At 61.5% G+C, this 65,870-nt stretch overlaps 6 protein-coding genes and 2 long non-coding RNA genes across 16 annotated transcripts; 4 read left to right on the forward strand and 4 right to left on the reverse strand.

Moving 5' to 3' along the window:
- Positions 1-3,147: 3,147 nt before the first annotated feature.
- Positions 3,148-12,546, reverse strand: LOC127051126 (serine-aspartate repeat-containing protein F-like). The gene is made up of 3 exons (XM_050953004.1): positions 12,196-12,546; positions 3,772-5,006; positions 3,148-3,657 (listed from the first exon to the last, which is right to left on the reverse strand). The coding sequence occupies exons 1-3, from the start codon at positions 12,544-12,546 to the stop codon at positions 3,540-3,542; spliced, it is 1,704 nt and encodes a 567-aa protein (XP_050808961.1). The 3' UTR covers positions 3,148-3,539.
- Positions 12,547-12,658: 112 nt separating this feature from the next.
- On the reverse strand, positions 12,659-16,269 carry LOC127050838 (uncharacterized). 5 transcript variants are annotated; one of them, XM_050952417.1, is made up of 4 exons: positions 16,173-16,269; positions 14,833-15,498; positions 13,482-13,586; positions 12,659-13,052 (listed from the first exon to the last, which is right to left on the reverse strand). In XM_050952417.1, exons 2-3 carry the CDS (start codon positions 15,393-15,395, stop codon positions 13,574-13,576), a joined length of 576 nt encoding a protein of 191 aa, XP_050808374.1. In that variant the 5' UTR covers positions 15,396-15,498; positions 16,173-16,269; the 3' UTR covers positions 12,659-13,052; positions 13,482-13,573. The 5 variants fall into 5 exon arrangements, with proteins under 5 accessions (XP_050808374.1, XP_050808373.1, XP_050808372.1 ...); XM_050952416.1 differs by having other exon boundaries at positions 14,700-15,498; XM_050952415.1 differs by having other exon boundaries at positions 14,527-15,498.
- A 1,915-nt stretch (positions 16,270-18,184) lies between these two features.
- LOC127050848 (uncharacterized) lies at positions 18,185-21,388 on the reverse strand. The gene is made up of 3 exons (XM_050952433.1): positions 20,792-21,388; positions 19,717-20,055; positions 18,185-19,089 (listed from the first exon to the last, which is right to left on the reverse strand). The coding sequence occupies exons 1-3, from the start codon at positions 20,835-20,837 to the stop codon at positions 18,869-18,871; spliced, it is 606 nt and encodes a 201-aa protein (XP_050808390.1). The 5' UTR covers positions 20,838-21,388; the 3' UTR covers positions 18,185-18,868.
- Positions 20,192-20,785, forward strand: LOC127050862 (uncharacterized). The gene is made up of 3 exons (XR_007774300.1): positions 20,192-20,266; positions 20,415-20,586; positions 20,655-20,785. It is a non-coding gene; the product is annotated as an uncharacterized LOC127050862 (long non-coding RNA).
- A 93-nt stretch (positions 21,389-21,481) lies between the features above and the next one.
- Positions 21,482-23,778, reverse strand: LOC127050849 (programmed cell death 1 ligand 1-like). The gene is made up of 3 exons (XM_050952434.1): positions 23,652-23,778; positions 22,972-23,304; positions 21,482-22,143 (listed from the first exon to the last, which is right to left on the reverse strand). The coding sequence occupies exons 1-3, from the start codon at positions 23,704-23,706 to the stop codon at positions 21,977-21,979; spliced, it is 555 nt and encodes a 184-aa protein (XP_050808391.1). The 5' UTR covers positions 23,707-23,778; the 3' UTR covers positions 21,482-21,976.
- A 22,149-nt stretch (positions 23,779-45,927) lies between these two features.
- Positions 45,928-53,802, forward strand: LOC127050822 (ADP-ribosylhydrolase ARH1-like). The gene is made up of 8 exons (XM_050952383.1): positions 45,928-46,023; positions 47,127-47,350; positions 47,763-47,861; positions 48,200-48,305; positions 48,673-48,752; positions 51,389-51,572; positions 52,452-52,666; positions 53,368-53,802. Exons 1-8 carry the CDS (start codon positions 46,013-46,015, stop codon positions 53,529-53,531), a joined length of 1,083 nt encoding a protein of 360 aa, XP_050808340.1. The 5' UTR covers positions 45,928-46,012; the 3' UTR covers positions 53,532-53,802.
- LOC127050872 (uncharacterized) lies at positions 46,304-47,120 on the forward strand. Its single transcript, XR_007774333.1, has 3 exons — positions 46,304-46,497; positions 46,579-46,854; positions 46,972-47,120. It is a non-coding gene; the product is annotated as an uncharacterized LOC127050872 (long non-coding RNA).
- Positions 49,460-63,559, forward strand: LOC127050850 (calcium-binding protein 5-like). Of its 5 annotated transcripts, none has more exons than XM_050952435.1 (8): positions 49,460-49,594; positions 54,936-55,875; positions 57,205-57,327; positions 57,959-57,989; positions 58,335-58,478; positions 58,689-58,798; positions 59,331-59,478; positions 63,314-63,559. In XM_050952435.1, the coding sequence occupies exons 3-8, from the start codon at positions 57,265-57,267 to the stop codon at positions 63,337-63,339; spliced, it is 522 nt and encodes a 173-aa protein (XP_050808392.1). In that variant the 5' UTR covers positions 49,460-49,594; positions 54,936-55,875; positions 57,205-57,264; the 3' UTR covers positions 63,340-63,559. The 5 variants fall into 5 exon arrangements, with proteins under 5 accessions (XP_050808392.1, XP_050808393.1, XP_050808394.1 ...); XM_050952436.1 differs by having other exon boundaries at positions 57,231-57,327; XM_050952437.1 differs by having other exon boundaries at positions 54,936-55,822.
- Positions 63,560-65,870: the final 2,311 nt, after the last annotated feature.

Genomic DNA, 65,870 nt, shown 5'->3' on the forward strand with positions numbered 1-65,870 from the left:
CCTGTCCCGGACACCTGCCCCTTCTGCGGCGTGAGGGAGACCCTGGCGCACATTTACTTAGAGTGCGCCCGGTTGCAGCCCCTACACCGGCTCCTCATTAACATCCTTTTACGTTTCTGGCTGCACTTTTCCCCTCACCTCCTTCTGTACGCACTCCCTATCCGTGGCCCCACGAAGTCCCGGGACCTCCTGGTCAACTTCCTCCTTGCCCTGGCAAAAAAGGCCATCCACGCGACCAGAGAGAGGAGGTTGGCCGATGGAGACCCCGGCGACTGTGGGGCTTGTTTCCGCTCCATGGTCCGTTCACGCATCCGGGCGGAGTTCCTCTGGGCGGCGTCCACTGGCTCCCTTGACGCCTTCGAGGAGCAGTGGGCGCTGTCCGGGGTTCTCTGCTCGGTGTCCCCGTCAGGTTCCCTTCTTATGACCCTTTGACCTCACTCCTGTCCCTGTTCTTTTATTAGTTGTCCCCCGAACTCAGTGGGTTCTGTGGCCCTGTGGTTCCTCCCCTTAGGCTGGGGGAGGATCCTTTAGCGAAGCCCGCCCACTTCCCAGACACCCAATAGATACACTCACCCTCAACTTGTCCCGCCCCGGCACAAAGTGGCGGGACCTCCTGCCACCTCTGGGGGGTGAGGAGCCCTGGTGGGCCAGCCTCTACTCCACCCTGGTCCCAAGGCCCACTGGGGATATCAGTTGGCGGCTCCTCCATGGGGCCGTGAGCACGGGCGTGTACTTGGCGCGGTTTACCCCTGTCCCGGACACCTGCCCCTTCTGCGGCGTGAGGGAGACCCTGGCGCATGTTTACTTAGAGTGCGCCCGGTTGCAGCCCCTACACCGGCTCCTCACAGCCATCCTCTTACGTTTCTGGTTACACTTTTCCCCTCACCTCCTTCTGTACGCACTCCCTATCCGTGGCCCCACGAAGTCCCGGGACCTCCTGGTCAATCTCCTCCTCGCCCTGGCGAAAAAGGCCATCCACGCGACCAGGGAGGGGAGGTTGGCCGATGGAGACTCCGGTGACTGTGGGGCTTGTTTCCGCTCCATGGTCCATTCACGCATCCGGGCGGAGTTCCTCTGGGCGGCGTCCACTGGCTCCCTTGACGCCTTCGAGGAGCAGTGGGCGCTGTCCGGGGTTCTCTGCTCGGTGTCCCCGTCAGGTTCCCTTCTTATGACCCTTTGACCTCACACCTGTCCCTGTTCTTTTATTAGTTGTCCCCCGCACTCAGTGGGTTCTGTGGGTCCTCCCCTTAGGCTGGGGGGGGATCCTTTAGCAGTGGGTGGGCTTCTGCCCGCCCACTTCCCAGTACCCAATAGGTACAGGGAGTGCTCAGCCTGGAACCCAATACCTACACTCACCCTCAGAGATGTTCCAATAAGCTTCTCTCACAGACTAGACTCCTTCCTAGTCTGGGCCCATCCTTTCTCCCGGTACAGTCCTTGTTAGATCCAGCAGCCATCTCAGGTGGTAACTAGGGGTTTTCTCATGACTGGCAGCCTCCTTTGTCCTGGGTCACAGATCCACAGGTCGTGCCCACTCGTGGCCCCATGAGGTCCGTGGGAGATGCCCCTTCAGTGTGACAGCCCTTCTCAGGGGTCCACTCTCTCTTGGGGTCAGGCCCCTCCACCTCCCGGAGCTGCACCTCTCTGAGTCTTAGCACGTCTGTCTCTGCCGTGGGCCCCCTCAAGGAGTCCCCTCGCTCTGGAACCCCCGGGCCTCCACTCCCAGAGGGAATAATGCCTTCTCTTCTCTAGACCAGAAAATATTCCCCAAAGCCCCTTCACCCGCTTTCCTGGGGAGACTTGAGAATAATATACCAACCAGTTGCTTTAGCAATGTGAGCACAGACCAGATCCTTTGTCTTCAGGACACTGAAATCAATCAGATTCTTGAAAGAAGAACTTTATTTATAAAGAAAAAGTAAAAGAATCACACCTGCAAAATCAGGATGGAAGGGAACTTTACAGGGTTAAGAAAAAGATTTAAAACACAGAAGATTCCCCTCTGGACTCAGCTTCATAGTTACAAAAACAGGAATAAATCTACCTCTGTAGCATAGAAAAATTCACAAGTCAAAACAAAAGATATAACAATGCATTTCCTGGCCTTACTTACAGTTTCTGTGGTTTTAGATGGATTATTCCAGGTATATTTCAGGAGATGTTGTAACTGCCTGGCTTCTCTCTCTGTCTGGAGAGGGAACTGTGATGCAGTAGGGACTGTCTGTGTGGGGAGTGGGAGAGCAGGAGAGGACTTTAGGGGATGGACGATACCAGGGCCTGTAACCTGAGCTAGGTAAGGGAGGGGAAAGGTCAACACCTTTGCCCGGGAAGGGGACAAAGGAAGGGAGTGGCAGGAGGGAAGCAGTTTGAGTTTGGGCTTGGGGCTGTGTGGGTGGAATTCAGGGGATCCTAGCTAGGATCCAAGCACCCTGAAAGCCCAGAAGGACTCGGTGGAGGGGTCCTGACTGTGCCTGCAAGCTCTGCTGTAACCTGTGTTCCTGTTGTCCAATAAACCTTCTGTTTTACTGGCTGGCTGAGAGTCACTGGGGGTCCCAGGAAGAGGGGTGCAGGGCCGGACTCCCCCACACTCTGTGACAGGAACAACAAACAAAACCTTCCCCCCCGCCCATTTGAAAGTATCTTCTTTCCTCATTGGTCCTTCTGGTCAGGTGCCAACCAGGTTATTGACTGTTTAACCCCTTACGGGAGAGGCAATTCAGTACAGCTGCCAAGGAGGGATTTGATGCCATTTCTTACCCTTCCCTCTATATTTATGGCACATGCCATTGGCCGCCCCATGCCCCAGCTCCCCTAGCACGACCTCCCCTGGTGGGCAGCTGGCACAGCACTGGCTACGCTGTCTGCTCGGAGCTGCCTGTCGTCCCGTGTGCCCCAGGTTCTTCCATCCGCTCGGCCCTGTCTCCATCCTCTCGCCCGCGTGTGGCAATGGCCTCAGCCTCTGGGCCTCCAGCTGGGGAGGCACTGACCACGGCATCTGGCAGCACTTTAGTCACTAGGGTGGTGCTGGCGACCCTGTCTCCTACCACACCGATTGCTGGCCTGGCACTGCCTGGGCCACCCTCTGCCAGTTCGCTGGTTGTGCCCATGTCAGCTGCGTTGTCTCCCGTCTGCTCCTTTGCCAGCGCGTCGCTGGTTGTGTCCTTGGCGGCTGTGTTGTCTCCCGCCCGCTCCTTTGCCAGCACGTCGCTGGTTGTGTCCTTGGCGGCTGTGTTGTCTCCCGCTCGCTCCTTTGCTGAAGTGTCGCTGGTTGTGTCCTTGGCGGCTGTGTTGTTTCCCGCCCGCTCCTTTGCCAACGCGTCGCTGGTTGTGTCCTTGGTGGCTGTGTTGTCTCCCACCCGCTCCTTTGCCAGCGCGTCGCTGGTTGTGTCCTTGGCGGCTGTGTTGTCTCCCGCCCGCTCCTTTGCCAGCGCGTCGCTGGTTGTGTCCTTGGTGGCTGTGTTGTCTCCCGCTCGCTCCTTTGCTGAAGTGTCGCTGGTTGTGTCCTTGGCGGCTGTGTTGTCTCCCGCCCGTTCCTTTGCCTACGCGTCGCTGGTTGTGTCCTTGGCGGCTGTGTTGTCTCCCGCCCACTCCTTTGCCGACACGTCCCTGGTTGTGTCCTTGGCGGCTGTGTTGTCTCCTGCCCGCTCCTTTGCCAAACTGTCGCTGGTTGTGTCCTCGTCCGCTGTGTTGTCTCCTGCCCGCTCCTTTGCCAGCGCGTCGCTGATTGTGTTCTCGTCGGCTGTGTTGTCTCCCGCCCGCTCCTTTGCCGACACGTTGCTGGTTGTGTCCTCGTCGACTGCGTTGTCTCCAGCCCGCTCCTTTGCCGACGCGTCGCTGGTTGTGTCCTTGGCGGCTGTGTTGTCTCCTGCCCGCTCCTTTGCCAAAGTGTCGCTGGTTATGTCCTCGTTGGCTGTGTTGTCTCCCGCCCGCTCCTTTGCCGACGCGTCGCTGGTTGTGTCCTCGTCCGCTGCCTTGTCTCCCGCCTGCTCCTTTGCCAACACGTCGCTGGTTGTGTTCTCGTCGGCTGTGTTGTCTCCCGCCCGCTCCTTTGCCAGCGCGTCGCTGGTTGTGTTCTCATCGGCTGTATTGTCTCCCGCCCACTCCTTTGCCGACACGTCACTGGTTGTGTCCTCGTCGGCTGCGTTGTCTCCCGCCCGCTCCTTTGCCGACGCGTCGCTGGTTGTGTCCTTGGCGGCTGTGTTGTCTCCCGCCCGCTCCTTTGCCGACACATCACTGGTTGTGTCCTTGTCGGCTGCGTTGTCTCTCGCCCGCTCCTTTGCCAGCGCTTCGCTGGTTGTGTTCTCGTCGGCTGTGTTGTCTCCCGTCCGCTCCTTTGCTGAAGTGTCGCTGGTTGTGTCCTTGGCGGCTGTGTTGTCTCCTGCCCGCTCCTTTGCCAGAGTGTCGCTGGTTGTGTCCTCGTCGGCTGTGTTGTCTCCCGCCCGCTCCTTTGCCGAAGTGTTGCTGGTTGTGCCCTTGTCCGCTGTGTTGTCTCCTGACCGCTCCTTTGCTGACACGTCGCTGGTTGTGTCCTTGGCGGCTGTGTTGTCTCCTGCCCGCTCCTTTGCCGACGCGTCGCTGGTTGTGTCCTTGGCGGCTGTGTTGTCTCCTGCCCGCTCCTTTGCCAAAGTGTTGCTGGTTGTGTCCTCGTCGGCTGTGTTGTCTCCCGCCCGCTCCTTTGCCAAAGTGTCGCTGGTTGTGTCCTTGGCGGCTGTGTTGTCTCCCGCCCGCTCCTTTGCCAAAGTGTCGCTGGTTGTGTCCTCATCGGCTGTGTTGTCTCCCGCCCGCTCCTTTGCCGACGCATCGCTGGTTGTGTCCTTGGCGGCTGTGTTGTCTCCGGCCTGCTCCTTTGCCGACACGTCGCTGGTTGTGTCCTTGGCGGCTGTGTTGTCTCCCGCCCGCTCCTTTGCCGATGCGTCGCTGGTTGTGTCCTTGGCGGCTGTGTTGTCTCCCGCCCGCTCCTTTGCCGACACGTCGCTGGTTGTGTCCTTGGCGGCTGTGTTGTCTCCCTGTCACGGAGTGTGGGGGAGTCCGGCCCTGCACCCCTCTTCCTGGGACCCACAGTGACTCTTAGCCAGCCAGTAAAACAGAAGGTTTATTGGACAACAGGAACACAGGTTACAGCAGAGCTTGCAGGCACTGTCAGGACCCCTCCACCGAGTCCTTCTGGGCTTTCAGGGTGCTTGGATCCTAGCTAGGATACCCTGAATTCCACCCCCATAGCCCCAAGCCCAAACTCAAACTGCTTCCCTCCTGCCACTCCCTTCCTTTGTCCCCTTCCCAGGCAAAGGTGTTGACCTTTCCCCTCCCTTACCTAGCTCAGGTTACAGGCTCTGGCATCGTCCTTCCCCTACAGTCCTCCCCTGCTCTCCCACTCCCCACACAGACAGTCCCTACTGCATCACATCTCTCCCCCCTTCGAGACTGAACTGAGCGGGGTCACTCTGCCCAGTGACCTGGGGAAGTTCAGGGCCCCCTCTCCGGGACAACGCATCCGCTGTCAGGTTGGCACTTCCCTTCACATGGACCACGTCCATGTCATAGTCCTGCAGGAGCAGGCTCCACCTCAGGAGCTTGGCGTTGGCTCCTTTCATCTGGTGCAGCCAGGTCAGGGGAGAGTGGTCGGTGTACACGGTGAAGTGTCGCCCAAAGAGATATGGCTCTAGCTTCTTAAGGGCCCACACCATGGCCAGGCATTCCTTCTCGATGGCCGCGTAGCTTTGTTCCCGGGGTAGCAGCTTCTTACTCAGGTACACGATGGGGTGTCTCTCCCCCTTTTCATCCTCCTGCATTAACACTGCCCCCAGTCCCGTGTCTGAGGCATCAGTGAACACCATAAAGGGTTTGTCAAAATCTGGGTTTGCCAGAACTGGGCCACTAACCAGAGCCTCCTTCAGCACCCGGAAAGCCTCCTGGCACTGCTCAGTCCAGATCACCTTGTCTGGCTTCCCCTTTTTGCACAGTTCAGTGATGGGGCCGGCTATGGCACTAAAGTGGGGCACGAACCTTCGATAGTACCCCGCCATCCCAATAAAGGCCTGGACCTGCTTTTTGGTTTGGGGAGCAGGCCAGTCTCTGATCACCTCCACCTTGGCTGGTTCCGGCTTCAGGCAGCAGCTCCCCACCCGATGGCCCAGGTAAGATACTTCAGCCATCCCCACCTTGCACTTCTCAGCCTTTACTGTTAACCCAGCCTTTCGGAGTCGGTCTAGGACTTGTTTAACCTGGGACATGTGGTCCTCCGAGGTCTGGCTGAAGACGCAGATGTCGTCAATATACACCACGGCAAAACTCTCCATCCCCCTCAGTAGCTGATCCACCAGGCGCTGGAAGGTGGCCGGCGCTCCCTTGAGGCCGAAGGGCAGGGTCAGAAACTCATAGAGCCCCAGAGGGGTGATAAAGGCCGATTTCAGCCTGGCATCTGCGTCCAGTGGCACTTGCCAGTAGCCTTTGGTAAGATCCATAGTAGTGAGGTACCGAGCACCTCCTAGCTTGTCTAGGAGCTCGTCAGGCCTGGGCATAGGGTAGGCATCAGATACGGTGATGGCATTGAGCTTTCGATAGTCCACACAGAACCGGATTGACCCATCCTTCTTGGGGACTAGCACCACTGGCGAGGCCCAAGGGCTGGAAGACGGCTGGATCACCCCCAAAGCCAGCATGTCCCTGACCTCTCTTTCTAGGTCCTGGGCAGTTTTACCAGTGACCCGAAAAGGGGAGCATCTTATAGGGGCATGTGACCCGGTCTCCACCCGGTGGACAGTCAAATTAGTGCGTCCAGGCTGGTTGGAAAACAGCCGTCGGTACAGATGCAGCACCCCTCTGATCTCAGCGTGCTGGCCCAGGGTCTCATAGACTCATAGACTCATAGACTCTAGGACTGGAAGAGACCTCGAGAGGTCATCGAGTCCAGTCCCCTGCCCTCATGGCAGGACCAAATACTGTCTAGACCATCCCTGATAGACATTTATCTAACCTACTCTTAAATATCTCCAGAGATGGAGATTCCACAACCTCCCTAGGCAATCTATTCCAGTGTTTAACTACCCTGACAGTTAGGAACTTTTTCCTAATGTCCAACCTAAATCTCCCTTGCTGCAGTTTAAGCCCATTGCTTCTTGTTCTATCATTAGAGGCTAAAGTGAACAAGTTTTCTCCCTCCTCCTGATGACACCCTTTTAGATACCTGAAAACTGCTATCATGTCCCCTCTTAGTCTTCTCTTTTCCAAGCTAAACAAACCCAATTCCTTCAGCCTTCCTTCATAGGTCATGTTCTCAAGACCTTTAATCATTCTTGTTGCTCTTCTCTGGACCCTCTCCAATTTCTCCACATCTTTCTTGAAATGCGGTGCCCAGAACTGGACACAATACTCCAGTTGAGGCCTAACCAGCGCAGAGTAAAGCAGAAGAATGACTTCTTGTGTCTTGTTTACAACACACCTGTTAATGCATCCCAGAATCACGTTTGCTTTTTTTGCAACAGTATCACACTGTTGACTCATATTAAGCTTGTGGTCCACTATGACCCCCAGATCTCTTTCTGCCATACTCCTTCCTAGACAATCTCTTCCCATTCTGTATGTGTGAAACTGATTGTTCCTTCCTAAGTGGAGCACTTTGCATTTATCTTTATTGAACTTCATCCTGTTTACCTCAGACCATTTCTCCAACTTGTCCAGATCATTTTGAATTTTGACCCTGTCCTCCAAAGCAGTTGCAATCCCTCCCAGTTTGGTATCGTCCGCAAACTTAATAAGCATACTTTCTATGCCAACATCTAAATCGTTGATGAAGATATTGAACAGAACCGGTCCCAAAACAGACCCCTGCGGAACCCCACTTGTTATACCTTTCCAGCAGGATTGGGAGCCATTAACAACTACTCTCTGAGTACGGTTATCCAGCCAGTTATGCACCCACCTTATAGTAGCCCCATCTAAATTGTACTTTCCTAGCTTATCTATAAGAATATCATGCGAGACTGTATCAAATGCCTTACTAAAGTCTAGGTATATCACATCCACCGCTTCTCCCTTATCCACAAGGCTCGTTATCCTATCAAAGAACGCTATCAGATTGGTTTGACACGATTTGTTCTTTACAAATCCGTGCTGGCTATTCCCTATCACCTTACCACCTTCCAAGTGTTTGCAGATGATTTCCAAGTGTTTGCAGATGATTTCCAAGTGTTTGCAGATGAGGGTCAGTTGCTCAGAGAGGGGAATCGCCTCCAGGGGGGAACCAGCTTTTGTCCCAGGGAATAGATCCACTAAGGGGTCATCTCCCTGCCCCTCCCAGTGTCCACACACGGCCAACACCACATTCCCCCTGTCATAGTATGGTTTCATCATGTTCACATGGTACACCCGACGGTGATGTGCCCGGTTTGACAGCTCCACCACATAGTTTACCTCATTCAGTTGCTTGATAACCTTGAAGGGCCCTTCCCAGGCGGCCTGGAGTTTGTTTCTCCTCACGGGGATAAGAACCATCACCTGATCCCCGGTGGCGAAGGCACGGGCCCGTGCCGTGCAGTCATACCAGACCTTCTGCCTCCTCTGGGCTCGGGTTCAGATTCTCCCTGGCCAGGCCCATGAGCTCGGCCAGTCTTTCCCGGAAGGTCAGGACATACTCCACCACTGACTCTCCCTCGGGAGCGGCCTTCCTCTCCCATTCGTCCCTCATCAGGTCTAGGGGCCCCCCTCACCCGCCTTCCATACAACAGTTCGAAAGGTGAAAACCCGGTAGATTCCTGGGGTACCTCCCTGTACGCAAACAGCAGGTGAGGTAAGTACTTGTCCCAATCTTGCGGATGCTGGTTCATAAATGTTTTTAGCATCATCTTCAGCGTCCCGTTGAACCTTTCTACCAGCCCGTTGGACTGGGGGTGATATGCTGAGGCCCAGTTGTGCTGGACCCCACATTTCTGCCATAAGGACCGGAGCAGGGCCGACATGAAGTTGGACCCCTGGTCCGTTAAGACCTCCTTGGGGAACCCCACCCGGCTGAAAATTGTCAGCAGCGCATCTGTCACTGTGTCTGCTTCGATAGAGGACAAGGCCACCGCCTCCGGGTAGCGAGTGGCAAAATCCACCACCACCAGGATGTATTTCTTCCCTGACCGGGTCGTCTTGCTGAGAGGTCCCACTATGTCCATGGCCACCTTCTGGAAAGGTTCTTCTATGATGGGTAAAGGCCTCAAAGCTGCTTTCCCCTTGTCCCGGGCCTTCCCCACCCTCTGGCAGGGGTCACAGGATTGGCAGTACTGTCGGACATGGGTAAAGACCCCAGGCCAGTAAAAGTTCTGTAGCAGCCTCTGCCTGGTGCGCTGGATTCCCTGGTGCCCTGCGAGAGGGATGTCATGGGCCAGGTACAACAGCTTGTGGTGAAACTTCTGGGGAACCACCAGCTGCCTCCTGATCCCCATGACTCTACTTCCCCTGGGGGAGCCCATTCTCGGTACAGGAACCCCTTCTTCCACAGGAACCTCTCCTTGCAACCTCTCCTCGTGGTCTGTACCGCACTAAGGTCAGCCCGGTCCCTGTGCTTCCGCAAGGAGGGATCTTTCTGCAACTCGGCCTGGAACTCAGCAGCTGGGACAGGGATGGGAACCGGCTCTCTCTTGCTGGCTGGGTCTGAGGCCGCAGCCTCTCTGCACCGTGCCCCTGGGCGTTCCCCGCTCCCTGAGTTAGGGTCCTGCACCTCAGGTTGAGTACCTTCCCCATTGTCGGGGAGCAGTGCCCTTTGCCGACTCTGACTACGAGTCATGACCAGGGCACTCTGGGTGTTACTAGGCCAGTCCTCAAGGTCCCCTCCCATTAACACGTCAGCGGGCAAATATCAGTGTACCCCCACATCCTTGGGGCCCTCCTTGGCCCCCCATTTCAGGTGTACCCTTGCCACGGGTACCTTGAATGGGGTCCCACCCACGCCCATCAGGGTCAGGTAGGTGTCGGGCACCATCCGATCTGAGGCCACCACCTCGGGCCGGGCCAGCGTCACCTCTGCGCCCGTGTCCCAGTACCCAGTGACCTTCCTCCCATCCACTTCCAGGGAAACAATGCACTCTTTCCGGAGGGGCAGCCCCGCGCCCACCCGGTAAACCAAAAACCCGGAACCGGGAGCATCCACAGCTGGTATGTTGCCAACTCCCCTTTCCTGGGAATGTAGCCCCTCCTCCGATTGGGTTTTTACCCAGTCCACCCTCTGCGGGTTGGGTCTGCTTGGTCTGTCCCTGAGCTTGGGGCACTGGGCCCGTATGTGACCTCGTTGGCCACAGCGATAGCAGCCCATGTCTCGTGGGTCCCCTTGAGTGGGTCGGAGGGACCTGCCGCTGGATGTTCCCCTTTTGGGGGGGTTCTCCATAGGCCCCCTTTGGGAGGTCCCATGATGACTCTCTCTCTGCGTTGAGGCAGGCCTGCTCCTTCGAGACTCCTCCCTGCCATCCCCTGCCCGACTGTCCACAAATTGGTCGGCTAGCTGGCCTGCATGCTGCGGGTTCTCCGGCTTCTGGTCCATCAACCACAGCCTCAGGTCGGACGGGCACTGCTCATACAGGTGCTCCAGTATGAATAGGTCAAGCAGGTCCTCTTTAGTTTGGGCCCCAGCTGTCCACTTGCGAGCATACCCCTGCGCCCGGTTGACCAGTTGTAGGTATGTGACCTCACGGGTTTTACGCTGGCTCCGGAACTTTTTCCGGTACATCTCAGGAGTCAGCCCAAACTCGCGGAGCAGGGCCTGTTTGAACAGTTCGTAGTCCCCTGCCTCCGCCCCTTTCAGTCGGCTGTACACCTCCACGGCTGTGGAGTCCAGTAAGGGGGTGAGAACTGCGATCCTGTCTGCAGGGTCAACCCTGTGCAGCTCGCAGGCATTCTCAGAGGCCGTCAGGAAGGTATCTATGTCCTCCCCCTCCTTACGCCGGGGCAGCAAGTGCTTATCAAAGCTCTTTGTAGGCTTGGGTCCCCCCTCACTCACCGCAGCCGGGGCCCCACTGCTCCTCAGCTGGGCCAGGTCCAGCTCATGTTTACGCTGGTTCTCCTTCTCCTCCCACTCACGCTGGCGCTGGTTCTCCTCATGTTTACGCTGTTTCGCCTTCTCCTCCAGCTCTCGCCTTTTTAACTCGAGCTCCTCCCGTCTCAGCTCCCTTTCATATTCCAGCCGCGTCCGCTCCACGGATGCCGAGCGTCGCCGTGAGGCTCCCCTGCTGGCCGGGGGGGTCACGGTGCCCTCGGTATACACTGGGCTCCTCCCCGCCCTTCCCCTAGGCCTAGGAAGGGGGGGTCTCGGGAAGCCCTCGTCCGCCGGCTGACCACTTCCAGCGGGAACAGACACTGGTGCCTGCGCTGCATCTGCCCGGCTGCTTCCCTCAGAGACAGGGCTCCGTTCATTCATGCGGTCTCCCTGCTCCAGCCGGGCAATCAGCTGGCCCTTGGTGCGTCTCCCCGGGTGCAGCCCCCTCTGCTTACACAGCTCCACCAGGTCACACTTGCGCCGTTTGGCATACATCTTCCTGCTGGCCACTCACAGGCCGGGGTGCTCGCCGCTCCCCGGGTTTCCAGGGGGACCCCTAGTGCACCAGCCCTTCTTGAGGTCACCACCTCTCTGCCAGGGTCGAGCTGCAGACTCCTCCGCCCCTGGGACCGCTCGCTGCAATCCCCCGGGGGACCCTGTTACAGCAAAGTCCTTCTCACTGGGCACACACTCCCAGGGGTTAACCACCCCTTCGTTTTACTGCTCCCCAGTCACTTACTGCAGGAAGCGCCGTCCACGGGGTGCAGTATATCCCACCGCTGCCACCAGTTGTCATGGAGTGTGGGGGAGTCCGGCCCTGCACCCCTCTTCCTGGGACCCACAGTGACTCTTAGCCAGCCAGTAAAACAGAAGGTTTATTGGACAACAGGAACACAGGTTACAGCAGAGCTTGCAGGCACAGTCAGGACCCCTCCACCGAGTCCTTCTGGGCTTTCCGGGTGCTTGGATACTAGCTAGGATACCCTGAATTCCGCCCACACAGCCCCAAGCCCAAACTCAAACTGCTTCCCTCCTGCCACTCCCTTCCTTTGTCCCCTTCCCGGGCAAAGGTGTTGACCTTTCCCCTCCCTTACCTAGCTCAGGTTACAGGCCCTGGCATCGTCCATCCCCTAAAGTCCTCCCCTGCTCTCCCACTCCCCACACAGACAGTCCCTACTGCATCACACTCCCGCCTGCTCCTTTGCTGAAATGTCACTGGTTGTGTCCTTGGTGGCTGTGTTGTCTCCCGCCCGGTCCTTTGCCGACGCGTCGCTGGTTGTGTCCTTGGCGACTGTGTTGTCTCCCGCCTGCTCCTTTGCTGAAATGTCACTGGTTGTGTCCTTGGTGGCTGTGTTGTCTCCCACCCGGTCCTTTGCTGAAATGTCGCTGGTTGTGTCCTTGGCGACTGTGTTGTCTCCCGCCTGCTCCTTTGCCGAAGTGTCACTGGTTATGCACCCCTTTGCTGGTGTGGGGCTGGCTGCGCCATCCCTGGCCTGTTCTCTTGCTGGTGTGGCTCGGGCCGTGTCATTCTGTGTCATTGTGATGTCTCTGCATGTGTCACCAACCCCCCCCCCCCGCATACTCTTCAGAGAACCCCTGGGGTGGGGAAGCAGGACTCGGTCCAGGCAGGGGAGACTGTGGGGTATCCCCCATACTGCCTGGGGAAGGGAGTAACTCCGTAGGCTGTGACTCTTGCTGTTACACTGAGAAAGAGAGGTCACAATGGGGCCTTATCAAGTTTCTGAGGCCACTGAATCCACCCAGAAGCGCAGGACCCACCAATACAGGCTCAGGACTTCACCCAGCGGGCATAGCTGGACACTGCAAGACGAAGGTTCCCAGGGTTGTGTCTGGGACCAGAGATATTGGCTGGTGTCATTTGGTTGCACAATCTAAGGAGCAGCTCACACGCCAGAGGCTGTGTGTGACCAGCCCAGGAGTGGGGTTCTCACAGCAGAGCAGGGTCAGGCTGGCTCCCAGAGCCCAGCGTTGGAGTGACCTCATAGATCACCAGTCCGGATAGCAACAGAGGTGAACGTCACAACTGGAAAGGAACAAAAAGACAAGTGAACACGGGCACAAACTGGAGAACACCCTCCAGAGACTGAGACGACCCTCAGGCAGTGGAGAGCTTCCCACTGCCCCAAACCTTGGGACTTGGGCCCCTACCCATCCATCTGAGCTAGTTTAGCTACCAGATGCACAGGGCCAGAAACTATAAGTAACGATTCTGTCTGAAAATCTATAAAGGTGAAAAATTGATTAAGCCTAAACTGGGTGGATGTGTGCCTCAGTTTCCCACCTTACAGGGCACTCCAGCCCCCGACTGGCCACTCCAGCCCCCCATAGCCCCTAGTGGTGACCCAGGCTATGTCATTGTCAGCTCAGCCCTACCCAGACTCTGAGCTAACTCTAAGGACATGTAGCCCCCCGCTCCCCGCCCCCCCATGACAATGGGACCGACGTTTTTTACCTGTCTGGTAGCTCTTCCCTCTATAGACCCGGCATGGACACAGCAATAGGAAAGTGATGAGGAGCAGGATCCCTGAGACAAGTGCGACTATGTCACCTGTCCACCCTGCGCCATGAGAGAGAAAGCGTCAGGCGTCGTTACCAGCACCAGAGCCAGGAGCAGTGGAGCTGGGGGGGGACGACATGGCCTGTGCACTGTTTAACATGGCAGTAATTTTGGGGTGGGGGCCATGCTGTCCCCCCACCCTGCAGGCCTCGGGCAGGAGCAGAGCGGAGCCAGCAGGGGGAGGTGATAAAGCTCCCTCACCTCAACGCGCAGCCCCTGTCAGCGGCGCCAGCCACTTCCTGGGGGAGGGGACTGGGGCAGGAGCTGGGCAGCGCCGTGTGCGATGGGCCCCGGGGGTTGCTGAGCCGGCTGTGTGGGGCTCTCAGAGCCCAGCCTGTGCCAGCACCGTGCCGTGGGGGATGCAGGAGCCGTGGGAGCTGTTACTCTGATGTACTGCGTCTCTTCCATGTGCTGTGCACGTCCAGCTCTGGGCAGCCTAAAATAGCAGGCCAGGGCTGCCTCGGACAGGCCTGTAGCGCCCCTCCCCAGCCACAGCGGCTGCTCCTGCCCGGCTGGGTGCAGAGCACCGCAGATGACTGCCATCCGGCTCGGTTTCCAAGGCTCGCCCAGGCCCCAGGCACCGGCACAGCCACCAAGGTGCCAGCGGGGAGCAGAGCGTCCAGGCGCCTGCAGAGCCCTCAGTGGGAACAAGGCGTCGCTGCCTTGTGGCTGAGGTCCCCGCTGTCAGCGGTGGGAAGTGGCAGGCTGCCTCAGTTTCCCTCTCATCCCTCGCGTGGCACAGTGCCGCACGACTCCTCTAGGGACCCCGCTTGCGGTTAGCTCCCAGCACGGGCGATGGCCGGGGGTGCGGACGCCTCAGCCACACACGCTCGGGGCTGGGCTGTGGCACCAGGTCGGCCCCTTCGCTCAAGGCCCGTCCGGGACACAGGCCCCCCGGAATATCACCAGATACAGGAAGGCCCCCGTCTGAGTCCCTGACCTGCCCCCCCAGCGCCAGTGGCTGTTGAGGCAGCAGGGGTGGCCCCAGATCTCCTAGAGCAGCCACTTGGCATCGAGGCCACCATCCAGCCTGGTGAAGTAGGTGTGCAGCTTCTCGCTGGCCTGCGCCTCGCCTGCCCCCACCTCCTACAGGCAGGGCCGCATGGAAACCACCTTGTCTGGTTCCATGCCTGCCAGGACCCCCTCTGCCGTCCCCAGCCCCGCCAGAATCTCCCGGGCCCTCCCTGGGAAGTGCGCCAGAGGGATCTGGCTCATGGCCTGGCACTGCGCCAGGTAGCCCAGGTACCGCCCCATCAGCTGGCAGAAGTCGTCCTTGAGGAACTGCACCAGCTCGTCCGCCAGCGCCCCCCGGTGGCGGAAGTAGACAGTGATGCCGTGCAGCGCCGCCTCCATGTCCTCAGCAGGCTCCCCCGGCCAGCTGCCCCGCCGGGCATAGGTCACTAGGAAGATGATGCCGGCCGGGCCGTTCCTGACGCACGAGGCGTTGAGGCAGCGGGGGTGGGTGCCACAGAACCGGCCCAACAGGTGCCTCACAGTGCAGAGTTCGGCCCCCGGCCCCGGCTGGCAGTAGTAGGTCCAGGTTTTCTTGTAGCCAGCTGCCCTGTGCTGCCAGCCCGGCACCACGGCCCAGCCTCCCAGAGACAGTGCGTCAGCGCCCGGGTGCAGCCGATGTAGAACCAGCAGCCGGGGTCCCCAGAGACCTCCTGGAGCAGGGCCTCCAGCTCGCCGGGGGCCACCGCCTGCATCCGCCGGCACTGAGCAAACTGGGCATGGAAACCGTGAACCGCGGCCAGGAACTCCTGGGCCAGCTTCCCCGCAGGGCCGTGGCAGGGGTCCCCGCGGGGCCATCCGCCTCCAGTGCCCCCCTCATGGCCAGCAGATCCGTGTTCAGAGTCTGGAGCTCCTCCGCCATCGCCGCGCACGGCCGCTGCTCCCTTCCTGGGACGGTGCCCTGTGGGGGATGCAGAGAGCAGGGTCAGCACCCACAGCCTGATCCAACCCACTGGACCCAGCCGGACACAGAGCGGGCCGAGGCAAACAGAAACGGCTTGTGGGGGAGGTCCCCAGCGATCACCCCCTGCGTTTGCTCTGGCCTGCCCCACATCCCACCTCGTGTCAGGTCACAGGAGATAGACAAGCCTCCCTAATGCACTGCGTGGCAGGGGGAGTGCTGCTATCCCTGCTGCACAGATGGGGAAACTGAGGCAGGGAAATCAGCCCAAGGTGATGCAGCAAATCACTGGAAGACTGAGGATAGAACCCAGGAGTCCCGGCTCCCAGCCCCACCCCTACTCTAACCACCAGCCCCCATCCCCTCCTAGAGCTGGGAGAGAACCCAGGAGTCCGGGCTCCCAGCCTCACCACCTGCTCTAACCACTAGAACCCACTCCCCCCCAGAGGCGGGGAGAGAACCCAGGAGTCCTGGCTCCCAACCCCCCCTGCTCTGACCCACCAGCCCCTCCCAGAGCGGGAGAGAACCCAGGAGTCCGGGCTCCTTTCTCAGCTTTAGCCTCAGACTCTAGTTTCTGCGCAGCTAGAAGCGCCTTAGCCCCTGAGCGCAGGGACCCCCCCACGCCCCCAGTACTGAGCCCCCCCCCCCGGACCCGCTGCTCGCCCGTCACTGACCTGGGCGGGGCTGTGAGCCGGGGGAGCTGCAGGGCCGAGCTGCCCTCCCGCCCCTGCACAGGGCGCAGCGAAAGCGAAAGCTGGAGAATTGCGCAATGTTTGCGCCTCGCCTCGCTGCTGGCAGCTCCAGCCCCGGGGCGGGGGAGGGGGGCACCTCGGAGCCATCGGCACTTGCCCCCCGCTGCTCTGCGCAGCCCCCACCAGCCCCGCCCGGACCCGGGGGGGGCAACTCGGAGCCATCGGCAGTGACCCCCCCGGCCCTGCGCAGCCCCCACGCCCAGCAGCAGCCACGGTTTCCCCCCCGTCCCAACTGCCCCCCCCCGGTGTGTGACCGGCAGCTGAGCCTCCTGGCAGGGCTGTGTCCGCTCCCTGTGAGGGGGGGCACCTCTGGGGGGGCTCGGCACCCGGGGACCCCTCGCCCGGCGCTGGGACGCGGCCCCTCTGGGGCGGGGGGGGCTGGGCACATGGGGACCCCTCGCCCGGCGTTGGGACGTGACTCTTCTGGGGCGGGGGGCCTGGGCACACGGGGACCCCTTCGCCCTGCACTGGTACGTGACCCCTCTGGGGTTGGGGGGGCTGGGCACACGGGGACCCCTCGCCCGGCGTTGGGACGTGACTCCTCTGGAGCGGGGGGCCTGGGCACACGGGGACCCCTCGCCCTGCACTGGTACGTGACCCCTCTGGGGTGGGGGGGGCTGGGCACACGGGGACCCCTCGCCCGGCGTTGGGACGTGACTCCTCTGGAGCGGGGGGCCTGGGCACACGGGGACCCCTCGCCCTGCACTGGTACGTGACCCCTCTGGGGTGGGGGGGGCCTGGGCACACGGGGACCCCTCGCCCTGCACTGGTACGTGACCCCTCTGGAGTGGGGGCGGCTGGGCACACGGGGACCCCTCGCCCTGCACTGGTACGTGACCCCTCTGGGGTGGGGGGGGCTGGGCACACGGGGACCCCTACCCTGCACTGGTACGTGACCCCTCTGGGGTGGGGGGGGCTGGGCACACGGGGACCCCTCGCCCGGCACTGGGACATGGCCCCTCTGGGGCGGGGGGGAGCTGGGCACGTGGGGACCCCTCGCCCTGCACTGGTACGTGACCCCTCTGGGGCAGGAGGGGCTGGGCACACAGGGACCCCTCGCCCAGCGCTGGGAGGTAGGGTCAGGCCGGCTGGCTGGATCTGACACCCGGGAAGACCCTGCACCCGCTGCAGTTCTCCCCTCAGCTGGCTCCATGTCCACGCAACCCCTGGGGCACAACCTCCAGGGCGACCCCACTGAGACACCCCCCCCCCCCGGCCTGCTGTGTCCATGCCCCCTGTCTGTCGGCCCCCCTCCCAGCTGGGTATGGGGCAGCAGCTCCCCCCCCACCGGTGGGCACAGGGTTCATCCCTCCCTGAGGGCTCCCACAGGTGGCACTGCCCAGGGCAGGGTGCAAAGGGGGGGTGCAAAGAGGAGCATTCGAGGAGCTCCCCCTAGTCCCCGGGGAGCAGACAGGGTGTCCCCTGCGGCCTGGTGCAATCAGCCTGGCACGGGACCCCCACAGTCCAGGGGAAACGTGGGTAACCAGAGACACCCCCGTCTCCGTGGGGCGTGTGGCATTTCCGCCCTCCTGTGCTGCAGGGTAAGCACACTCTGGCTGCCCGGGCACCACTGCCCCGTACATGTTGGCTACAGCTCTCAGCAACTGCTTGGTCATGCCCAGCCTGCACCTGGTGTACCCGCCTCTGCTCTGCCCAGCACCTCCTTCCCTAGCAGGTGGAGGGGCCCGGTGCTGCCGGGGGGCTCTGGGCCAGGCAGACCCAGCGTGGGCTTCAGCACAGCTCGAAATCTGCCCACCATTGCAGGGGACACCCCAGGATGGGGCCCAGTGGGGAATCGGGGGACATGGGTGGGGGTGAAGCCCAGGACAAATGACTGTGGGGAGAAGAATCGGACCCATCCCTGCACCCCCCACAGGGGCTGGAGCCACCGGGGATAAGGACACGCGGACACCGACTGGCAGCAGGACACAGGGTGCGGGACAAGCATTTTATTCCTTATCCATGCTCTGCAGCTGGCACCACGCTGGGAGCTGATCACACGCCGCGCAGCCCCCTCCCAACATGCCAAATAACAGCCCCCCATGGACGCCCCCCACCCCCACTGTCCCTGCCGAGCTCACTACCCAGGGTCTCCCAGCAGCACAGCCAGCAGAACAGGCAAATAGACCCCCTATGGGCTCCCAGCCATCAGCCCATCTACCCAGCCGTCCTCCCTCATCTGACACCCTGCCCACGGTGGCCACAGCGGTTCGAGACATCCCAGAGCCCCTTAGGGGAGACAGGGCCTGTGACTCCATTTCCGCGCAGGATCCCGGCCCCCCAAATTTGTGGTCACACCCTGCAGAAGCGAAGCTATTGCTGTGACGTGGGTGTCCCCGTCCGTCCCCGGGGACCCCAGCCCCGTTGTTTTGACGTGGGTGTCCCCGTCCATCCTCGGGGACCCCAGCCCCATTGCTGTGACATGAGTGTCCCCATCTGTCCCCGGGAATACCAGTCCCGATGCTGTGATGTGGGTGTCCCTGTCCATCCCCAGGGACCCCAGCCCCGTTGTTGTGACATGGGTGTCCCCGTCCATTCCCGGGGACCCCAGCCCTGTTGCTGCGGGAGCTGTCGGGGACGCTGCGAGCCCAGCGGGCGCTGGGCAGATGACCGAGGATTCATGGCTGTGCTGTCTGGCTGGCGCTCTCAGCCTGTGCCCGGGCTGGGCTCTCCTCGGCCTCTGGGCTGCCCGGACACTCCTTCACCTCAGCAACCAGCTGGGCCAGGTGCCGCTGAAGCTCGCTGGCTGAGCGGACGCAGCCCCCGATCACCTCCTCCAGCTGCCGCAGCCGTGGGGCACCCCCACCCAGGGGGCAGGTGTCGGGGGGCACCATCGGGTCTGCAACAACAGCACAGCACCGTGTCAGGGTCTCTGCAAGATCCCTGCCCCATGGCAGCCTGCCCCACTCCAGCCATGACTTCACTCCACAGGCCGGTGATGGGGGAGCGGGGTGGGGCACTGGCAAGGCAGGTAGGTACTGGTAGTATGAGGAGTGGGGCAGGTCAGTGCCCCCCAGCAGGGAGCATTGTGGGGGCAGGAGAACTGGCTGTGCAGGTGGGTGGGAGCTGCCCCCCAGCAGGCGGCGCTGTGGGGGCAGGAGAACTGGCCATGTGGGCGGGTGGGTGTCCCCCAGCAGGGGGCGCTGCAGGGGCAGGAGAACTGGCCATGCGGCGGGTCGTTGTCCCTCAGCAGGGGGTGCTGCAGGGGCAGGAGAACTGGCTGTGGGGGTGGGTTGCTGCCCTCCAGCAGGGGGTGCTGCAGGGGCAGGAGAACTGGCTGTGGGGGTGGGTTGCTGCCCCCCAGCAGGGGGCACTGCAGGGGCAGGAGAACTGGCCGTGCGGCGGGTCGCTGCCCCCCAGCAGGGGGCGCTGCAGGAGCAGGAGAACTGGCTGTGGGGGCGGGTCGCTGCCCCCCAGCAGGGGGCGCTGCTGCTGCTCTGCCCCTCCCCCCCGCCCCCGTGCTCACCTGCCACGCGCAGGGTGAGGCTGCCCTGGGCCTGGTCAGGCGGGTAGAGGATGTAGCAGGTCCACTCCCCGCTGTCACTGGCGGTGACGTTCTGCAGCACCAGCGAGACGTTCCCGTTCCTCACCTCGTCCTCTGCCAGGCTGAGTCCCGCCCGCGCCGCCCGCACCGCCCCGGTGAACTCCAGCACGGTGCGCCCCTCGTGCCGCCAGCACACCTGCAGCTGCTCCAGCTCCAGCTCCAGGGGCGGGTAGTCGGCCCCAATGAGGCACTCCAGCACCACGCGCTGCCCGGGGCGCGCCCACACCGGCGAGGGGCCCACCGACACCTGCAGCCAGGCCGCTGCGGGGAGAGGGGCAGGGTCACCCCCGCTGGGGCTGGTCTGCCATGGGCCCACCTGCTGCCCCGCCAGCCGGGTGCCCGTCCCCCCAGCATCCTCTGGGCAGGGGGTCGTCCCGTTCTCCCCCATCATCCTCTGGGGGGGGTGTTCTCCCCCAGCATCCTCTGGGGCGGGGAAGGGTGCCCTGTTCTCCCCCAGCATCCTCTGGGGTGGGTGGGGCGTTCTCCCCCAGCATCCTCTGGGGCAGGGGAGGGTGCCCTGTTCTCCCCCAGCATCCTCTGGGGTGGGGGGAGCGTTCTCCCCCAGCATCCTCTGGGCAGGGGGTGGTTGCCCTGTTCTCCCTCAGCATCCTCTGGGGCAGGTGGGGTGTCCCGTTCACTCCCAGCATCCCTCTTGGGGAAGTCACAGGGCAACGAGTGGCCGGTCTCGGAGAGGTCATAGGGACAGTGAGGGGCCCATCTCTGGGAGATCCAGGGCAGTGAGGAGCCAGTGTTGGCAAAGTCACAGGGCAGCGAGGGGCCAGTCTCGGGGAAGTCACAGGGGCAGCGAGGGGCCAGTCTCGAGGAAGTCACAGGGGCAGCGAGGGGTCAGTCTCGGGCAGACCCAGGGCAGCGAGGGGCCAGTCTCGAGGAGGTCACAGGGGCAGCAAGGGGTCAGTCTCGGGCAGACCCAGGGCAGCGAGGGGCCAGTCTCGGGGAGACCCAGGGGGGCCTGCAGCAGGACAGGCCCCGTACTAACCAGCTGCCACACAGCACAGGGCCAGCACGGCCCCACGCAGACGCATCTCCAGGGGTGCACGCAGGGGGCAGGAGGCACCGTCCCTGCACCGGCAGTGCCAGGGCCGTGCTGATAAAGGGCCAGCCGTGTGGCAGGGCCCCAATAAGCCCCGAAAGTGGCCAGGAGCCCCCTAATTGGCTGGCATGTCCCGTCCCATCCCCACACCCCCAGGCACATCGGCACCGTCTGCCCAGGTTGTTTTTATCCTGGGGCAGCCGGTGACCTCGTGAGGCTGTGACCCAGGGACCCCCAGGACTCCCATGTAGGGCTGTCCGAGTCAGGCCTGGGGGGGTGGGTCGCTACCCCATCCCTGCTCTGGGTCACCCTGGGGATCCCAGCCTGGGGGTGTTTCACCCCCACCCGGCTCTGGGCTCTGCCTCCTGGGGTCACAGTCACCCCTTCCCGGGGGCAGCGCTGCCCGAGCCCAGCCAGGCCTCAGCCAATGCCCCGGACACGGAACACCCTCTCCTCCCTCCCACCAAGGTCCCAGCAGGGAGAGAGGCTGGACCCTGCACCCCCTGGGATGGGGCAGCCCCCGTTCCCCTCCTGGGGGGGCCTGTCCCACCGCCCCAGGCGCAGAGAGTGTGGGGCCGGGATGGGGGCCCAGCTGCAGGGTTCATCCCCCCCACATCACAGACGAGGACACAGACCGAGCATCACCTGCTGCTTTACTCAGACAACAGCTCACAGCCTGCGTCCCAGTGTTGCCGCATGGAACCATCCTAAATCTGAGCACCCCCCCCAATGCACAGCCCCCGCCGCAGAACCCCACCAATGCACAGCCCGCTCCCACGTCCCCCCCCCATAGGCAGCATGAAGCAAAGCCCCCTCCCCCTCCCCCAATGCACAGCCCCCTCCACAGCATGTCCCCCAATGCACAGCCCCCCCAGCAGCACCCCCCAGTGCACAACCTCCTGCTACATCCCCCCACATGCAGCACCAAGCAAAGCCCCCTGCCCGCCCCCAATGTACAGCCCCCACCCCCTGGCCCCGATCCTGTTCCAGCAGCTCCCTGGCTCGTTCCCTCCATGATACACCCCCCACTGCTCTTTCCATACCCCCCAGCTGGCCCCATAGATACCCCTGCAGCGCCAAGATCAGCCCCCCCCACGCAGCCTGAGTGCCCCCTGGAGCCGGGGTTCTGGCTCAGGCCTTCTCCCCAGCCCCAGCGCCCGCCGCCTCCAGCTTGCGGCTGATCTGCTGCAAGATGCTCAGCACCTGGTCCAGCTTCTTAAGCACCAGGGGGTCGGGGTCAGGGGCGCAGGCGTGAGGGGCCACGGCCTCCGGCTCCTCTGTCGGTGGCTTCGAGGGGTCTGCAGGGCACAAACCAGGGATACCCGTCACCGGCGCACGTCGGCCCCTGCACCCCAGCTGCCTCCGTCAGTGGGACACCAACTGCAGCTGCTGCAGCCCCCACCTCGCCCAGCAGGGGGCACTGGCGGGGAGCTCCCAGCTACTCCAGCCTTGGCCCCACCCAGCAGGGGGTGCTGTGGGAGGAGCTCCTGGCTACTCCAGCCCTGGCCCCGCCCAGCAGGGGGCACTGTGGGTGCAGGTCCCAGCTACTCCAGTTCCACCCTCGCCCAGCAGGGGGCACTGTGGGGGAGCTCCCAGCTACTCCAGCCCCGGCCCCGCCCAGCAGGGGGCGCTGTGGGGGAGCTCCCAGCTACTCCAGCCCCGGCCCCGCCCAGCAGGGGGCGCTGTGGGGGAGCGCTCAGCTACTCCAGCCCTAGCCACGCCCAGCAGGGGGCGCTGTGGGGGAGCTCCCAGCTACTCCAGCCCCGGCCCCGCCCAGCAGGGGGCGCTGTGGGGGAGCGCTCAGCTACTCCAGCCCTAGCCGCGCCCAGCAGGGGGCGCTGTGGGGGGGAGCTCCCAGCTACTGCAGCCCCAGCAGGGGGCGCTGTGGGCAGTGGGCAGGAGCTGTCTGGGGGGGTGGAATGGGACAGGAGCACTGGCTGTGGGGGAAGAGGGCTGAGTGCGCTGCCTGTGGGTGGGAGCTCCCAGTTCTATGGAGAGCAAGAGGCATGTTGGCCAGCCTGTGGCAGGACCCCATGGCAGGACCCCATGCATGACCCATGGCAGGCCCCCTGGCAGGACCCCTGCAGGACCCCATGGCAGGCTCTCTGGCGAGCCGGCCACCTTACCCTCGACGTGAAGGACGACCTGTTTGATGCGCAAGTCAGGCGCGTAGGTGATGTAGCAGCGGTAGTTGCCGGCGCTCTCCGGGGTGACTTTGCTGAGGTAGAGCGCGGCGTTGCCGCTCCGCAGCCCCTCCACGCTCAGGTTGGCGCCCGGCCGGCTCCCGCTGACCACGTTGTCGAACTCCACCAGCTGCCCGCCCCGGTGGAACCACTGCACCACCAGCTGGCTCAGGTCCACGGGCGGCTGCGCCACGGAGAACTGGCACTTCAGCACCACGTCATCCCCCACCTGGGCTCGCACCGGGGAGGCGTCCGTCTCCACCGCCAGCTTGCCGGCTGCGCGGGCACAGACCACAGGGGAGGTCAGCAGCTGGGATGGAGGTGACATGGAGACCGGCTTGGTCTAGGGTGACGCTGGCAGCCACTCGGCCAGGGAGCAGCGGCCCCGGTAAAACCATGGGGTCCCCGCACCAGCACTGGGGACGGAAGGGGGGACAGAGGGAGATTGTCTCTGCCCTGCTCCCTCCAGCTCTCGGCCCAGCCAGCAGGGGCTGGTGATAGGGATCTCCCAGGCCCCACAGTTGAGCCCTCCCCACCCTGCCCAGAGGGGTTTGCCCTGCAGCAGGGGGACGTGTTAGCCCCTCAGGATGCCCCGTGTCCATGGCGGGCTCCCAGCCACTCACCGCAGCCCCCAAAGAGGCTGAGGATGATGAGGAGGGTCAGCAGGGAGCAGCTCATCGTGACGCTGGCACTGTGTCTGCTCCGCAGGGTGTCACGCTCAGACTGGCAGCACCTGGCCCCCAGCTCGGCCGGGGGCTGCGTTATCAGGGGCAGCAGCAAACGGCTTCGTAACAGGCGGGAGGGTGCGGCCCAGCCACGGCTGGACCCCGGAGATAAGGCTTGTACTGATCATTCGCTGACAGGTACCCCACGGTGCCCAGCCCGGGTCTGTGCTGATCCCCCCACCCGCCTGGGTCTGTGCCAGCCCTGCCCCCCCGGCCTGGGTCTGTGCTGATCCCCACCACTGGCCAGATGGTGGGAAGCAGAGACCGCCCGGAGCCGGAGGTGCACTGGGGTCCAGCCAGGGGGCTGAGAGGAGTAGGCGGGTGAGGCCAGGGGGTAGAAGGAGCCCTTGGCCAGGTGGGGGGCAGGCCGGGAGGAGCAAGCGGTTGGCGGGGGGGAGCCAGCAGGGTCTTGGGGCGCAGTGCAAGCAGAGCAGACCAGGACCCCTTCAGAGCTTGGGCCCGGCTCCATGGAGCCACTGTAAACCCAGCATAGTGCTGGCTCCTCCCCGACCATCCCATCCTGCACCCTGCCCCCCACTGTGCCCCGGGAGCATCTCATGGGGCCAGGCCGGCGTCTCCGTGGGGTAACTCGGGGCTCCCGCCCCCCGACGGGCCAGAGGGGCCAAGGGGCCTGGAAGAGAGGGGGAAGGGGGAGGGGTGGCTGACAGCCGGGGTTTGGTTGCTGAGGGCATCAGGGGTCAGGATACCAGGAGGGGGTTGGCGTGCACCCCGTGAGCCCCAGGGATTGCTGGAGGATGGGGGGGGTGATAGACCCAAGCCCGTTGGGTACAGCAGAATAGCCGAAGGCAGATATACTGGCCACTGGCTGAGCAGTTTTCTGTTCCCTGACTGAGCAGAGCAGGGGCTGCTCCAGGCTGATGAGAACACCTGACTCAGATTAACCTGCAAAGAGTCAGGTGAGGCCATTCAGTTAATGTGACCACCTGACTCTAATTAAGGCCCTGCTGATACTGTAAAAAGGGCTCACTCCAGTCAGGCAGGGGAGAGCAAGTGCAGCTGAAGGGCTGGTTACTGAAGATACCCTCAGACCATTGTTAAAGGAGCCCTAAGGTAAGGGAGAAGCAGGAGAGCTGTGGGGAAGTGGCCCAGGGAAATGTAGCAACTCTGGCAGTGAAAGGTTGGCTGCCAACAGCTGCTACCATTAGGGTCCCTGGGCCGGAACCCGGAGTAGAGGGTGGGCCCGGGTTCCCCCCAACCCACCACTACAGGAACATCTCCTGGGAGGGGAAGTCAGGTCAGGTCCCTGTCAGGACAGGAGGCTGGACAGAGACTGGGATTCTCTCACCAATCTCCTTGCAGGCCTGTGATGAAAAGGGCTCAGTAGACTGTAACCCTGGCCCTAGAGAGAGAAGGGCTACGTGGAGCCCTGAGGCTAGTGTAAACCGCCTAGAAGCGCAGGACCCATGGGGCCAAGGTCAGAGCTCTGCCATAAGGGTTATAAGCACAGGCTCAGCCCACAGCCCCTGGGACATGGGGGCTCTGCCAGCCAGAACAGCCTGATCTTCTCCTCCCCTCTGGAGGGGGAGTCTGGGGCACTGCCCCCCCCAACACACCCCCAGCCAGCCTGCTCCAGAAGAGTTGGGGCAGCTGCTCCCTCCTTTGACCCTCTGCTGCTACAGGCCTCAGGGGTGTGTGTGTGTGTGTAGGCAATGGCTCCCCCCCCACACACACCCCAGGGACTGACCCCTCCACCAGCCCTGTCCTCCCAGAAACCACCTGGCAGGGACTCTAACCTAGACGGCAACGTTCATTGTCTTGCCACGAGAGAGACAGGCAACACCAGCAAGGTCCGATCAAAAGCTCTTTATTGACAAGTGCACGCATCAATAGAGAGCAGCTCGTCTCCAGAGAGAACCAGCCTGCTCTTTACATCCTAGTACAAGCCTATATAGACAGTTCTGTCACGTCATAAATTATTCACTGGAGCAGCCCACCCCCTTCTTCTAACAACTAGAAACTAGACAACTTTAGTACACATGCATGCCTAAAGTTAGAAATGTAAGGGAGTTAAAAACAAATAAAGAACAAAACCAGGGGCTGCGAAGCTAGGGCTCTTATCAGTTCTTCGAAGCGTCTGCTCCTAACACAGCACATCTGGTATTATGCCAGGAATGCAGCCTCTCCCTTATCTCAAGTATCAGAGGGGTAGCCGTGTTAGTCTGGATCTGTAAAAGCAGCAAAGAATCCTGTGGCACCTTATAGACTAACAGACGTTTTGGAGCATGAGCTTTCGTGGGTGAATACCCACTTCCTCAGATGCATGTCATTAATATTTTAATCCCTTATGCATCTGAGGAAGTGGGTATTCACCCACGAAAGCTCATGCTCCAAAATGTCTGTTAGTCTATAAGGTGCCACAGGATTCTTTGCTCCCTTATCTCACTTTTCCCCAGCGCTTGTGAGACATGCTGCTTCTCAGTGTTTTCCACTCAGGAATTACCCAAAAACCTCTGTTAGCCTGACTTTGGTCAGGTTGGCATACCTGGTTTTGTCTGCTATATCTTTATTCAGGCCTAACACACCCCATGGGCCACATCACCTGCACCCTGCTACTAGGGGCCCCCACCTCCATGGGACCCTGCCTGTGATTGACACTCCCTGCCCATGGCTGCCAGGGGCACCACCACTGCCCCTTCCCCCATTGCTTGGGCCAGGAGTTCAAGGGAGACATCCCTCAACACCCCCACTCCCCTGACCCAAATTCCCCCACTGCACTAGTGCTGGGGATGGGGAATATGTCACAAACATGGAGAGGGAGAAAGGACATATCGAGCTGGAGCCCTGGACAGGTGAGGGACAGGCAAGGTCTGTTTAGAAAGACAGTCAGAGGGGTGTTTGGGGGCACAGGAGCCCTCCTAGGGTCCTGAGTCCTGCACACACAGACTTTCCTGTCTGAACAATCCTCCTTCTCATCTGTTCGCAGTGGTGCCTACAGAGTGCAAGGTGCTTTATTGGCATAAAGACGCAGTGGTCTCTTCGATAATGTTACCCATCCTGAAAACTTGTCCATAAGTCAGCTTCGAAAGTGACCCAGAGAATTGGACAGAAATCCATTTCGCTAACGTCAGTGGAGTGCAGGAAAAGTGTTGTTTTCTGCAGTGAGAATGGGGGCAGGTTATTTATGGTGTTGTAAAGACTAACAAATGCTACAAGGACAAAGTATAAAAACAGAGACTGTCATCAGGATAGTCCATTCCTAGTGTCTATACATGTTAGTGCTCAAAACGCTACACACACAATACATGGATATTATTGGTGTATTGTGCTAGTCACTCTTGGGGGGCCTATTCCTTCACCCTCTCACTTCCCTGGTCCTTCTCGCATGAGCAGAAAGCAACAAGACCCGAAGTCCAAAGGTGCAAACAATTGGATGTTTATTGGGGTGAACTTCCAGCAAGCATGATTCCAGTTTCCTTCTGTTAGGCCTGAATAAAGATCTAGCAGAGAAAACCAGGCATGCCAACCTGACCAAAGTCAGGCTAACAGAGGTTTGTGGGTAATCCCTGAGTGGAAAACACTGAGAAGCAGCAGCATGGCTCACAAGCGCTGGGGAAAAGTGAGATAAGGGAGAGGCTGCATTCCTGGTACAGTACCAACTGTGCGGTGTTAGGAACAGTTCCTTTGAAGAACTGATAAGAAACCCCAGCCTCCCTGTTTTCACTCCTTGGTTCAGTTCTCTGTCTGTTTTAACTCCCCTACATTCCTAACTTCTGGTGCTTGCTAAGATATTGTTAATCATCTAATGCTGTAAAACATGTATACTAAGTGTCTAGTTTCTAGTTGTTAGAAGAAGGGGGTTGGTTGCTCCAGTGAATAATTTATGACGCAACGGAACTGTCTATATAGACTTATCCTAAGATGTAAAGAGCAGGCTGGTTCTTTCTGGAGGCAAGCTGCTCTCTATTGATGCGTGCACTTGTCAATCAAGAGCTTTTGATCGGACCTTGCTGGTGTTGTCTCGCGGCCAGACAACGAACTTTGCCATCTGGGTTAGAGTCCCTGACACTTCCTTAGTGTCCCCCTTCCCAGCTCTGACACCACAGAGCCTTGCCTGTGTCCCTGTTTCTGTTCCCCCTTTAGCAAAACATGATCCCAGTTCCCCAACCCCACCTTTACTTCCTGATTGACTGCAGACTATATAGTAAAACGTGAGTTCTGCTTAGCTATACCTTAACCAATCATCATTTTACTGAAATGTAACTAACCGATCCTAACATATTGTAACATGGTTATTTAACCAATTATATCCCACCACCTTCATTGGTTTGCACCCAACAAAATTAATTATACAGCGACAGTAACAATCACAGAACCAGACAGAGATTATACAGTGAAACAATAGGGACATGGAGATAGCAGTGACAGAACAACACAGAAATGAGGATTTCACATCCCAGCTATTGATAAGTGAGTTCTTGCCAGACAGGCTGCTATCAAAGTAAGTTTCCTTTTACATGTTCTAGGCTCTTCCCTTTCTCTGGAGGTGACAGGAATATCAGGGCAGGATTGTATTCCCAATAGCACCTTATTTCAATGTGACTAGTTTGGAATGTGAGGATGTGAGACACTTCCCAGCTTATGGCTGCCTCTGCTGCTTAGCCGAAGAATCAGGCCTCAGACTGTCACAGTAAGAAAAGGCCATTCCACAGACAGTGATTTTTGATTCTTTCTTTTATACCTCTATAACTAGCTAAGTGATAAGAACACACCTAAATGCTTAGTCTAGGCCTTTGCAGACAGGCCTGAATACTACGCAGATACTTGGAGGGAAACTTTCATGAGACTTGGTTGTGTTTAGGAGACCAAGGTGGAAACCTGTTGAAATTGTTTGGTTAGCTTTGTGCATAAATTGTCATAGCAAAAATGTTTAAAAACAACATTCTTATAACGCTACATTAATACTTAATAAAGGTGCAAACAAGTTTATAACACCGGAACAAGAACTTGACATTATGTTATTACCTTTACCTTAGTGTTGGGGGTATTTTCTATGAATAACACAAATACCCCCTCCCCCAGTGATTGATAAAAGAGAATTGTTGTTGTTTGCAATTGCATTATTTGTTGAGGCAGAAATTATATACATACATTGATAACTGAGACCTTCTTGAACTTTGCTAAACAATTTGGTATTAATAATATTATGAGAATGTGGGGGAGACAAGGCCCTGCACCCCCAGCTTCCTGCAGTTCACCAGGACTCTCAGCCAGAGGACAGGAGCACAGTCCCAGACAGGTCTTGCTGGTACAGACAACAGGACCCCCTTTAGTTAGGTCAATCTGGGGCCCCAGGGAGGCCACAGCCCCATTGGGAAGCCCAAGCCCTGTTGGGGCTCCCCTCCATTTCCCAGACTGCTCCAAACTGAAACTCCCTCCAGCCTCTCGCTCAGCCTCCTCCTGTTGTACAGACAACTTCAGGGGGCAAGAGAAAGATGCCACATTTATTATGAAAACAATTTGACTTATGACCAATAACTAATATTTTAATCCTTATACACACACATTATACCCAATACCTATATACACACACACACACACACACACACACACACACACACACGCATCCATCAGATGTTCTGCAGCTGCTGCATAGTTACCAGTCCTGAAATACCTTAAGTTCATGGCTTGATTTGCAGCTTGGGTTCATAGCTTGTGGTGGCTATATGTTGGGCCTTCACCGATGCCCTTCCATGCTGGCAGCAGAACGTTACCCTCCAAAGTCTCCCATCTCACCCATCCTTTCTGTAGGCTTTAGTTTGAATCCTGAGGGCTTGTCTACATCAGAAAGTTGCAGCGCTGGTGAGGGAGTTACAGCGCTGCAACTTAGGAGGTGTACACATCTGCAGGGCACCACCAGCGCTGCAACTCCCTGTTTGCAGCGCTGGCCGTACTCCCGTTTTGTCTCGGGTGTAGAGGATCCAGCGCTGGTGATCCAGCGCTGGTAATCAAATATAGACACTTACCAGCGCTTTTCTTGACCTCCGTGGAATAAGCAGGTATCCCAGCATACCTGAGGAAGCCTCTGGTAATCAAGCTGGTCTCCTTCCCCGGTTTGCTCTCGCGTTCCCCGAACCCCGAGCAAGCAGGTCTCCTTCCCTGAGGTTTGCTGGGTGGTTCCGGGAACGCGAGAGCAAACCGGGAAAGGAGACCAGCTTCGCCGCGGTTTGCTCTCGCGTTTCCCGGAACCACCCTGCAAACCGCAGGGAAGGAGACCTGCTTGTTCGGGGAACGCGAGAGCAAACCGCGGCGAAGCTGGTCTCCTTTCCCGGGTTTGCTCTCGCGTTCCCCGAACCACCCAGCAAACCGCAGGGAAGGAGACCTGCTTGTTCGGGGGTTCGGGGAACAAGAGAGCAAACCGGGAAAGGAGACCAGCTTCGCCGCGGTTTGCTCTCGCGTTCCCCGAACCTCCCTTGAAGCCGCCCAACAGCGCTGCAGTGTGGCCACATCTAACACCACTTGCAGCGCTGGTTGCTGTAAGTGTGGCCACTCTGCAGCGCTGGCCCTATACAGCTGTACTAATACAGCTGTAACAACCAGCGCTGCAAAATTTTAGATGTAGACATGGCCAGAGTCTCTAGGTCTTGCTGTGTCACTGCCTCTGGGTTTGGTGACTGGTCACCCGTCAATTGCAGGCCTGACTGTCAGCCTGGGACCTGGCTTTGATCTTCCTTTTTTTTTTTGAAACTTTTCTTTTTAGGGTGGACTCTGCTTACTTTGTTAGGGCTCTTGTCTGCATCTTCAGGTGGGGGGGGGGCGGGGGAGGGCGGTTGAACTCTATTTCATCAGGACAGGCTGGGACTGGAGGTTGAGTCCATCATCCATCCATGCCTCAGTCACACAGCTAAACTAAACTGATAAGAGTACAGCAGGGTTTGCAAAACTGAAGGTTGGAGGAAGCTTTTACAAAATGAAGTGAGCATTTTAAAATGGGGTTTGAATTACAATATGGCAAACAGTGAGCAGAAGTTACAATGTAGGTAAGTGTAGTGAATGGTAAACACAAGTTACATTAATAAAGTGAACAATTTCATGTATCAGTTCTACACGCCCGGCTCCTCCCCCAGCCTTTGTGTCCTTTGTTCAGTGTCCGGGGCAGAGATGTTACCTAACCTCCAACCCCCATCCTGGCTTCTCAGGTTACATACTCAGGTATCCTCCCTTCCCTAATGCAGGCAGTCCCAGCACAACTCCCCTGCCCCTTCCCAGGTCAGTACTCCCCCCTCAGCAGTCACAGAACACAGCAAGAACAGTCCCACTTTGTCACAGATGGCTATACCCCATCATAACAACATAATGTGGTACCATTTATAGTTTTTAAAAGTATAAAATTGACTTTTGTTGCAACAAAATAAAAATAATAAAGTAGGCACATAACACAACATAGGACAAACTTAAAGTCAAAACAACTTTTAAAACAAAGAGCGAGAGCAGAAGTGAGGAGAAAAGAGGGTAGAGGATGTGGCAAACCGGGAACGTTCTCACAGTTTTCTCAATGCTGTGTTGGTGCCTCCATTTCCCCTATGCAATTCTTAAGAATCTAGGTGGCAGGATAAGGTTGTATGGTTGCTGTGGAGCAAAGGGCCAGTGCTCCTAAATGCCTGGCACTCTGTCTCCTGGCAACTGATGGCCTGGGCCCCCCCTCTGCAAAGGTGCCAGCTGAAGGTGTTGGAGACAAAGAGATCAGGTGACCTCCTGGCCCGGGAAAGGGGCTGAGCAGAGAGGAGGGGCTGGAGGGGGTTGTTAGTCTGGAGCTGGCTGGGGACGAGGAGTGAAGTGCAGATGTGGGGAGTCTGGCTCCCTGCCCCCCAGAATGGACCCGGCCGAGGGGTCCAGTTCGCTGTACCTACAAGCTCTGTTTATTCTCTCATCGAATAAACCTCTCTGTTACTGGCTGGCTAAGAGTCACGTCTGACTGCGAAGTGGGGGGGTGCAGGACCCTGTGGCCCCCCCAGGACCCCGCTGGGGCGGGCTCGCTGTGGGAAGCGCCCGGAGGGGCAGAGGATGCTGATGCTCCAAGGAGAGACCCAGGAGGTCAAGCCGTGGGAGCTTCTTGCCCTGAACAAGTCTGCTCCAAGGGAGAGGAGGCTCCCCAAAGTCCTGCCTGGCTTGGTGGGGAGCAGTTCCAGAGCATCGCCCGGGGACTCCGTGACAACTGGTGGCAGCGCTGGGATGTACTGCACCCCATGAATGGCGCTGCTTGCAGTAAGTGACTGGGGAGCAGTAAAACAAAGGAGGGATAATGAGGACCAGGCATGCTGAAGGCTCAGAGAGGGACGGTTTCAGGGGGCAGTTAACCTCTGGGAGTGTGTGACCAGCGAGAAGGACTGTTGGAGTAACGGGGTCCCCCTGAGGACTGCAGCGAGCAGTCTCAAGGGCGGAGGAGTCTGCAGCTCGACCCTGGCAAAGAGGTGGTGATCACGGGAAGGGCTGGCACACCAGGGGTTCTTCCTGGAAACCATGGGGGAGCCAAGAGCACACAGGCCTGTGAGTCCAGAGCCACTTGGGAACGGTGAAGTGATGGCCTATCACCATCTCCTTGAGAAGGACATTGTGATCCTGTGCACAAAAAGAGGGTTACGCATGGCAGGCCCTCTCAGAGGATTCACGGGGTCGGGGGCAAAGCGATTTCAGGGGCCCCTTCCATAAAAAAAATTACAATACTATATTCTCATGGGGGCCCCTGCGGGGCCCGGGGCAAATTGCCCCACTTGCTCCCCTCCCCATAGACAGCCCTGGGAAAAATAAACCTTATGCATCTCGGCACAAATCCAGTTTTGAGAAAACTTCTTTACAAGGTATCACTTGTTCTCAACATCAGCTAGTGCTAAAAGGCACTAAAGCTCATTAAAAGGGTTGGACAAATATGTGCCGTCAAAACTGTTTCTGGATCGAAAACTAGGGGGGGGTTAAAAAGCAGGAAAAAAATCACGGACAATGTCTGCTTTCCTTCAAAATTTTTGTTGTGGTTTTTTTAATTGAAAAGCTGAAATTAGTCTGTCAAAACCTGAATATGGTTTGGGGTTTCAGAATTATGTGGCCAAATATCTGCTGCTTGCTGTGTTTGATTGTTTAAAGAAACAATACAAAAAATCTGTTTAAAATAAATCCAAAACTTTTGAACCACCTCAGCTTGTGACCAAACGCCTGAGACCAAGCAGTCAGAGATTTTTCCAGGTTTCTGATACTCTGCTGGCTTCTTTGACTCGTATCTGTCTCCATAACTTTGAGTTCATTTAGCTTAGAACATAAGAACGGCCATACTGGGTCAGACCAAAGGTCCATCCAGCCCAGTATCTGTCTACCAACAGTGGCCAATGCCAAGTGCCCCAGAGGGAGTGAACCTAACAGCAATGACCAAGTGATCACCCTCCTGCCATCCATCTTCATCCTCTGACAAACAGAGGCCAGGGACACCATTCCTTACCCAGCCTGGCTAATAGCCACTGATGGACTTAACCTCCATGCATTTATCTGTTTCCTAGAGACTGGCTCCATGGGGTCCCTCACAAACTGGAGACGGTTACTGTGGGTTTGTCTTTAGTAGAGCTTATGTACATACTCCACGAACTGAGCATTTGAGCTTGTTCCAGAATGTGGAATGAGCCTATGTTGTGAAAACTGAAATGTTCAAAATAGCACATGCATGTGAATGGACACAGAGTGCTAAAATTAAATTACCCCAGGGGTTCTCAAATGGAGGGTCGGGACCCCTCGGGGGGTCAAGAGGTTATTACTGGTGGTCGCAAGCTGTCAGCCTTCACCTCAAACCCCACTTTGCCTCCAGCATTTATAATAGTGTTAAATATACAAAAAAATGGACGGTTTCTTTGAGGAAGAGCTTCTTGAGCTCGGCCCACTCCTCCGACTGGGGCCCCGTCCTTCTGAGATAGGGGGACACCGCTCCCTGTAGCCAATGTAGAAAAACTCTGCATTGCTGCTGGAGACCACCTGGATCTTCTCCTCCAGCTGTTCCCACGACAGCTCCAAAACCGGCACCATCCTCCGGCTCCTTTGGCCACGCCGAGCTCAGCCCCAGGGCCCCACAGCCTGTGTCCGGACCAGTGATCTGCACGGGAGAGACACATCCTCTCTCAGCCAGGGCTCAGACAGACAGACCTCCCCTCGCCATGAGCTCCCCGTCATGTGGTGGCTAAAAGGGGGACAGGATCCTGGGGGCATATCCAGCAGGACCGGTAGGGATGGGGCATCAGGGAGCCCAGCGCTGGATCCTGCCTCCGGCTCCGGTGTCTGCCTGGCTCAGGGGACAGCGACAGACTGGACGGGGCTCAGGGAAGGGCCACGGGAAGGAGGCAAGGGTCGGAAAACCCGCCTGGCAGCCCGAGGCCGAAGGAGCTGGGATGTGGAGCCGGGAGGGAGGGGGAGAAATGATCCGTTCTGGCTCTAGAAATAGTTACGCGGGGAGGATATTTCTGAGAGCCGGGGACTCCTCCCAGCCGACATTGGCAGAGCGAGGGCCCAGGCTGGGGGCTGGCGCCAGACACGTTCACATGAGGAAAAATGTTCAGCAGGGCGGGGACTAGCCAGGGGCCGGCTCACTGGGGCTGGGCGGAGGCTCCATCCCTCGCTGGCTCGGGAAGTGCCACTTGGGCCCAGCCGGGAGCGATGGGGCCGGGGCAGGAATCGCTGGGGAGTCTCCGGCCTGGGTCACCCAGGAGCTCAGATGGGACGGGCACCACGGGCCCTGCTGGCCTTGGCATCTGTGAAACTCCAGTCTCTGCCCAGGACAAACCCCCAGCTCTCCCCGGCCCAGCTCCTTCAACCCCAGGAACCCCTGGCAGCCCCAGCTCTGACCTCTGCCCCCTGCCCGGACTCACCCAGCCGCGGGAGGAGCCGTGTTAGCGCCGTGACCCGTTCCACATGTAGAACTGACAAATGAAATTGTTTTCACTTGTTCACTTTATTAATGTAACTTCTGTCACCATTCACTACACTCGCCTGTATGGTAACTTCTGTTCCATATTGTAATTCAAACCCCATTTTCAAACACTCACTCCATTTTGTAAAAGCTTCCTCCAACCTTCAGTTTTGCAAACCCTGCTGCACTCTTGTCAGTTTAGTTTAGCTGTGTGACTGAGGCATGGATGGATGATGGACTCAACCTCCAGCCCCAGCCTGTCCTGAGGAAATAGAGTTCAACCCCCCCGCCCCCCGGCTGAAGATGCAGACAAGAGTCCTAACAGAATAAGCAGAGTCCACCCTAAACAGAAAAGGTGCAATGGGAGGAAGATCAAAGCCAGGTCCCAGGCTGACAGTCACGCCTGCAATTGACGGGTGATCAATCACCAAACCCAGAGGCGGTGACACAGCAAGACCTATAGACTCTGGATTCAAACTAAAGCCTACAGAAAGGATGGGTGAGATGGGAGACTTTGGAGGGTAACGTTCTGCTGCCAGCATGGAAGGGCATCGGTGCAGGCCCAACAGAGACCCAGCTCGTCCTCGTGCCCGGCTTTCCTGGCCAGTTACCACCACTAGTTACGAACCCAAGCTGCAAACTCAAGCCACGAACTCAAGCTATGTCCAGGCCTGGTAACTATGCAGCAGCTGCAGAACATCTGGTGTGGGTGGGTGGGTACTAGGTATAATGTGTGTGTGTGTGGGGGGGGGTATTAGGTATAATGTGGGTGGGTGGGTGGGTATTAGGTATAATGTGTGTGTATAAGGATTAAGATATTAGTTATTCGTCATAAATCAAATTGTTATAATAAATGTGGCATCTTTGTCTTGCCCCCTGAAAAGATCCTGTGTGGTTTTGTCTGTACAACAGGCATCGTTGCTCCCAGCGCCCAGATTTAAAACACGCTGGGGAATCCCAGCTGCTTGCTGTGACACGGGTCTGTACCTGCTGCGTTTCCTGAAAGTTACCCAATGCAGCCCAGCTGGGCAGCCCCTGTTCCTCTCCAGGAACCAGCGACTCCAGCAGCAAGCTCACTATGCCAGGGACTCAGCGCCCACCCCAGGCACCACCATGGGGAGGCTGAGCACCTGCTTTGACCCCACACACAAGCAGATCCACTGGCTGCTAGAGGAAACCAAACCCACCCAGCGGGGAATGGGCCAGAAACCGTTCCTAGATGGGGCGCGTGGGGATCGCTGCCGTGTGTCAATGGGGCCCGGAGCTAGGAGCTGAGCCAGCCCAGGGCAGAGGAGCCCTGGAGTAATAACGGGACCTGTGAATGCCCCGTCGGCGAGCGTGCAGTGTGAGACGTGGGAGCTTGGAGAGTGGCCCAGGCACCTCACACGGCCCGGTGCAAAGGGGACAGTGTGGGGCTGAATTTGTGCAGGCAGAGAGAACACAAGGGCCGTGCAGAGATCGGCCGGGGGACCGGAAATCAGTGACCCTGAACGGGATGTGAGAAATTAGGACTAGTTGGTGCAGAGGTAAGGAGGGGGTGGGCTGGGCTGGGCATCGCTCCATTCCAGGGTCCCCAGACAGAGACTTGGGGGTGGGGGTGACAACGGAGAATTCAAGGGCTGGCAGCGGGAAGGAGTGAGCATTGCCACCATGGCTGCCCCCCCCCCCAACCCTGCCATCTCCTGGGATCCCCCATCACGTCCTGGGCCTTTGTCGGCCTGGTCCTGAGATGCCCCGACCAGGCCAGGCCAGAGCATCGACATCGGCTCCTCCGCTGGCTCCCAACCATCGCCAGGGCGGGCGTGGGAGAATTGTCACACACCGTCCCCACATCCTTTTCTTTCCCATCTGCTTTTCCTCTCCTGCTCCTCTCCGGGTGCTCGCCAGGGCGCAGGGTGGCTGGGCCGACGGGGAGCCGGGCCTGTGTCTCCAGCAGGCAGGGTGCAGGTGAGTGACTGGCAGAGCCAGACGCTGCGTTTGCTGGCTGGGCTGCTCGCTTCTGTCCATGGCACGTCTCTCCCCCCTGCTAGGAAAGGGGGTTGGACCTCCACAGCAGCAGCAGAGCGACAGCTGCAGCCCCACTGTGCCCCCATCTTCACCAGTCCCCGAAGGCTGGATCTCGCCCTTCCCGTGATCAGCTCCAAACCCACGGTCCTTCCTCACCTCTCTCCAGTACCAGGCCTCAGGGATGCTGGGACAGCAACCAACCCTTGGCATTTGCACGGCTCAGCTGGGCTGCCCTTGTGCTCTGCCTCACGCAGGGGCTGCGGGTGCCCAGCGCTGAGCCGACCGAGAGGGCTGGATCCCGAACCTGACTGTGTTCCGGGCCGGGGACGCGTCGTGCTGACACCTCTCGCTCTTCCATTACAATTCATACAACAGCCCCGGAGTCCCTGCCGCCCCCTGTGGAGGGCAGAAGGGAGACTCTGGAGTCGTGGGCACCCCCCAACATCGCTCTGGGGCGCCCCTGCCTGGCTCTTTGGGGGGAGAAGGTTGGGAGCTGCCCAGCTGAGGGCGAGCCACAAACCTGGCACCCGCAGAGCCTGGCTGCAGGATGGCGAGGGGCTGTGGCTGTGGTTTTCCCCCAGCTGTGGTTTGTCCCCGAACACACTCTCTGTGGGCCTCAGGACAGCGACGGAGCTGCTGCTTCCTCGCTGTAGGGCAGAGGGTGGGTCCAGCGACCAGAGCGAGGTGTGCCCGGAGCCCGTGCCATGCCGTGCCGTGAGCAAACCGCCCGAGAAACAAGCGGCCTCGGCTGGTGTGAACCGGCTGTCCCAGCTCCAGGCTGCTGCTCCTGTATTGTCCCTCATGGATCAACCCGGGCACCAGCTTCCCCTGTGACTCACGCTCCCCTCACCCTCTGGAGCAGGATGGTCCCAGCTGGACAGTTTCCTGCCTTCCCTGGTGTGATGCTATTGATATAAACTGGGACCATATAGAACATGGTTTGCAACCAAGGTCCTGTGGTGGCACCAAATCTTATGTAAAGGGGGTCGTATAAGGTGTCTAAGACCAGGCTCTGGGTTGCTGGTTATGACTATGCTGTCTGTATGTCTGTATCATTTTGTAGTTGAAGTTATGAGTATTGGCTCTATACTTTCTGTATTTCAAATTTGTGCTGCAGTTCTGGGTGACATCCCAGACAAGTTGGTGTTAGCTCTGCCTAGCCTGCTTGATGGCCCATTAAGGACCATCAGTTACACAATTGACCCATTGAGAGGAGGCAGATACGCCTTGTGACTCAGCAGGGTGTGCAGGAACTGGCCCATGTGACTGCAGACTCCATTTTGCTGTAATTTTCCACAGTAAGAACAAAGAAGTGTTCTTACACCTGGAAGTGCCTATATAAGGCTGATGCCTCATCTCCATCTGGTCTTCAATCCTGCTTCTTACCTCTGGAGGGACTTTGCTACAAACTGAAGCTCTACACAAAGGACTGAGGACCCATCCCAGCGGGGGATGTTCTCCAGAGACTGGATTTGACCCTGCAGTTTACTCCATCACTGCTACAAGCCTGAACTAAGAACTTTGCCATTCCTGTATGTAATTGATTCCATTTAACCAATTCTAGCTCTCATCTCTACCTTTTTCCTTTTATGAATAAACCTTTAGATTTTAGATTCTAAAGGATTGGCAACAGCGTGATTTGTGGGTAAGATGTGATGTGTATATTGACCTGGGTCTGGGGCTTGGTCCTTTGGGATCGAGAGAACCGTTTTCTTTTACTGGGGTGTTGGTTTTCATAACCATTCATCCCCAGGACAGGTGGCACTGGTGGTGATACTGGGAGACTGGAGTGTCTAAGGAAATTGCTTGTGTGACTTGTGGTTAGCCAGTGGGGTGAAACCGAAGTCCTTTTTGTCTGGCTGGTTTGGTTTGCCTTAGAGGTGGAAAAACCCCAGCCTAGGGCTGTGACTGCCCTGTTTGGCAATTGGTCCTGAATTGGCACTCTCAGCTGGGTCCCGCCAGAACCACATCGTCACAGTGGCGTAGTCGTGCTTGGATCCACAGAACCAGGTCAATTAGGGTTTGGGTCAGAACCCCACGCTATCCAAATTTGAAATTTGGGATTGAGAATTTGGTTGGTCAAAGATCAGTGACCAGGAGCCAGAAAGCATCAGCGAAAGCAATGAAACTGCAAGCCCTGATGGACAGCCTGCAGTTTGAATATGAGCAAAAACTGGCAGAAATTCGAATGAGAGAGAAGCAGCCTTGGCCCAGCTGGAGGAAGAGGCTGCTGAGAGAAAGAAAGAGCTGTTAAGAGAGAATCAAAAGCTCGTAAGGGGTGTCTGGAGTTTCTGGCTGCTGAGGAGAAAGCTGGACAGAGGAAACAGGAGTTGGAACAGGAGACTCACGAGATGCAACACAAAACTGAAAGAAGCAAGGGAAGAACAGCAGAAATTGTATCCTCCTCGAAGTCCAGTTTATAACTGTGTTGATCTCTGGTATTACTCTGGGCAGTTTTCTGTGTGTAACCAGTTCTGCTATGGCCGGGGAGAGGGGAGTCTAACCTGGTGGGTAACAGCTGTTTGTCTGTGCAAGAAAGCAGCGTGTCTGTGAGTGGAGTTTCTGAATGTCTGTCTAACGTCTCAGAAGTGAATCTGGGGTTAGATCAAGAGCAGAAAGATCTCATTGGTCAGGAAAATGTTTCTCAGGAGCAGATTAAAGTGGGTGGTCAGGTGGAAGCCCTAACTGAGGAAGGAGAGGGGAGATTGGTGATGGGTGATGGATTGGTGGCTAGTGCAGCTTGTAAAAGTGAACCTGAAATGGGTAACGGTGATTTGCTGAAAGTAGCTCAGTGTAGTGAAAAAAGCAGCAGTGTATCTGTGGGGAGTGGCCATGTGCCTGGTAGGGAAAGTCTGGATGAGCCTAGGCAGCCTTGTGTGCTGATGGCTTTGTCTAGTCAGCAGTTTGGGAAGACAAGGATAGTGGAAGATGAGTGTCCCTATCCCTTACCTGTGTCCTGTGTGGAGAAATGTGACAGTGAAGGGAATGTGCCTGTGTCTGTCAGGGGTATTGACTTGCCTATGGAGGAAGCTACCTCAGTCTCCAAGCAGTTGTCTGTGAACAGCCCTGTGTGCTGGGACAAGGGAAGTGAGATCCCGAGCTGTGTGTCTGGGGAAGGAGAATGTGTCTCCGGCTCTTCTGTGTCTGTGCAGCAGACAGAAGGTGCCTTTCAGCCTGTGATGGGTTGAGGGTGATTCAGTTGTCTCTGAGTTGGCTGTAAATACAGCTAAAGCCCAGGAAGGGAATGGTCCTAAGTTTGTGTCTGCTGGGGAGAATGGCCCTGTGACTAGGTTGCATCCAGTTAGTGTCGCAGCAAAATCCCAGACACCAGACAATTCTGGTGCTTGTGGTTTGCCAGTTGCTAATGTGTGGTTGGAAAAGGGTGTAGCAGCTCTGTCTGCTCAGGGTGATACCCTAGCCAGGGCACAAGGAGAGCATGAAGGTGATTTAATTGTGTTGCCTACTGAAAAGTTTGACAACTTGTAGCAAGGAGAAGATTCCTGAATTTGTTCCAGGCCAGGGAAAGGAGATTGCTTCTAACCTGTTATCTAGAGCGGAGGGGGAGGTGTGTGAGTGCCGGGGGGGGGCTGGAGTAAAGTCCCTCCAGAGATATGAACAGAGGTGAAAGTAAGCCGGTCCAGTCGGGTACAGTGTACCGGCAAGAGGCAGTACACCACGCTGGACCGCACCAGCTTCCACGGCGGGGATTGAAAGGGCTCTGGGCTGCCCGTGGCTGAGATCTAAAGGCCTCAGAGCTCCCCACTGCTGCGGGCAGCCCAGAGCCCTTTCAATCCCAGCCGCGGCTGTGGAGTCAGCGTTCACACTGGGTTGTGTTCCCCTGCAGACCGGGACGGGTCGTGTTCTGAGCAGAGGGACCTGAGAGAGAGAACTCCTGAAATCTCCTCCTGGTCAGCTCTGTCTGAGGAACTCTGAGGGGCTGTGGGTCAGGAGTGAGGGGCACTGGCAGAGCTGGGGGGGGGCAGGGCTGGGCTAGCAGGGGGCTGCGGGTCGGGAGTGAGGGCACCGGCAGGGTGGGGGGGGCAGGGCTGGGCTAGCAGGGGCTTTGGGTCGGGAGTGAGGGGCACCGGCAGAGCTGGGGGGGGCAGGGGCTGTAGGTCAGGAGTGAGGGGCACTGGCAGAGCTGAGGGGAGGCAGGGCAGGGCTAGCATGGGCTGCAGGCTGGGAGTGAGGGGCACCAGCAGAGTGGGGGGCGGGGGCAAGGAAGGGAAGATTGAGAGAGGGCAGGACTGGAAGGCAGGCCGGGATGTGGGGAAGGGGATATGGGGGCAGGGCAGGACTGGGGGACAGGCCGAGGGTGGGGAAGGGGATACGGGGACAGGGCAGAACTGGGGGACGGGACGGGGATACAGGGGCATGGCAGGACTGGGGGACAGGCTAGGAACGGGGAAGGGGAGATAGGCACAGGGGAGAACTGGGGGACAGGCCAGGGGCAGGGAAGGGGAGACGGGGGCAGGCCGGGGGGTATCTGTGACAACAAGGTGGGTCCCAGGCCCCAGCAGCAGACAGGGCTGCCCCGAGAGCAGCAGGACGAGGTGGCAGTGATAGACGCCCGAGTCGTCGCCCCACAGGGCCCGGATGCTCAGGACGCGGGTGGAGCTGTTCTCCAGCCGGGCCTGGCCCAGCCCATCGCCAGGCGCCCCTGGTACCAGCTGATCCTGAGGGCCCTCAGCGGCGGGGGCGGCTCTACGTTGCAGCTCATCTCCAGGGACGCCCCCTGCGTCTGGGCTGCCCACGGGGGAGGCTGCCCCACCCAAAACTCAGCACCCCAGGCAGTGACTTGGGAGGGGGAGGAGAGTTGGAGCTGGCTGGGGAAATGGAGGAAGACCCAGGGTTGGGGTCTAGGCTCCCTGCCCCCCAGACGACTTGGCTGAGGGGTCCCGTTCTCTGTACCCACAAGCCCTGCTTGGGACTCTGTTCCTGCATCTACTAAACCCTCTGAAATCCCGGCCGGCCGTCCCGGGAATCGCAGGGGTGAGAGACTCATCACCCTAGCACCCCCTGCTGGCCACTCTGGAATTAGCACGAGTCCTTCCACAGGGCACCCCCCTCACGTGGTGTCTCACTTGCCACGACTCCCGCTTTGCAGACGTCACGTCACGTCACGTCACAGCCCTCCTCCCTGGCAACCCAGGGAAAGACCCCGCTCTGCTTGCTTGAGCAACCCTTTATATATGGCCCCTGCTGGCCCTGATTGGCCACTGCAAGAAACCCCTTGCCGATTGGCTGGCTTAGTGGGCGGGATCTGCGCAGGCTCCGGGCTCGCGGGGCGGTGCTCGGACACCTTCCCGCGCGGCACACGGCCCCAGCGCAGGAACTGGGGCTTGCAGAGAACAGGCCGAAGAACCACGAGAAACAAGTTTCCTTTCAACGTGGAGGAAGTTTTCCAGAGCAGGTCTCAGCCGCCCCGTCTGGCTGCTCGCAGCCTCGGAGCGGGGGCGAGATCCTGGGCCTGCGTGGGGCAGAGGGCAGAGCAGGGGGACAGAACGGTCCCCTCTGACCTTAAAGTGGATGAGTCTAGGAAGTGAGGGGTGCAGGGCCCGGACTCCCCCACACCCCAGGATACCCCCCACTGAGATCAGGGCCCCCCCCGCAGCACTGGATTGGGGCTCCCTCACCACCCAGCCCCCACCCCCTGAGCAAGGACCAGCCCCTGCCCCGCAGCCCCCTGCCAGCTCCATGCGTCTGACGCGGAGGTTTCGCCCCTTGCACTCACCGCGCTGCCGAGAGCCGCCCCCCAGCCGCGGGGGAGTGGCCCAGAGCAGCAGGCGCTTGGCAGCCAAGCGCCCCCCCACACACACGCAGCCCCGGCCCTGGCGGCCGAGCGCCCCTGTCACAGAGTCCCCGGGTGATGCTCTGGAGCTGCTCCCCACAAGCCAGGCAGGACTTTGGGGAGCCTCCTCTCCCTTGGAGCAGACTTGGCAAGAAGCTCCCACGGCTTCACCTCCTGGGTCTCTCCTTGGAGCATTCAGCATCCTCTGCCCCTCCGTGCGCTTCCCACAGCGAGCCTGCCCCAGCGGGGTCCTGGGGGGCCACAGGGTCCTGCACCCCCACTTTGCAGTCGGACGTGACTCTCAGCCAGCCAGTAACACAGAGGGTTATTTGATGACAGGAACAGGGTCTAACACAGAGCTTCTAGGTACAGCGAACTGGACCCCTCGGCCGGGTCCATTCTGGGGGGCAGTGAGCCAGACCCCCAGGTCTGCCCTCCACCCTTGACCCCAGCCAGCTCCAGACTAACCACCCCCTCCAGCCCCTCCTCTCTCCTCAGCCCCTTTCCCGGGCCAGGAGGTCACCTGATCCCTTTGTCTCCAACACCTTCAGCTGGCACCTTTGCAGAGGAGGGGCCCAGGCCATCAGTTGCTAGGAGACAGAGTGCCAGGCATTTAGGTGCACTGGCCCTTTGCTCTGCCAGATACTTAAGAACTGCCATGGGGACACTGAGGCACCAACACAGTACTCAGAGAAAACATTAAGAACTTTCCCAGTTCGTCACAGCCCGCCCCACACGTAGCCCCGGCCCTGGTGGACGAGCGCCTCCCCCACACGCAGCCCCGGCCCTGGCAGCCAAGCGCCCCCTCCACATGCAGCCTTGGCCCTGCCGGATGAGCCCCCCCCCCCCCCACACGCAGCCCCGACCCTGGCAGCTGAGCGCCCCCCCCCACACGCAGCCCCGGCCCTGGTGGACGAGCACCCACACACACACGCAGCCCCGGCCCTGGCAGCCAAGCGCCCCCTCCACATGCAGCCTTGGCCCTGCCGGATGAGCCCCCCCCACCCCACACGCAGCCCCGGCCCTGGCGGCCGAGCGCCCCCCCCACACGCAGCCCCGACCCTGGCAGCTGAGTGCCCCCCCCACACGCAGCCCCGACTCTGGCGGACGAGCACCCCCCGACGTGCAGCCCCAGCCACACGCAGCCCCGACCCTGGCGGCCAAGCACTCCCCCCCCCACAAACACAGCCCCGGCCACACACAGCCCCAGCCCTGGCGGCCAAGCGCCCCCCCCCCCACACGCAGCCCCAGTCCTGCCGGATGAGCCCCCCCACACACACACACATGCAGCCCCGGCCCTGGTGGACGAGTGCCCCCCCCACACGCAGCCCCGACTCTGGCGGACGAGCGCCTCCCCACATGCAGCCCCAGCCACACGCAGCCCCGACCCTGCCGGATGAGCCCCCCCCCACACACACACGCGGCCCCGGCGGTTGAGCGACCCCCCCCCACACGCAGCCCCGGCCCTGGCGGCCGAGCGCCCCCCGCACACGCTGCCCCAGCCCTGGCCACGCCACGCCCAGTGAGGGGAGCGCTAGCGCCTGCCTGAGTTTGCAACCAGCCTGGCACGACAGATCCCCCCATGGGGCCGGCTCCCGCTGCCCTCTGCCCCCGCGCCCGGCTGCTCTGTGGGGCCCAGCACGCGGCTCTGAGCTCAGAGTCCCTGGGGGCAGGAAACGGGCGGGGGGCAGTGACGAGGGGAGGAGACAAGCGCAGGGCGGGAAATGGCAGCAAGAGCTGGGGGGAGGCAGAACTACCCGGCCCCCACCCCAAACAACTCCATGTAGCCAGCCCCACCTCCATCTACGCAGCCCCTTGCCTCCAGCCAGCCCCACACCCATCTACGCAGCACCCCTGCCCCCATCCAGCCCCACCCCCATCTATCCAGCCTCCCTGCCCCCAGCCAGCCCCACCCCCATCTATCCAGCCTCCCTGCCCCCAGCCAGCCCCACCCCCATCTACCCAGCCCCCTGCCCCCAGCCAGCCAGCCCCACCCCATCTACGCAGCCACCCTGCCCCCAGCCAGCCCCACCCCATCTACCCAGCCCCCCTGCCCCCAGCCATCCCCACCTCCATCTACGCAGCCCCCCTGCTCCCAGCCATCCAGCCCCACCCCCATCTACCCAGCCCCCCTGCCCCCAGCCAGCCAGCCTCACCCCCATCTACGCAGCCCCCCTGCCCCCAGCCAGCCAACCCCACCCCCATCTACGCAGCCCCCCTGCCCCCAGCCAGCCCCACCCCCATCTACCCAGCCCCCTTGCCCCCAGCCAGCCAGCCCCACCACCATGTACCCAGCCCCCTTGCCCCCAGCCAGCCAGTCCCACCCCCATCTATGCAGCCCCCTGCCCCCAGCCAGCCAGCCCCACCCCCCATCTACCCAGCCTCCCTGCCCCCAGCCAACCCCACCCCCATCAACGCAGCCCTCCTGCCCCCAGCCAGCCAGCCCCACCCCCATCTACGCAGCCCCCCTGCCCCCAGCCAGCCAGCCCCACCCCCATCTACGCAGCCCTCCTGCCCCCATCCAGCCCCACCCGCCATCTATCCAGCCTCCCTGCCCCCAGCCAGCCCCACCCCCATCTATCTAGCCCCCTGCCCCCAGCCAGCCCCACCCCCATCTACCCAGCCCCCCTGCCCCCAGCCAGCCAGCCCCACCCTCATCTACGCAGCCACCCTGCCCCCAGCCAGCCCCACCCCATCTACCCAGCCCCCCTGCCCCCAGCCATCCCCACCCCCCATCTACGCAGCCCCCCTGCCCCCAGCCAGCCCCACCTCCATCTACGCAGCCCCCCTGCCCCCAGCCAGCCAGCCCCACCCCCATCTATGCAGCCCCCCTGCCCCCAGCCAGCCAGCCCCACCCCCATCTACCCAGCCCCTCTGCCCCCAGCCAGCCAGCCCCACCCCCATCTACCCAGCCCCCCTGCACCCAGCCAGCCCCACCCCCATCTACACAGACCCCTCGCCTTCCAGCCAGCCAGCCCCACCCCCATCTACCCAGCCCCCCTGCACCCAGCCAGCCCCACCCCCATCTACACAGACCCCTCGCCTTCCAGCCAGCCAGCCCCACCCCCATCTACCCAGCCCCCCCCGCCTCCAGCCAGCCCCACCCCCATCTACGCAGCCCCCTGCCCCCAGCCAGCCAGCCCCACCCCCATCTACCCAGCCCCCCCCCGCCTCCAGCCAGCCCCACCCCATCTAACCAACTCCCCCGCCCCCAGCCAGCCCCACCCCCATCTATTCAGTGCCCCCAGCCAGCCCCCCCCAACACACACACAGCTCCATGTAGCCAGCCTCACTCCCCCCGGCCCCAGCCAGCCAGCCCCCCCCCAGCTCCATGTAGCCAGCCCCACACACCCCCATCTACCCAGCCCTCTGCTCGCAGGCTCCGGTTTCTCCGGCCCCTTTAAGGGCACAGGGCTGGAGCTGGCCCCGGGCCAGGGCCGGGTTTAGAGACGGGAATCGCTGAGCCAGCGCGGGGCGAGGGGGGGACAGAGGGACACAGGGCCGGACACAGGGCCGGACAGACGGACACAGGTGGGCCCGACCCCCCAGCCAGCTGCAGGCTCCATGCAGGGGACGTAAGTGCCCCCTCCCCCACCCCAGGCTCTCCCCAGCCCCGGCCGTGGAGCTGGGAGGGGGGGCAGGAGTAGGGGGGTGGTATTGGGAGGCCGGACCCCTGATCTCCCCCCACACACCGTTACCCAGCCAGCAGGGCACTGAGCGGTGGTGGGGTGGGGGCTGGTACTTGGGGGGCTGGACCTCTGACCCCCCCCACACACCGTTACCCAGCCAGCAGGGCACTGAGCGGTGGTGGGGTGGGGGCTGGTACTTGGGGGGCTGGACCTCTGACCCCCCCCCCCCACACCGTTACCCAGCCAGCAGGGCACTGAGCGGTGGTGGGGTGGGGGCTGGTACTTGGGGGGCTGGACCTCTGACCCCCCCACACACCATTACCCAGCCAGCAGGGCACTGAGCAGCCGGCGGGGCTGGTACTTTAGGGGACGGACCTGACCTCCCCCCACACCGTTACCCAGCCAGCAGGGCACTGAGCGGTGGTGGGGTGGGGGCTGGTACTTGGGGGGCTGGACCTCTGACCTCCCCCCACACCGTTACCCAGCCAGCAGGGCACTGAGCAGCCGGCGGGGCTGGTACTTTAGGGGACGGACCTGACCTCCCCCCACACCGTTACCCAGCCAGCAGGGCACTGAGCGGCCGGGGGGGCTGGTACTTGGGGGGCTGTAGCCCTGACCCCCCCCACCTTTACCCAGCCGGCAGGGCGCTGAGCGGTAGGGATGGTGATTGGTACTTGGGGGAACGGAGCCCTGACCCCCATCTCCTCCCAGGGCCCCCCCCCCCCCACTGAGCAGCGTACTGGGCAGCCATGGTGCTGAGCGGTGAGGGGGGGGAGAGTGGGGGATTGGTACTCGGGGGGCTGGAGCCCTGACCCTCATCTCCCCCTAGGGCCCCCCCCACCGGGCGGCATACTGGACAGCCATGGTGCTGAGTGGTGAGGGGGAGAGAGAGAGTGGGGGATTGGTACTTAGGGGGCCGAAGCCTTGACCCCCATCTCCCCCCAGGACCCCCCCCCCACTCGGTGGCATACCAGGCTCCCACGGCACTGAGATGTGGGGGAGGAGCAGTGGGGGCTGTTGGGAGCCCTGACCCCCCCATCTCCCCCCAGGGCCCCACCCCGGGCAGCGTACCGGGCAGCTATGGTGCTGAGCGGGGCGGGTGACGCGCTGGGCTACCGGAACCAGCGCTGGGAGTACTGCCCCTCGGGCCCCCAGATCCACGCCGAGCTGGCCCAGCTCGGGGGGCTGGGGGGCATCCAGGCCGCGCCCCCCGACTGGCCTGTCAGCGACGACACTGTCCTGCACCTGGCGACCGCTGAGGCCCTGGCCACCGGTGAGGGGGGCACAGATCGGGGGGGGGGGAGAAATGGGGAGCAAAGATCCAGGGGGAACAGATGTGGGGGGAGGGAATGGGGGGCTGAGATCTAGGGGGGAAGGAATGGGGGGAACAGATCTGGGGGAGGAAATAGAGGGCACAGATCTAGAGGGGAGGGAATGGGGGGCACAGATCTAGAGGGGAGGGAATGGGGGGATGAGATCTAGGGGGGAGGAAATGGGGGGCACAGATCTGGGGGGTGGGAATGAGGGGCACAGACCCTGGCAGGGGGAGAGAAAAGGAGCTGTGACAATGCTGCCCATGGGAGCCAGCTGAGGAAGTTGGGGTTTCGGGGGGGGCAAGGAGACTGGCTGGGGGTCTCTGTGATGGCTGGGGGAGCCCCAGACTGACCTCTCTCTCTGCCCCCCAGGACTGGAGGGGGAGCCATTGCTGCAGGAGCTGGCACGAGGCTACGTGGCAGCGATGGGTGACATGGAGGAGAGGAAACCCGGCCCCACCAGCATCCTGGGTACGGTAGGGGTGCACCCCCCATGCCCGGCATCCCCTGGGCACTTGCCCCCCCATGCCTGGCACCCCCTGGGCACTGGGACCCCCCATGCCCACCAACCCCCAGCTGCCTTCTGGGGCCCCCTCCACTGCCTCACCCGGCTGCCCCACATGCCCCCTGCAGCCCAGCAGCCCCCACACCTGTGACATGGGGGGAGTATGAGGGGGTCCCCAGAACACATGGCGGGTTGTGGTCTGTGCATACCTGGGCTGGGCGTGGGAGGGCTAGGGCCGGGAGGGGGGTGCTATTTTGGGGACCCTGCAGGGTGTCCGTGTGACCCCCACCCTGTCCCCCTCCAGGGACATCCCAGCTGCGCCCGGGCGAGCCAGCCGGGTACCGGATCCCCTTCAACCCCAGTGCCACCGGCTGCGGGGCCGCCATGCGCTCCATGGCCATCGGGCTCAGGTCGGGGGCAGGGCCCCAGGAGCTATGGGGCACCCTGGGGAAGGGGGGTGAAGGGGGAGTGGGGCTCCCCAGGGTTATGGGGCTCCCCAGTGGCTATGGGGCACCCCAGGGAAGGGGGGCAAAGGTGGGAGTAGGACCTCATGGGCTATGGGGCACCTCAGGGAAGGGGGGCAGAGGTGGGAGCAGGGACCCCAGTGGCTATGGGGCACCTGGGGAAGGGGAGCAGAGGTGGGGGGTGTCAGGACGATGGGAGCTCTGGGTCATGGGGGTCTGGCAGGTGCATCCCAGGGGGGTGCTGGGGGTTTCTGATGTTGGGGGGCACCTGGCTGGGGGGCATGACCCTGCACTGCCCCTGTGCCCCCCACAGGTACCCACGCCCCACGGAGCTGCTGACCCTGATCCGGCTCAGCGTGGAGAGCGGGCGCATGACGCACCATCACCCCACAGGTAGGGGGCACCAGAGGGCTGGAGGGGAAAACGGTCCCACACTCCCACCCCGGCATCCCTCTCCCACTTGCAGGGGACTAGGGGGCTGTGGGGGGGGTCCATCCCTCCGATTTCCCATTAGGGGGTGTGACAGTGCTGCCCGGGGGGTAGCCAGCTGAGGTGACTCAGTCAGGGTGAACTGCAAACAGACCGGGACAGCCAAACCCCAAACGCCGGTGGATCTTCCAATACCAACCAGCCCCTGTGTTACCTCCCTGGTTCCTCCGAATGCAAACCCCGCAGCTCCCTTCCAGTGCCCAGCCTCAGGCCTCCTGCAGATCAGATGATGAGTCCTGAAAATCTTCTCTCACCATATAAAGAAAAGGTTCTTCCAACCCCAAAGGGTCAGCCACACACCCAGGTCCAATGATAACTTCGATCTGACCCAAAGTGCCCGCTACAGCCAGTGCTTATTAACTAAGCTAAAATTTATTAGAAAAGAAAAGAGAGAGAGAGTAGGTTCAAAGCTCAGCCTACAGACAGACGTGAATTCCGTTCTTGAGGTTCGGACACAGCAGAGATGAGCTTGTAGTTGCCTAAAGTCCTTTCAGAAACAGCCCAGAGGTTCCAGTCCAATGTCCGTATTCGGGGTGGCTCTAGTCAGTGGCTGGGGATCTCAATCCTTGTGGCTTAAGGTTTCCCCCTCTTGAAACCCAAAGCAGATCGGAGATGAAGCAGGATCGTGTCCAGGGTTTTAGACATTTCCAGCAGCCTTTGGGCCTGAGAAAACAATCGGCTGAACTCTCCTTCTCCCAACCAGCCTGGCAATTAGCCCAGGGGAATTTATCCACTGAACAGTTCAGGTGCAGGTCACCACAAGCTGCAAAGGGCCACGCAGACAATAACACTATTTCACTCCAGTGTCTTTTTAAATGGTCCTGTTCCTGTTTTGCTCTTTGACTTAACGCTCTGGCGATAGACAAGCCTTGTTTGCTGCCATCCCAGGCCCTGAGCAACCCTCTCCCCTTCTCCCGCTACCAGTGCGGCTGCATTTCCCAGCTGGGTTCATTGACAGACCTTCCTGAGCAGCCTTATGGTTCACCCCTGGGGCAGGTCAGGCTGGGGGGTAATTAACTCTTCCTGGCCCTGCCACCTTCCAAGGTGTTATTATCTCACACTCATAACATCACAGGGGTTTATGGGAGGGCTGTGGAGGTCCCAGCCCCCCACGCTGTGCCCGCTGCAGGGAACTGGGGGGGCCCTGGTTTGAGCCGTGGCTCTGCCCCCAGGTCTGCGGGGAAAGGGGTCTGTGATGCAGTAGGGTCTGTCTGTGTGGGGAGGGGAGAGCCGGGGGTGTCTTTAGGGGAGGGACAGGATCTAAGCCTGTAACCTGAGCCAGGTAGGGGGGAGAGGGTCAGCACCTGGGCCCGGGAAGCTGGACAATGGAATCCCCCGGCTGGAGGAGGGGCAGTTCAGTTTCGGTTTGGGGCTGGGTGATGGGAATTCAGGGGATCCTGTGCTGGGATCCAAGCGCCCTGAACCCCGAGAAGGACTCGATTGGGGGGTCCTGGTTGGGCCTCCAGGCTCTGCTGTAACCTGCAATCCTGTTGTCCAATAAACCTTCTGTTTTACTGGCTGGCTGAGAGTCACTAGGGGTCCCAGGAAGAGGGGTGCAGGGCCGAACTCCCCAACACTCCATGACAGGGTCTCTATGCAGGGCCCCTGACAGACGCTTGCCCTGCTGCAGGGTACCTGGGGGCCCTGGTCTGAGCAGTGGCTCTGCCCCCAGGACTGGGGGGAAAGGGGTTGTCACAGAGTCACCGGGCGATGCTCTGGAACCGCTCCCCACCAAGCCAGGCAGGACTCTGGGGAGCCTCCTCTCCCTTGGAGCAGACTGTCTGCAGGACAAGAAGCTCACACGGCTTCACCTCCTGGGTCTCTCCTTGGAGCATTCAGCATCCTCTGCCCCTTCGTTCGCTTCCCACAGCGAGTCCACCCCAGCGGGGTCCTGGGGGGGCCACAGGGTCCTGCACCCCCACTTTGCAGTCAGACGTGACTCTCAGCCAGCCAGTAACACAGAGGTTTATTCGATGACAGGAACAGGGTCTGAAACAGAGCTTCTAGGTACAGCGAACCGGACCCCTCGGCCGGGTCCATTCTGGGGGGCAGTGAGCCAGACCCCCCACGTCTGCACTTCACTCCTCGACCCCAGCCAGCTCCAGACTGACAACCCCCCCAGCCCCTCCTCTCTGCTCAGCCCCTTTCCCCGGCCAGGAGGTCACCTGATCCCTTTGTCTCCAACACCTTCAGCTGGCACCTTTGCAGAGGGGGGGCCCAGGCCATCAGTTGCTAGGAGACAGAGTGCCAGGCATTTAGGGGCACTGGCACTTTGCTCTGCAGCAACCACACACCCTTATCCCACCACCTAGATATTAAGAACTGCCTGGGGGACACTGAGGTACCAACACAGTATTCAGAGAAAACATGTAAAACATTCCCAGTTCGTTACAGGGGTCTGCATGCGGGGCCCCTGACGGACACTTGTCCCACGGCAGGGTACCTGGGGGCCCTGGTCTGAGCGGTGGCTCTGCCCCTAGGCCTGCGGGGGAAGGAGGGTCTCTGTGCGGGTCCCCTGACGGACGCTTGTCCCACTGCAGGGTACCTGGGGGCACTGGCTTCAGCCCTGTTCACGGCCTATGCAGTGCGGGGGCTACCCCTGGTGCAGTGGGGGGCCGGCCTGCTGCAGACGCTACCCCTGGCCCAAACCTATGTGCAGGACGCAGGTGTCGACACCCAGCCCAACCTGGACGCCTGGGGGTACTTCCCCCAGAAATGGGCCTGGTGAGTGTGGGGGGCAGAAGGGGGGACAGAGCCCTGGGTGAGGCTGGGGGTGCCAGGCACAGGGTGGTATGTGGGAAAGGAGGGGGGCTCAGACCCCCCCCGGGGGGCAGAGCTGGGGTGCCAGGCACAGGGCGGGGGATGGGAAAGGAGGCACAGGACCCCTGGGGGGCAGAGCTGGGGTACCAGGTGCAGGGCAGGGGATGGGAAAGGGGGATCAGACCCCCCAGGGACAGAGCAGGGGTGCCAGGCACAGGGCAGGGGATGGGAAAGGGGGCACAGAACCCCCAAAGGGCAGAGCAGGTGTGCCAGGCACATGGCGGGGGATGGGAAAGGAGGCACAGGATCCCTGGGGGGCAGAGCTGGGGTACCAGGTGCAGAGTGGGGGATGGGAAAGGGGGCACAGAACCCCCAGGGGGCAGAGCAGGGGTGCCAGGGGAAGGGCAGGGGATGGGAAAGGGGGCACAGAACCCCCAGGGGGCAGAGCAGGGGTGCCAGGGGAAGGGCAGGGGATGGGAAAGGGTGCACAGAACCCCTGGGGGGCAGAGCAGGGGGGCCAGGGGAAGGGCAGGGGATGGGAAAGGGGGCACAGAACCCCTGGGGGGCAGAGCAGGGGTGCCAGGCACAGGGCAGGGGATGGGAAAGGGGACACAGAACTCCCAGAGGGCAGAGCAGGGGTGCCAGGCACAGGGCGGGGGATGGGAAAGGGGGCACAGGACCCCCAGGGGGCAGAGCAGGGGTGCCAGGGGAAGGGCAGGGGATGGGAAAGGGGGCGCAGAACCCCTGGGGGACAGAGCAGGGGTGCCAGGCACAGGGCGGGGGATGGGAAAGAGGGATGAGGCCAGGGGGCTCTGCGGCCTGGTCTCATCCCTGCCCCCACAGGTACCTGGCTGAGCGGGGCCTGGCCAAAGGACATGGCCCCCCACGGTTCCCCTCCCCCTATGGCCCAGCAGAGCGGGACGGGATCTACCAGACCTTCAGCCTGGAGGGCTGGGCGGGGCGCAGCGGACACGACGCCCCCATGATCGCCTACGACGCGCTGCTGGGCGCTGGCAACCGCTGGGATGAGCTCTGCAGCCGGGCCATGTTCCACGGAGGTGAGTCTGGCTGCCCCAGAGCCAGCCGCATCCCAGCCCTCATGCCAGGATACACAGCCCCCGGTGCCCCAGCCCAGTGCCAGCTGCATCTTCGCCCCAATGCCGGTATACACGGCCCCAGGCATCCTGCCAGAGAGCCAGCCGCATCCCGGCCGCAGTATACACAGCCCCTGGTGTCTCACCCCAGAGCCAGCTGCATCTCGGCCGCAGTATACACAGCCCCTGGCACACTGCCCCACAGCCAGGCACATCCCTGCCCCAGTATACACAGCCCCTGGACGCCTGCCCCAGAGCCAGCCGCATCCCAATGTCAGTACACACAGCTCGTGGCCCCAGAATCTCCTCCACTCCCCTTGGCTACCTGACCAGACTCTCCCAGCCAGGGCAGGGCCCAGGGTACCCCCCGATCTCATCCTCCTGCCTGGCCAACCTCCCTGTCCCCTCCAGGGACTGCGGCCCCAAGAAGCCCCCCACCCCCAGCTGGGCTCCAGCTGCCACAGGCCCTGCCCAGCCCCCCAACCTCCACAGCTGCAGTGGGGCAGGTTAATTGGCCCCGTGTGACCCACAATGACCCACTCAGGGCTCGTGTGGGGCAAACACCCCATCGCAGGATCCCCGGGTGCCCAGCCCCCACTTCAGAGGGGTCCCTGGGTGCCCCGTCCCAGAGGGGCCACGTCTCACCTGTGCCAATCTCCCCGCAGGAGACAGCGACTCGACGGGCGTCATTGCGGGGTGCTGCTGGGGGCTGGCGCACGGGCTGGCCGGGGTCCCCGAGGGGAATCACCAACACCTGGAGTACCGGCACCGCATGGAGGCAGCCGCCGACCGGATCCATGCCCTGGCCTGGGGGGAGAGCGCCCCATGAGCAGGGGGACCCCCCTCCCAAGCACGCCACTCCCCCGGCACTGCCCGGACACCCCACCACAGGCCAGGGCTGGATTTGGGGGGTCCCCTGTTCCCCAGACACATGGGGGAGGGCAGCAAATTCCCAGCCCCCCCATGAGCCATGGGCCCCCACCCACTAGCACGTCCTACTGCTGCACCCAGGTCACCAGGCTCTTGTCTCCAGGGGTCTCCCAGGTCAGCATCGGGCTGCTTCTGGCACCAGCCTGCTCAATAAACCCCTGTCTCCTGCCTTCCTGTGCCAGCGGCGGTCATTTCGGGGGGGCCCAGGGCCCATGCATCCCCCAGGGTATAGGTGAGGCCAGAGCCCAGGTATCCTGCTGCCTGCAGTGCAGCACCCCCAGCACCCCACTGATCCCAGCACTGACTGCCAGGGAAGGGCCCCCCATGACCCCCCACGCCAGCTGCCTGCTGCGCTGTCCCCCCTGGCCCTGCCCTGCAATCCCTTGGTGGGGGATCAGCCACGGGAACCCAGGCCCCCTTGCTCCAAGGGCTGTGCCCCCCAAACCTGCTACTGGCTCCCCAGAGAGGCCTGCAGCCCCCAGCTTTCTGCTCAGCCCCACCCGACTGGGCCCCATCAGCCATTAAACGGTTCCTGTCAGCAGCCGCTCACTCTGCCCCCAGCTGCTCCCAGCCCTGGTCACTGGCCTCTGCGAGGCAGCTGAGGTGACTCAGTCAGGGTGAACTGCAAACAGACCGGGGCAGCCAAACCCCAAACGCTGGTGGATCTTCCAATACCAACCAGCCCCTGTGTTACCTCCCTGGTTCCTCCGAATGCAAACCCCGCAGCTCCCTTCCAGTGCCCAGCCTCAGGCCTCCGGCAGATCAGATGATGAGTCCTGAAAATCTTCTCTCACCATATAAAGAAAAGGTTCTTCCAACCCCAAAGGGTCAGCCACACACCCAGGTCCAATGATAACTTCGATCTGACCCAAAGTGCCCGCTACAGCCAGTGCTTATTAACTAAGCTAAAATTTATTAGAAAAGAAAAGAGAGAGAGAGTAGGTTCAAAGCTCAGCCTACAGACAGACGTGAATTCCGTTCTTGAGGTTCGGACACAGCAGAGATGAGCTTGTAGTTGCCTAAAGTCCTTTCAGAAACAGCCCAGAGGTTCCAGTCCAATGTCCGTATTCGGGGTGGCTCCAGTCAGTGGCTGGGGATCTCAATCCTTGTGGCTTAAGGTTTCCCCCTCTTGAAACCCAAAGCAGATCGGAGATGAAGTAGGATCGTGTCCAGGGTTTTAGACATTTCCAGCAGCCTTTGGGCCTGAGAAAACAATCGGCTGAACTCTCCTTCTCCCAACCAGCCTGGCAATTAGCCCAGGGGAATTTATCCACTGAACAGTTCAGGTGCAGGTCACCACAAGCTGCAAAGGGCCACGCAGACAATAACACTATTTCACTCCAGTGTCTTTTTAAATGGTCCTGTTCCTGTTTTGCTCTTTGACTTAACGCTCTGGCGATAGACAAGCCTTGTTTGCTGCCATCCCAGGCCCTGAGCAACCCTCTCCCCTTCTCCCGCTACCAGTGCGGCTGCATTTCCCAGCTGGGTTCATTGACAGACCTTCCTGAGCAGCCTTATGGTTCACCCCTGGGGCAGGTCAGGCTGGGGGGTAATTAACTCTTCCTGGCCCTGCCACCTTCCAGTGAGATATTATACTACACTCATTACATCACACACACCCCAAAATCCCCACCGTGTCTCTCCAACCTCAGTTGCTCCCCTGCTCTGAGCCCCCCAGCTGGGCAGTCAGCTGGACCAAACACCTGGGTTCCTCCCTTTGTCCTTCTGCCCCATTGTCCACATGCAACCTGGGAGAAGCCACCTGCCATGGAGACGAGCAGAAAACCCATTCGCCTAGGAGCCGAGGAGTGGGCTCTCCCTCGGGACTAGCCACCTCAGCACCGGGGCCCTCCCACCAGGGTGATGTGAAGAGACAGCCTGAGCACTGCCCCAAAGGACAAATTGGGGCCACGGGGCTGAGCCTGTCCCGTTTGCCCCACCCACCCTGTGTGATAACCAGAGCAAGACTCCTGCTGAGAGGCTCAGTGATACCACACAAGAACCCAAATCAAGGAGAGAAGAAGCAGGCAGCTCCCTGCGGCAGGGAGAGACAAAACAGGCTGCTCCGTGCAGCAAAGGGCTTCACTCACCCCCTTGCTCTAGGCTGGCTACCCCACTGACTCTCCACACTGACAGACTGCCCCCAAAAGGCCCTGTCTCCACTGCACCCTGCAGCCGGCTCAGCTCTGTGTGAGTCCGGGGGTGGAAGCTGCAGTAACTTACAGCATTAAAAGCTACGCTGGGTGAGCTGCATTCCCATTAGCAGCACTTTGCTGTACTCGGGGGACGGGATCAGGCCGTGGGAGCCTGGTGGGGGGGGGCAGTTTTCTTAAGGTGGAATTGCCAAAGCAGGGTCCCACAGGGTAGAATAGTGGGGGGCGGGATAAGGGAGGTCCCTATATCTCAGGGAGCTCTGGGCAAGCAGAGAGGGATTCTGCCCCCAACCCTGACTGAAGCCCCCAATGGAGGAGGAGCTGAGCTGGGTTTTCTGGGGTCTCGGGGGTCTCTTGCAAATCCCACTGTAACACAGGGGGGCCATCCCATATCACCCAGCAGAGAGGGGCCCCTGCCCTACAGAAAGGGCTAATCTCCCCCATGGGGGGAATCTCCTGCAACGGACACCAGCGATATCCCATAAGAGACCTCAGCCCCACCCCCATACTGGGATTGAATCCCAGAATGGGGTCCTGCACCCCACAATTCCCCCCTGCGAAGTTTGCCATCCCATAATACCCCCAGGCCCATATGCTCGGTGCCCCAGAGAGGGGGGGTATAGCCCTCCCCTCACAACGGGGTTCTGGGAACCAAGGTTCCTGCACCCCTAATTTCCACCTTAAAAGCTTTGGAGGGGACACCCCATGAAACCCCCTGCCCTGCCTCTGCGGAGGGGCTGAGTTGCAGGGAGCACCCCCTGGGGGTCACCAGCGGGATGTGAACCCAGGACCCTAATCTGCAACATGGCACTGAGCCCTCTGCATCTGAACCGGCATCCTGGCTCCCAGCCTCTCTGCTCTAACCACCAGCCTCCACTCCCCTCCCAGAGCCGGGAGAGAACCCAGGAGTTCTGGCTCCCAGCCCCCCTGCTCTAACCCACCAGCCCCCACTACCCTCCCAGAGCCAGGAGAGAACCCAGGAGTCCTGGTTCCCAGCCTCTCTGCTCTAACCACCAGCCCCCAGTCCCTTCCCAGAGCCTGGAGAGAACCCAGGAGTCTTGGCTCCCAGCCCCCCCTGCTCTAACCACCAGCCCCCACTCCCCTCCCAGAGCCAGGAGAGAACCCAGGAGTCCTGGCTCCCAGCCTCTGTGCTCTAACCACCAGCCCCCACTCCCCTCCCAGAGCCGGGAGAGAACCCAGGAGTTCTGGCTCCCAGCCCCCCTGCTCTAACCCACTAGGCCCCAGTCCCCTCCCAGAGCCAGGAGTGAACCCAGGCATCCGGGCTTCCAGCCCCTGTACCAGCCAGCAGATGTTGGCCGGGTGGATTTATCCAGCAGCTGCCCTGTTCGGGATGGCGATAGGTCGCGGGGGTGAGGATAATCCCCTGGCGTGGGAGCGACTATAAACCCCCCCACCCAGCCGGGCACAGCCACCTCCTCCTCCAGCCACAGCTCCGGTTCCCGGGCAGCTGCTGGCACCATGCAGAACGCCCTGGGGCCCGCCTGCATCTTCCTGCGCAAGGGCATCGCCGAGAAGCATGGGGTGAGATGCCTGGTTCTGCCAGGGGAGCGGGGGCTGGGCACCAGGACGCCTGGATTCTCTCCTGGCTCTGAGAGGGAGTGGGGCCTGGTGGTTAGAGCAGGGGGGCTGGGAGCCAGGACTCCTGGGTTCTCTCCCCAGCTCTGGGAGGGGAGTGGGGCCTGGTGGTTAGAGCAGGGGGGCTGGGAGCCAGGACTCCTGGGTTCTCTCCCCAGCTCTGGGAGGGGAGTCGGGGCTGGTGGTTAGAGCGGGGGGGCTAGGAGCCAGGACTCTTGGGTTCTCTTCCTGGGGCTGGGAGGGGAGTGGGGGGTGGTGGGTTAGAGCAGGGTGGGGGGCTGGGAGCCAGGACTCCTGGGTTCTCTCCCAGCTCTGGGAGGGGAGTTGGGGCTGGGGGGTTAGAGCAGGGGGGCTGGGAACCAGGACACTTGGGTTCTCTCTCCGGCTCTGGGAGGGGAGTGGGGGCTGGTGGGTCAGAGCAGGAGGGGCTGGGAGCCAGGACTCCTGGGTTCTCTCCCTGAGGCTGGGAGGGGAGTGGGGGCTGGTGGGTTAGAGCAGGGGGGCTGGGAGCCCGGACGCCTGGGTTCTCTCCCCTGCAGGACCGCACTGGGTCCCTGAGTGTGTCTCTTTATTCCAGCACCGGGAGCTGGGAGCCGATGAAATCGAAGGTGAGAAGCCCGTGGGAGAGGAGTGGGATCTAATGATTAAAGCAGGGAAGGAGGGGTGGGGCTGGGAGCCCGGACACCTGGGTTCTCATGGCAGCCCAAAGGGGAAAGGGGCCTCGAAGGTTGGTGCAGGAGCCCCCAGTACCAGCCCCACCCCCAGGAGGGCTGTGGGGGAACACGGGTGTTGCAGGCATCCCAGGACTCCTGGGTTCTGCCCCCGGCTCGGGGAGGGGTCCCAGCACTCCTGGGTCCTGGGCTGCAGCAGGGAGGGGGCCCAGCAGTCCTGGGTTCCCCCCAGAGGGGGCTCAGCCTGGGGAGGGTGCTCAGCCCGGCTGGTTCCCCTGGCAGAGCTACGCGAGGCCTTCGCGGAGTTCGACAGGGACAAGGACGGGCTGATCGGCTGCAAGGACCTGGGCCAGCTGATGCGCACCATGGGCTACATGCCCACCGAGATGGAGCTCCTGCAGCTCTCGCAGCAGATCAACATGAACTGTGAGCCGGGGGGGCCCGGGGGGGCGGGTCTGCCAAGGGGGTGTGGCTCTTAGCAGGGGGTGCCCGGGAAGGGGGTGCCTGAGAGGGGGGCGGGGCTGCTCCTCGGAGCGGGGTGCCCGGGAGGGGGCGGGGTTCCTAGCAGGACGGTGCCCATGAGGGGGCAGAGCTCCTAGCAGGGACCCCCCAGCTGACACCCACCCCCTGTTGCAGTGGGGGGCCGGGTGGATTTCGAAGACTTCGTGGAGCTGATGACACCCAAGCTGCTGGCCGAGACGGCCGGGATGATCGGGCTGCAGGAGATGAGGGACGCCTTCAAGGAGGTGAGGGAGAGAGAACCCAGGAGTCCTGGCTCCCAGCCCCCACCCCTGCTCTAACCTCCCTCCCAGAGCCAGGGAGAGAACCCAGGAGTCCTGGCTCTCAGCCCCCCTGCTCTGACCCACCAGCCCCCACTCCCCTCCCAGAACCAGGAGAGAACCAAGGAGTCTTGGCTCCCAGCCCCCCTGCTCTAACCACCAGCCCCCTCCCAGAGCCGGGAGAGAACCCAGGAGTCCTGGCTCCCGGGCCGCTCTGCTCTGACCCACCAGCCCCCACTCCCCTCCCAGAGCCAGGAGAGAACCAAGGAGTCTTGGCTCCCAGCCCCCCTGCTCTAACCACCAGCCCTCACTCCCGTCACAGGGCCTGGAGAGAACCCAGGTGTCCTGGCTCCCAGCTCCCCCTGCTCTAACCACCAGCCCCCACTCCCCTCCCAGAGCCGGGAGAGAACCCAGGAGTCCTGGCTCCCAGCCTCTGGCTCTGACCCCCCTCCCAGGACTGGGAGCGAACCCAGGAGTCCTGACGCCCGCCCCCTCACAGTTTGACGCCAACGGGGACGGGGCGATCACGCTGGACGAGCTGCAGCTGGCCATGCAGCGCCTCATGGGTGAGCGACTCACCCCCCGCGAGATCAGCGACGTGGTCAAGGAGGCCGACATCAACGGGGATGGGACCGTCGACTTCGAGGGTGCGTGGGGTGCCCTGGGGGATTGTGGGCAACGCCCCGCTCGGCCAGCGCCCACACGGGTCAGGCCCCATGGCCCTGGGGGATTGTGGGTAACGCCCCCCTCGGCCAGAGCCCACACGGGTCAGGCCCCATGGCCCTGATAAGGGATTGTGGGTAACGTCCCACTCGGCCAGAGCCCACACGGGTCAGGCCCCATGGCCCTGGGGGATTGTGGGCAACGCCCCGCTCGGCCAGCGCCCACACGGGTCAGGCCCCATGGCCCTGGGGGATTGTGGGTAACGCCCCCCTCGGCCAGAGCCCACACGGGTCAGGCCCCATGGCCCTGATAAGGGATTGTGGGTAACGTCCCACTCGGCCAGAGCCCACACGGGTCAGGCCCCATGGCCCTGGGGGATAGTGGGCAACGCCCCGTTCGGCCAGAGCCCACACGGGTCAGGCCCCATGGCCCTGATAAGGGATTGTGGGTAACGTCCCACTCGGCCAGAGCCCACACGGGTCAGGCCCCATGGCCCTGGGGGATTGTGGGTAACGCCCCACTCGGCCAGCGCCCACATGGGTCAGGCCCCATGGCCCAGGGGGATTGTGGGTAACGCCCCACTCGGCCAGCGCCCACACGGGTCAGGCCCCATGGCCCTGATAAGGGATTGTGGGTAACGTCCCACTCGGCCAGAGCCCACACGGGTCAGGCCCCATGGCCCTGGGGGATTGTGGGCAACGCCCCGCTCGGCCAGAGCCCACACGGGTCAGGCCCCATGGCCCTGGCAAGGGATTGTGGGTAACGCCCCGCTCGGCCAGAGCCCACATGGGTCAGGCCCCGTGGCCCTGATAAGGGATTGTGGGCAACGCCCCGCTCGGCCAGAGCCCACACGGGTCAGGCCCCATGGCCCTGGCAAGGGATTGTGGGTAACGCCCCGCTCGGCCAGAGCCCACACGGGTCAGGCCCCATGGCCCTGAGGGATTGTGGGTAACGTCCCACTCGGCCAGCGCCCACACGGGTCAGGCCCCATGGCCCTGGGGGATTGTGGGTAACGCCCCGCTCGGCCAGAGCCCACATGGGTCAGGCCCCATGGCCCTGGGGGATTGTGGGTAACGCCCCGCTCGGCCAGAGCCCACACGGGTCAGGCCCCATGGCCCTGGGGGATTGTGGGTAACGTCCCGCTCGGCCAGAGCCCACACGGGTCAGGCCCCATGGCCCTGGGGGATTGTGGGCAACGCCCCGTTCGGCCAGAGCCCACACGGGTCAGGCCCCATGGCCCTGGGGGATTGTGGGTAACGTCCCGCTCGGCCAGAGCCCACACGGGTCAGGCCCCATGGCCCTGGGGGATTGTGGGCAACGCCCCGCTCGGCCAGAGCCCACACGGGTCAGGCCCCATGGCCCTGGGGGATTGTGGGTAACGCCCCGCTCGGCCAGAGCCCACACGGGTCAGGCCCCATGGCCCTGATAAGGGATTGTGGGTAACGTCCCACTCGGCCAGAGCCCACACGGGTCAGGCCCCATGGCCCTGGGGGATTGTGGGTAACGCCCCACTCGGCCAGCGCCCACATGGGTCAGGCCCCATGGCCCAGGGGGATTGTGGGTAACGCCCCACTCGGCCAGCGCCCACACGGGTCAGGCCCCATGGCCCTGGCAAGGGATTGTGGGTAACGCCCCGCTCGGCCAGAGCCCACACGGGTCAGGCCCCATGGCCCTGGGGGATTGTGGGTAACGCCCCGCTCGGCCAGAGCCCACACGGGTCAGGCCCCATGGCCCTGGGGGATTGTGGGCAACGCCCCGCTCGGCCAGAGCCCACACGGGTCAGGCCCCATGGCCCTGGGGGATTGTGGGTAACGCCCCGCTCGGCCAGAGCCCACACGGGTCAGGCCCCATGGCCCTGGGGGATTGTGGGTAACGCCCCGCTCGGCCAGAGCCCACATGGGTCAGGCCCCATGGCCCAGGGGGATTGTGGGTAACGCCCCGCTCGGCCAGAGCCCACATGGGTCAGGCCCCATGGCCCTGAGGGATTGTGGGTAACCCCCCATTTGGCCAGCGCCCACACGGGTCAGGCCCCATGGCCCTGGGGGATTGTGGGTAACGCCCCGCTCGGCCAGAGCCCACATGGGTCAGGCCCCGTGGCCCTGAGGGATTGTGGGTAACGCCCCACTCGGCCAGCGCCCACACGGGTCAGGCCCCATGGCCCTGAGGGATTGTGGGTAACGCCCCACTCGGCCAGAGCCCACATGGGTCAGGCCCCGTGGCCCTGAGGGATTGTGGGTAACGCCCCACTCGGCCAGCGCCCACACGGGTCAGGCCCCATGGCCCTGAGGGATTGTGGGTAACGCCCCGCTCGGCCAGAGCCCACATGGGTCAGGCCCCGTGGCCCTGGCAAGGGATTGTGGGTAACGCCCCGCTCGGCCAGAGCCCACACTGGTCAGGCCCCATGGCGCTGGGGGATTGTGGGTAACCCCCCATTTGGCCAGCGCCCACACGGGTCAGGCCCCATGGCCCTGGGGGATTGTGGGTAACCCCCCATTTGGCCAGCGCCCACACGGGTCAGGCCCCATGGCCCTGGGGGATTGTGGGTAACGCCCCGCTTGGCCAGCGCCCACATGGGTCAGGCCCCGTGGCCCTGAGGGATTGTGGGTAACGCCCCATTTGGCCAGCGCCCACACGGGTCAGGCCCCATGGCCCTGGCAAGGGATTGTGGGTAACGCCCCCCTCGGCCAGCGCCCACACTGGTCAGGCCCCATGGCCCTGTGGGATTGTGGGTAACGCCCCGCTCGGCCAGCGCCCACACGGGTCAGGCCCCATGGCCCTGTGGGATTGTGGGTAACGCCCCGCTCGGCCAGAGCCCACACGGGTCAGGCCCCATGGCTCTGGGGGATTGTGGGTAACGCCCCACTCGGCCAGAGCCCACATGGGTCAGGCCCCATGGCCCTGGGGGATTGAGGGTAACGCCCCACTCGGCCAGAGCCCACATGGGTCAGGCCCCATGGCCCTGGGGGATTGTGGGTAACGTCCCGCTCGGCCAGAGCCCACACGGGTCAGGCCCCATGGCCCTGGGGGATTGTGGGTAACGTCCCGCTCGGCCAGAGCCCACACGGGTCAGGCCCCATGGCCCTGAGGGATTGTGGGTAACACCCCGCTCGGCCAGAGCCCAAATGGGTCAGACCTCATGGCCCTGGCAAAGGATTGTGGGTAACGCCCCGCTTAGCCAGAGCCCACACTGGTCAGGCCCCGTGGCCCTGGGGGATTGGGGGTAACGCCCCGCTCGGCCAGCGCCCACATGGGTCAGGCCCCATGGCCCTGGGGGATTGTGGGTAACGCCCCGCTCAGCCAGAGCCCACACGGGTCAAGCCCTGTGGCCTTGGCAAGGGATTGTGGGTAACGCGCCACTCGGCCAGAGCCCACACGGGTCAGGCCCCATGGCCCTGGCAAAGGATTGTGGGTAACGCCCCGCTCGGCCAGAGCCCACACTGGTCAGGCCCCATGGCCCTGGGGGATTGTGGGTAACCCCCCATTTGGCCAGAGCCCACACGAGTCAGGCCCCATGACCCCAATAAGGGATTGTGGGTAACGCCCCGCTTGGCCAGCGCCCACATGGGTCAGGCCCCATGGCCCTGGGGGATTGTGAGTAACGCCCCGCTCGGCCGGCGCCCACAGGGGTCAGGCCCCATGGCCCTGGCAAGGTATTGTAGGCTGGTGTTAGAGGGCCATGGCCTGCCAGCTCTCAGAGGGGATTGTGGGTAAGGGACGCTTGGCATGAGTGGCACAGGGCTTCCTGGTGGGACGGCTCCATGGGGTTGGGATTCCCCCCTCCACCAGGCATCGGCACTAATGGGGGCCTTTCCCCTGCAGAGTTTGTGAAGATGATGTCACGCTGAGAGGGGCTGAGCCCCGCCCCCCCGGGATCAAAGACTGACCTTGGACAGGGGGTTGAGCCCAACACTGTCAAGACACCACGATTGACCCCCAAATTGCAGCCTCCAGCTCCCCTCACCTCCCTGCCAGCTACCCCAAGAGCCCCCAGTGCCTTCCCCGGCCTCCTCGCCCCCAGACCCCTCCCACAGCCTCTCCCACACCATGTCCCCCAGACCTCCAGCCCCCACCACCTCCCTGCCAGCTACCCCAAGAGCCCCCAGTGCCTTCCCCGGCCTCCTCGCCCCCAGAACCCTCCCACAGCCTCCCCCACACCATGACCCCCAGACCTCCAGCCTCCCCCCCCAGCGCTCACACACCTCCCCCTCCACTCCCCACAGCCCTTCCCTTCCTGTCCCCCACCCCATGTTTCTCTGGATCCCGCCGTCCCCCCAGCTCTCCTCCCCAGGCCCCTCCGTCGCAGACACACAGCCCTTGTGTGCAATAAAAGCCATGTGCTGAACCCAGGCGTTCGAGGGAGGCTTTCTTGGCCAGGGGATCACAGTTACAACCCTGCAGCGGGGCCGGGGCAGGCCAAGCTGAGTGCAGAGCAAAGGGCTTAGAGATGATAATCACAGCCCGCGGGGACAACATATGGATGGGAATAACCAGCTTAGCATGGCTGGGCTGGGCTGGCAAGGGCTGTGGGTTGGGAGTGAGGGGCACCGGCAGAGCTGGTGGGGAGCTCAGAGCTGGGCTGGCTGCAGGTTGGGAGTGAGGGGCACTGGCAGAGCTCGGGGGGGCAGGGCTGGGGGGGCAGGGGCTGTGGGTTGGGAGTGAGGGGCACCGGCAGGGCTGGGCTAGCAGGGGGCTGTGGGTCCTATTGGCATCCAGCGGGGGTGGGCGGGCAAAGCCCGCCCACTTCTAAAGGGCCTCCCCCAAGCCTAAGGGGAGGACCCACAGGTCTGGGACACCAAGTAATTACGGGGGACAACGAATGAAAAAACAGGATTGGGAGTGAGGTCATAGGGCTAAACGAAGGGAACCTGATGGGGACACCGAGCAGAGAACCCCGGACAACGCCCACTGCTCCTCGAAGGCGTCAAGGGAGCCAGTGGACGCCGCCCATAGGAACTCTGCCCGGTTGTGTGAACAGACAGAGGAACGGAAATAGGCCCTACAGTCGCAGGAAATCCCGTCGGCCAACCTCCTCTCCCTGGTGTTGTAGATGGCCCGTTTGGCCAGGGCCAAAAGGAGGTTGAGAAGGAGATCCTGCGACTTTGTGGGGCCACGGATGGGGAGCGTGTAGATAAAAAGGTGAGGGGAAAAGTGCAACCAAAAACACAAGAAAATATTCAAGAGGAGCCGGAACAGGGGCTGCAACCTGGCGCACTCCAAATAAACGTGCGCCAAGGTCTCCTTCTCACCACAGAAAGGGCAGGTGCTAGGGACAGGGGTGAACCGCGCCAAGTACACGCCTGTGCTCACGGCCCCGTGAAGGAGCCGCCAGCTGATATCCCCGGCGGGCCTCAGGACCAGGGCAGAGTACAAGCTGGCCCACCGGGGCTCCTCACCCTCGAGAGGTGGCAGGAGGTCCCGCCATTTGGTATCGGGGCGGGACGCAAGGGTGAGGTAGTGAAGGGTGTGGAGCATGAGCGTGTACAGATGTTTCCGTGGCGCGGTCTGGAACAGAACCGGCTGCAGATCATGCAGCCAGCCGGCAGTGAAAGGGTGAGGGGGCCGATTGGGTCCACGGGGCAGGGGCCCGATAAAAATGTCCACGGGGCCTGGGGTGGAGGGTGGGCGGGGCGTGCCCTCTCGCAGGACCCGGTCGAGGTAAGCCCGAGCAGCGGGCAGTAAAGCGGCCTTCACCTCCTGAAGTACGCGCTGGGGAGTACGAGGTCTGGAGAGCCCCATGCGCTGAGCGAGCGTCAGGGGATCCAGCCAGTCTCCCCGGTCGTAGTCCAGGAGGTCTCTGACCCTGGTGACTCCTGCCAAGACCAACCTCTGGCACACCGTGGGGGACTCCGCCACCTGCACACGGAGCTGGGGATTGTGTAGCAGGGGCTCCGCGAGGAGGTCAACCCCCACGGTGGCCGCCACGGACCTGGTCGTTGAAAAGAGCTTCCAGGTCCGGAGGAGGTCTTGGTAGAAGACCGGCAGCCCGGAGAGTCTCGCGGAAGACCTCTCGGATGGAGGTAAAAGAGCTGCCGGTCGTATCGGAGCCCTCGGAAGCGGTGGAGGAAGGCGTGCGCCAATACGCTCCACGCCGGACTACCCGCACCAAACAGGAGCCTCTGCAGGGCCTGGAGGCGGAAGACATGGACCTGAGCGTGCAGGCACTTCAGGCCCTGCCTCCACTCCTCCAGGCTGTGGGTCGGGGGCTGTGGGTCGGGAGTGAGGGGCACGGGCAGAGTTGGGGGGGCTGGGCGGGCAGGGGTTGCGGGTCTGGAGTGAGGGGCACCGGCAGGGCTGGGCTAGCAGGGGCTGCGGGTCGGGAGTGAGGGGCACCGGCAGGGCTGGGCTAGCAGGGGCTGCGGGTCGGGAGTGAGGGGCA

This window comes from Gopherus flavomarginatus, chromosome 5, assembly GCF_025201925.1.
Source record: "Gopherus flavomarginatus isolate rGopFla2 chromosome 5, rGopFla2.mat.asm, whole genome shotgun sequence".
In the NCBI taxonomy this organism is placed as follows: Eukaryota; Metazoa; Chordata; order Testudines; family Testudinidae; genus Gopherus; species Gopherus flavomarginatus.

Bases quoted from the DNA above. Each gene is read 5' to 3' on its own strand.
- LOC127051126 (XM_050953004.1), bottom strand. From the start codon at position 12,546: ATGACACAGAATGACACGGCCCGAGCCACACCAGCAAGAGAACAGGCC. The intron at 5,007-12,195 runs GTGTGATGCAGT...ACTCCGTGACAG, and splicing joins CAGCAAAGGAGCAGGCGGGA to GGAGACAACACAGCCGCCAA. The intron at 3,658-3,771 runs GTCGGCAAAGGA...AACCAGCGACAG, and splicing joins GAGGACACAACCAGCAACGT to TTTGGCAAAGGAGCGGGCAG.
- LOC127050848 (XM_050952433.1), bottom strand. From the start codon at position 20,837: ATGCGTCTGCGTGGGGCCGTGCTGGCCCTGTGCTGTGTGGCAGCTG. The intron at 20,056-20,791 runs GTTAGTACGGGG...CTCTCCCCGCAG, and splicing joins CCTGTGCTGTGTGGCAGCTG to CGGCCTGGCTGCAGGTGTCG. The intron at 19,090-19,716 runs GTGAGCACGGGG...CTGTTGTTGCAG, and splicing joins CCTCACCCTGCGCGTGGCAG to ACCCGATGGTGCCCCCCGAC.
- LOC127050822 (XM_050952383.1), top strand. The intron at 47,351-47,762 runs GTGAGGGGGGCA...TCTGCCCCCCAG, and splicing joins CGCTGAGGCCCTGGCCACCG to GACTGGAGGGGGAGCCATTG. The intron at 52,667-53,367 runs GTGAGTCTGGCT...ATCTCCCCGCAG, and splicing joins CCGGGCCATGTTCCACGGAG to GAGACAGCGACTCGACGGGC.
- LOC127050849 (XM_050952434.1), bottom strand. From the start codon at position 23,706: ATGAGCTGCTCCCTGCTGACCCTCCTCATCATCCTCAGCCTCTTTGGG. The intron at 23,305-23,651 runs GTGAGTGGCTGG...GTGCCCGCGCAG, and splicing joins CAGCCTCTTTGGGGGCTGCG to CCGGCAAGCTGGCGGTGGAG. The intron at 22,144-22,971 runs GTAAGGTGGCCG...TGTGCCCTGCAG, and splicing joins GGTCGTCCTTCACGTCGAGG to ACCCCTCGAAGCCACCGACA.
- LOC127050850 (XM_050952435.1), top strand. From the start codon at position 57,265: ATGCAGAACGCCCTGGGGCCCGCCTGCATCTTCCTGCGCAAGGGCATC. The intron at 57,328-57,958 runs GTGAGATGCCTG...TCTTTATTCCAG, and splicing joins GCATCGCCGAGAAGCATGGG to CACCGGGAGCTGGGAGCCGA. The intron at 59,479-63,313 runs GTGCGTGGGGTG...TTTCCCCTGCAG, and splicing joins TGGGACCGTCGACTTCGAGG to AGTTTGTGAAGATGATGTCA.
- LOC127050838 (XM_050952415.1), bottom strand. From the start codon at position 15,395: ATGGCCCCGCGGGGACCCCTGCCACGGCCCTGCGGGGAAGCTGGCCCA.